The sequence below is a fragment of the Helianthus annuus genome, chromosome 8, assembly GCF_002127325.2.
Source record: "Helianthus annuus cultivar XRQ/B chromosome 8, HanXRQr2.0-SUNRISE, whole genome shotgun sequence".
NCBI classification, from domain to species: Eukaryota; Viridiplantae; Streptophyta; class Magnoliopsida; order Asterales; family Asteraceae; genus Helianthus; species Helianthus annuus.
Genome location: NC_035440.2, coordinates 62,156,058 through 62,228,146, shown reverse-complemented (window position 1 = coordinate 62,228,146; position 72,089 = coordinate 62,156,058). Strand labels below are relative to the sequence as shown.

At 36.6% G+C, this 72,089-nt stretch overlaps 2 protein-coding genes across 5 annotated transcripts; both read left to right on the top strand.

Annotated features, from left to right (window-relative positions):
- Nucleotides 1-34,775: 34,775 nt before the first annotated feature.
- Nucleotides 34,776-49,972, top strand: LOC110936284. Of its 4 annotated transcripts, XM_022178633.2 has the most exons (5): nt 34,776-34,910; nt 35,088-35,184; nt 37,472-37,875; nt 37,990-38,535; nt 45,258-49,972. In XM_022178633.2, exon 5 carries the CDS (start codon nt 45,902-45,904, stop codon nt 47,393-47,395), a length of 1,494 nt encoding a protein of 497 aa, XP_022034325.1. In that variant the 5' UTR covers nt 34,776-34,910; nt 35,088-35,184; nt 37,472-37,875; nt 37,990-38,535; nt 45,258-45,901; the 3' UTR covers nt 47,396-49,972. The 4 variants fall into 4 exon arrangements, with proteins under 4 accessions (XP_022034325.1, XP_035832603.1, XP_035832602.1 ...); XM_035976710.1 differs by having other exon boundaries at nt 35,088-35,143; nt 37,472-38,535; XM_035976709.1 differs by having other exon boundaries at nt 37,571-38,535.
- On the top strand, nt 42,715-43,797 carry LOC118480978 (cyclin-K-like). Its single transcript, XM_035976013.1, has 3 exons — nt 42,715-42,775; nt 42,835-43,020; nt 43,307-43,797. Exons 1-3 carry the CDS (start codon nt 42,715-42,717, stop codon nt 43,795-43,797), a joined length of 738 nt encoding a protein of 245 aa, XP_035831906.1.
- Nucleotides 49,973-72,089: the final 22,117 nt, after the last annotated feature.

The window sequence follows — 72,089 nt, the reverse complement described above, 5'->3', positions numbered from 1 at the left end:
ACATTACAAAATATGACTACATGCTGACGGAAGCTACAGACGTTTACACTAACAAGAGTCCTTCACGGCACAATCGGCATAGGGACGTCTATCGTCCAAGTCTTCGCTAGAGTTGAAGGTATCGTTGGGAACAACGAAGTTGTTTTTATTTGAATGCGACCCCAACAATTCTTCTTGGTCATCATCTTGAGATGAATTAAGTAAATCCATCTTAAGTTCTTTTAACCAATTAAGAATTAGATCCTCTAGTTGAAATAGTTCATCAAGAAGCATTTCTCCTAAAATATCAGGTTGGGCGCATTCGAGGGAGAGATAAGGATTATTTTTACTTTCGCCCCTCTTAAGGCTACAGGAAAACGATGGGTCTATGTAGTGGGGCTTATAGTTTAGAAAATAGCATTTTAATTCTTCATGACCGCCACCACATAATTGACACCACGTACCATCAGAGTGCCGAAAGTAAAAAATATCATCATCACTCATGTTTGTGTCAGAAATTACCAACCGTCGGGATCTTACGGTTCTGTTTTCAGTAACTGAATCTTGGGCACTGGGGCGTGTTGAGTGGGCACGGACCCGTGTTCAGCTTACTGTCTGACTTTAAACAGGATTGCCAGTTCCAATGATTGGACATGGGGCGTGTTCAGCGGGCACGACCCGTGCTGAGTTCTGCAGAAGCTGAAAAACTAAGAAAATCCTAAAAAAAATAAAATAGAAAAAATGATTAGGCCGCTGATTCCTAACTTTCTTAAAATCCTTGTGCCCCGGCAACGGCGCCAAAAACTTGATGCGTGTCGGTGTGTATATAATTTAGGTGTCTATTTTAAGCCCTTTTTACACTTTTTACCCAAGTTTTAAATTTATAAACATGATATTTACTAACACTAAACACACATATGGGCAAGTGCACCCATCGTGGACGTAGTATAGTGTTGGTAAGATACCGAGGTTGTCCAAGGACACAAGAGCTTTTAGTACCGGTTTATCCTCAACGTCTAATCAAATCAAAAAGTTAGAAAAAGGTTTTTAAACTAGAAAAATAAAACTAACTAAAATGCCGAAAAGTAAAATAAAAGTAAAAACAAATAGATAAGATGAATCACTTGGATCCGACTCGTGTGTAGTGTAACCTTTGATTATTTTCGCACTTTTGCACTTGTTTAAGAGATTATCTTAGTTATTGTAGTAGGCCCCTCTTTTGAATGCGACGTTACCCTCAACCCAGTAGTTTGAGTCAGCAAGGATACAATCCTAAAGGGTCGGATTATTGAAAGATAATTAATTAAGTTATTAATGCATAATGTGGTAGGCTCGTCTTTCCCTGTGATAGTCCTGATTAGGCTATCTCATCGTATTGCATTCTTGAAATGGTCGCGCATGAGATCTTCGCTTACATTTCCTATTTCAAGACACTCCTTGTTAAAGCGAGTGATGAACTCTACCAAACCTTCGTTCCCGCGCCTCGAGATATTCATTACTTCTGATGTGTCGCGCTTCTAACGCCTCTGTTAGCTGAAATGAGCAAGGAATTTCCTTTGAAAATCCGGCCAAGATTTTATTTTACATGCAAGGAGGCTGTCGAACCACGTGCGAGCCGCCCCTGTCAGGGTTTGCACAAATAATGGCACCACATAGGTATGGTCCATCCTCCCACCACACCAACACTTGTGAATAGTTGTACATGAACATCTAGATTAGTTAAGCCGTTAAACGTACCCACAACTTGTGGGAGTTTGGCTTTCTCCAAGGGTGGTAGAGCAATTTCCGGGTGAACTTTGAATGTTTTACTACTGGCCTTTAGATGAGGCTGAAATCATGCTCCGCCAATTCGTTGTATGCTGTGCGCTCCTTTGGTTTATAAGATTCATGATGTCTTGGTAGACGGCTAAAAACTGACGAAGTTTCTTCTTGTTGGTACGTTGGGTCAGATTCGTCTGTGTTTGTGCCCTAGTCTTCGTTCATGTTATGCGGCCCCAGCTGGCTACTGATCGGAGTTCGTTGTCGAGAATGAGTATGGGAGTTAAAATAGCTCCCTGATTTGTCATACATGACGTGCGTGGTGCGAGAACTTTACCTTCTCGGTGACGCCGATGTCACACCCCAATCGATGGCAGAAACATCAAAGCGGGACAAAATAGATTCCTCGAGACATCATAACACTAATATTTGTGACAAGTATTTAAATAATAAATTTCATTTCATTTCTAAAGAGTCAATTACAAGGATTTGAAACAAATATGATAACATAAATAATGAAATACAATACAATAAGAGTTCACAATTTAAAGTGTGTATCTAAGCATTCTACTAGATTTCATGCATCACCAACATCATCGTTAAACCTGCAACATGTTTTAAAAGCGTAGTTCAATACAAAAAGTATTGGCGAGTATACAAGTTTGGTGCATAGTATTTAAGTACAAAAAATGACAAGGAACAATCCACATGGCAAACCTAGTTATCAAGATTAACGTATAAACTGGCATGCGACAAGTCAACCCTCTGTTTACGCAAGTATGAATGAATAAACCTAACATGACCTCAAGAATATGGGCGGTGCGTTACTCCTATAGCGTTATACATGTTAAGTGGAGGCTCGTACGAAGCTAATAACAAGTTCATCACATAAGAATCACCCAGAAAACACGAATCAAGCATAACAAATAGTAAGCATGTATTGGATTGTGGTTTGTATATTTGCATAAGAATATGTATACTAAGTGTGTTTTGTATATGAAAACATGTTACACCCAAAAGTGTGAAAACAGTAAAATGGGTCAAGTATACTCACAGAATTGCTAAGTCTTCCGATTATCCAAGTGTATGAGATTAGAAGGATGGAACTCCGAAGTCACCCTATATGGGCAAACGGAGGTGTACGAGTGATCGGAATTATGACGGAGATTAGAATTGGAATTCGAGCATATCTTATTGGTATATATGTATATGTATATGTATATGTTTTGGTCAAAAATTACCGAAGCAATTAAGTGATCAAATTAGTTAAGTGAGGTACTGTGCTAAGAGAATGTGTTCAAAAATATGTCAATTGAGTTATTTGTAAAAACAGTTTGGGGATACGGCTCAGGATATAGAGTCGTATCTGTGATCAAAAAATGAGCAAAAAAGTAAAGTAAATGACACGAGATGTACGAGGAAAGCCCTTGATCAATCTAGATCGCCGGCATAAAACCTCGGGAGCTGACAATCGCAGCTACCTTGTTCTTCTATTGCTTCAAATATCAGGATACAGTGCAGGATGTGGTGCGGATCGACTAAGTGTTACAACGTGAATTGGGTACAAGTGTGGTGATTGCAGTAATCTAGAGGGCAAGAGTGTACAAGAGTGTTAGCGAAAAGATTGTGTGCCTTAAACTGATCCGCCACATCTATTTATAGTAAAGATAAATTAACAAACTATCCTAAACTTGCGGGATCCACCGAATATTCCTTCATCGAACGTTGTAGACCTGGTCTTTCGGGCTCAACGTCTCTTCTTCAACAAACTCGTCCGAGTCTTGAGGAGAAGAAGTCCTCTTGACAGTTAGTAAGCCTCAGCCTTTAATCTGCACGTGGTTAATTAATAAACCTCAGGATATCACCCAAGATGTTAGCAATATCCTCTTCCAGCATCCTGGTCACAAATAAACAAACAAAGGCAGGATATTGGTCAGGATATGTATGCTTAGAAAATGACCCATAACAATTGTCCCCAAATATATCTGTTGGTATACCAATCCAACGGATATATTTCAAAAATCTTATCCCATAACTCAAGGCATTTAAAACGAAGCGACGGACAAGATCACATCGTAACTTCCAACGCGTTTTTTACTCAATGGAGATTTACGATGCCCCTATATCTTCTCTTTTCTTGTTTGAAAAGCAGATATCTCCAACTAAACCTTCAGGTAATTTCTTCATTTCAGATTTTCTTCCTGTCAATTTACTTCACTTTACTTGCAATGGATACCGAGACCTTCATCCAACAGAATCTCCTTAAAAATCCCGAAAAGGAGATCTGTGCTTTTGACAACGCAGACATTGCGGCTCTAAGAGCTTCCGGCGCTTTCCCTGACAACACGGTCTTCAGATCATTCGATCGGTCAATCCGATCGGATGTTTCTTCTACTGAATGGATTTGTTTTCCGGCATATCCCTTTTCACTAGGTCTTCGGTACCCTTTTCCTGAATTCATGATGCAATTCTTTCGAACCACCGGCATCTCTTTTGCTCAAACCATGCCCATGGCTTGGAGAGTACTGATTGTACTTAATCAAATCAAAAATCTCCATTGTTCCGACCTTCGCATCGAGGATTTGCCTATTGCTTATCGCCTCCGATCCCACGGCTCTAGCCGATTCTTGCTCTTCTCGACATCCAGCAAACCCTTGATTCTCAAAGCCACCAAAAACGAAGACGGATGGCAACGCAAATTTTTTTTTGTCAAACGAGATTCTATTGCCGAGGGTGCCAGCCTTCCAGTGGAGTGGTTAACCACCGGTAGGATCATAAATATCCTCATAGACCGTTTAATTGTTATCTTCCATTAATACTCTTCTTTTTGATCTTTATGCAGTGAACTTTAAGGAAGTTGCTCCCCCTACCGCTGATTCAGAAGAGAGAATCAATACTATTTACCGGTTGCCTGCAATAGATAGGACTTTCACCACACACGTCCCAAGTTCCAGCCAATACTCATAATCCGAGATGTCTGGTAAGAATTTCTTTCAAAATAATTAGTCACAACAGTATAATGATAAAATAAAGATTAAAACTTTCCCCTTTATGCAGCACCAGCTAAGATCCCTGAAGTCTTTGATCTTGACGAATTGGACAGCTATTCTGATCAGATCCAGGTCAAGAAAGAGCCTAACCCCAAGACCACAGCTACATCCAAACCCAGCAGCTCCAAAGCCATCGTCATACCTAAACCTTCACCGGCCACCAAACCCCGGAGTTCAAGCTCCCGCAAAAGAAAAGAACCTGATTCCCCTGTCATTTCTGACACATTTCCTTACGAGAAGCACGGGTTCATTGAAGCTAGCGGGTTTATGACTTCTTTTCTTAACCAAGTCAGTATTCTCATATCATATCCTGCGATCTACACTACTATCAAAGGTTTATCAATATTAATACCTATCGTTTTACCTCTGTAGGGTCTTGAGCGTTTGGTTAACTTATCAAGAATCCTGCAAGCTCAACAAGACACTCGAATCTAAACTAAAGGAAGCAGAAGTCACAATCTCCGACCAAGGTATGATTGCAGCCGCAAAATCTCGTCACTACGAGGAGAAATACAAAGCTATGACCCAAGAACACCAAGTTGCTCTCAACCAAGCCACTCTTCAAGCCCAGGCCGATCTAGAAGCCGCCCATGTGCAGTATGAACGGGATATGGTCAGCTACCGGGAGAGCCTCAAAAGTTCCGTCGTCATTTCTCTCCTCCAAGCCAGGTTGAAGATGGCTCACGAAGCCAAAACATTAGGTTTCGATTGTCCTTCCTGGGATGTTGGTGCTTGGGAGACCAAGCTAAAGAACCTCAGCGGCACCTTTTCCAAATCAAATGTCGATGAATCTTCCAACGCAGCCGAAAAAGCAACCGATGCTGAGAAGGATGCTGAGACGGATCCCAAGATGGATGCTGCTGAAACCACTATGGACCAAGAAGGCACTACCCCCTAGGGCTTATTTCCTTTGAATTATTCGAACAATTTTATGTTTTTAAGAACAATTTATATTTCCGTATCTAAACAATTTGATAGCCGAAGGTGGATGGGTCCTGGGTTTCAGGATGAAACCTTCAGTTATCAACCAGTAATAATTGCTCCCAGAATAATTTCATCTTCTTATATTTCTAAGCATAAATTTTAGCTTTACAAAAAAAAATTTATACTGTTATCTTATAAAGTATCCTAATCAGTATGCTCAGCGATACACTGTAAAACTTTTTATTAGATAGAACTTCCAAACATCCCTTCAACTTTGTAGAAAGTTTTTGATTAACAACCAGTTTTCAATAATATTTAAATGATCAAAGTTCCAAACTATCACTAGTTTCAAACACCCTAATCAGATATTCTGAAAAAGACTTTGAGAATATATCAGGATACTTGTCCTTTTATAAAACATAATGTTACTAAAAACTTGAACGATGTTTACAAAGGAAAGATCATACCAGAAATAGGGTATAAACCTATTACCACACTTCAGTCCCTTTGCAATTCTTCCCATAAAGATGTCCCCTGTGCAAGGTACTTAGTGCATTAGTTCCAAGTCCCATCCTTTTAGCTTTGCACCACCACCTTAGTGGGAATGTCCCCTGTGTACAATGCCTTCAAATGCTTTAGAAATCTCCTGAATGTCAGTTTACATTGTATAGGCAATTTTTTTCGTCCCAAGGGCAAAACCCAAGGATGTACTGGAGATAAATCCCTTGTATCCTGGGGAAAATCCCAAATTTTCATGCGCTACAGGCGGGAGTGTATAAACTCCAAGACTTAGAAAGGTGAAAACCTTTAAACCTTAGAGAGTATGAAAATACCCTTTCGTGAGAGAGGGTGATCAATCCTCATATACCTTTAGGATTCAGGATATAGCCAACAATAACGAAATTGTCAGCCACTTTTACATGGACTGGTCCCGCCACCTTGAACTATCCCTGAATAACTTGCGCTCCAGGCGGGGTGTTTAAACCCAATTCGGAAGAAAGGTGAATACCTTTAAACCTATGAAGGGGTCAGTATCCCTTAAACGTGAGTGAGGGGGCCAATCCTCTAATATTTCGAGTTATCCTGAGTACATATCCCGGAGCTGCATCCTGAAACATATCTTGCAAAACAATTGTAAACTAAGGTGGGTGTTAGCTTGGCTAACACCCCTCCGATGCTTAAGTCAGTATTGGGTTACAAAGAATAAATTAAACCAAACATATTTAAAAAAGGTAGAATTCATACCATCCTGAGTTAGAAATTAAATTCTAAACTCACTTGAAATAGAGCTTGAGGTGTATAGCATTCCAAGACCTCGGTAGCATATCCCCCTCCATATTCATGAGTCTGTATGCTCCTTTTCCTGCTTCTGATTCAACTTCGTATGGTCCTTCCCATTTTGGGGCTAACTTGCCATCGGCAGGATTAGTAGTATTCTGAAAAGCCTTTCTTAGCACCCAATCTCCAACCTTAAATCTTCTGGTCCTGATGTTCTTGTTATATGCCCTGGATATTCTCTGTTGATATGCTGCCATCCTTAGCCTTGCCGCATCTCTTTTCTCATCTATAGTGTCTAAATCCTGACTCAAGGCTTCAGGATTCTGCTCAGGATCACTTAGGGTAGATCTTGCAGTGGGTAGTGTCATTTCCGTCGGAATCATTGCTTCTGCTCCAAATACCAAGGAGAATGGGGTTTGGCCCGTTGCATTTTTTACTGTTGTCCTATCAGCCCATAAAACAAAGGGTAATTCTTCTACCCATCTTCCTTTTTTGGCTCCAAGCCTTTTCTTTAAGTTATTGACAATTATCTTGTTTGAGGATTCTGCTTGTCCATTCGCTTGAGGATGTACTGGAGTAGATGTTACTAATTTAATTCCCCAACTCTTGCAAAAGTCAGTAGTTCTCTTGCTTATAAACTGAGAACCATTGTCACAGATTATTTCGGCTGGTACTCCAAATCTGGTCAGGATATTTCTCTTTATGAAGGATACTACTTCTTGGTCTCTAACTTGAACAAATGCTTCCGCTTCGACCCACTTAGAGAAATAGCCCGTCATTGCTAGCATAAAAACTTTTCCTCCCGGGGCTTTTGGTAACTTTCCTACTATATCCATGCCCCACTTCATAAATGGCCAAGGGGAAACAATAGGATATAACGGTTCAGCGGGCTGATGCAATATGTTACTATATCTTTGACACGCATCACATCTCCGAGCATACTCTGCGGCATCTTTTCTCATTGTTGGCCAATAATATCCTGTCCTTAATACTTTTGAGAATAATGACCTGCCCCCAGTATAGTTGCCACAATCCCCTTCATGTATATCCCGAAGTACTTCTTTAGCTTCAGGATCCTCCAAGCATCTCAAGTATGGTCCTGCAAGAGATTTCTTATATAAAATATTATTTATAATAGTGAATCGTGATACCTTCATCCTAAATGCCTTAGGATTTTCATCTTCGGGGATATGTCCTTCCTTGAGGTATCTCATGATTGGAGTCGTCCAGGATTTAGGATCCTCTTCAGGATACACCGCTCCGGGATCCTGAATACCTGCTACTTCTTTATCCTGAGAATCCGTGGCAGGATACAGGATTTGTAATATCGGTATTGGGGTCCCTTCTGGTATCCTGATTGATGATCCCAAGTTTGCCAATGCGTCTGCTTCGGCGTTATCCTCTCTTGGTACCTGTTCAAGTGTAAAAATATTGAAATATCCTGCTATTTTTTTAAGAATACCGAGGTATTCAATTAGTTTCTCACCCTTGACTGCATAGGATCCATTAAAATGATTAGTAATTAACAAGGAATCAACATATACTTGCAAATTTTTGATATTCATATTCTTAGCCAATTCTAGTCCTGCAATTAAAGCTTCATATTCTGCCTCATTGTTAGTAGCAGGGAATTCACATCTAACAGCCTGGGGTATTATGTCCCCCTGTGGCGATTTTAGTAGTATACCTAAACCTACACCCCGGCATAAAACCCTTGATCAATCTAGATCGCCGGCATAAAACCTCGGCAGCTGACAATCGCAGCTGCCTTGTTCTTCTTATTGCTTCAAACTTCAGGATACAGTGCAGGATATGATACGGATCAACTAAGTGTTACAATGAGATTTGAGTACAAGTGTTTGTGTGTAGTGGTTGCTAGTAGCTAGAGAGCAAAGAGTGTGAGTGAAAGTGTGTGAAACGTTGTGTCTACCTATGATCCGATCGCCCCTTTATATAGTTACAAAAAACAAACTAACTCTCCTATTATTCCGGGATGCTGGGAATATTCCATTCTGAACGTTGGGGGACTCTTTCTACTTGTTTTCCACGTGCTTATTGACTACAAAACCGGGTCTTCAGCTCATATAACCGTTACAATGTCAATAACATTGACCAACATCCGATATTCTCGCGGAATATGCCTTTCTGACCGTTATAAGACCCATTCTTCCACCATCAACGTCCATTTTTCAACCACCTTGAGCGAATCTTCAGGTAGATCAAGTCTTTTAACGTTGATACCTTGCAACCAACGTTTTACAAGCCAATCGTTAGTAATAGTCAGGATACTGCCTCAGGATATTACCAATATCCTGGCCCGGTATCCTGATCCGGTATCCTGATCTGGTATCTTGATCATATACAACTAATTAAAAATCAAGATACAAAATCAGGATATGGGCTCAGAATTTCACCCAGAACAATTATCATCTGAAAAAAACAAGGACAAAGAACCCAGATGTACCCATCTTCATCAAAATGTTTTACCAAGAACACAATAACAACAACAACAATAGGCGGGTACTATAGAGTTAGGAATCTACCAAATAACAAAAAAATGAGAGAATAACACACAAACATCTATAACCGCATAACACAACATAAACACATATTCATCAAAAGACAATCACATGCCAATTCCACCCTTAACCAAAGTTCGAGTACATATTGCATCATCTTCTAAAAGTCCTTAACCTTAATCCTACGTCTCCATGAACCCCTATCCTGGATCATGACCTAAGATAGGCGCAACTCTAAAAAACCATGTCTAATCCGCTCATCCCAAGTTAGTTTAGTCCTGGCTCTAATCCTTCTCCCATCCACACTCAGGTTTTCCACTGCTCGAACTGTCGATGTAGTCTCCCTCCTCTTCACATGTCCGAACCATCTCAATCTCCCTTCTTTAATCTTCTCTGATATACTGAGGTTTCACCAATAACACACAAAGAACAAAACCTCATCATCATTACTTCATCAACATCATCATCATCATGAAAATTTAAGGTTCGATTCATCTCCATCACTCTCTCTTTGAAAATTGAAGGTTTAATGATCAAGTTGCAGGTAAATCGTAGATTCAGCTCGGTTCAATTGTCCGAACCGCTACCCTGGATCTTGAAACCTTTTCAACTTCTGCAAAGAGCCCTTTACAATATGCATCCATTTTCACAAATCCCACAAAGCTTTTTTTGATTTACATTGTGTTCCAGAGTTTACTAATGGAAGGAAAGGAAAAGAAACAAAAAGAAACTAAATTTAAGGAAGGATAAGAAAGGAAAATAAAACATTTCATGTTCCTGAGTTTCATTTAAGGAAGAAACAGAAAGGAAAACTAGGCTAAATTCTTTAGTTTTTCTTTCCTTCCGATTTGGAAGGAAATAGGAGGAAAGACATCTTTTTTTTCCTTTATCTTCCTTTCTTTTCTCACTTTTACATTTTTTTTCTTTTCCCTCGTTAAGTTAACTTGGGAACAAAGCGTTAGTTCATGGAATTGGAAATATTTGAGGGTTTTAACGGATTCGGATTTGAATTGGGGTTTGTTTTTTTATTAAAAGAATATGGGTTTTGATAGTTTAATGGTCAATGTACACACGGGTGTGGATGCTGAGAGAAAATGGGGGAATATTAAGGTTGTTTTGTATCCTAATTGCATGTGATTCTCCTCTGCTCTCTATATGCTATTTACAAAATTTGAGGGTATTTGATTTTGTATAATAATAATGGATCTTGAATTCTAGTGTATGGATTTTGAATTCTGGTGTATGTTGTGAGGTTATTCGAAGATGATGAAGATTGATTTGTGAGGTTATTTGAAGATGATGACAATAATGATAATTTGATTTTATATAATAACAATAATAAACAAAAAAATTTAAGCTCGGGAAAACAAAGGATAATGGGTTATAAATCATAGGGATGCAAATGGATAGAATATAAGGGTAATGTAGTCATTTGAGTGACAAAAAGTAACGGAGTTGGATTCAGGGACTCAAAGTGTAGTGCTTTTACATGACTGGGGACGCAACAAGCAATATTTTCATTTTAGGGACTCAGATTGACATAGGGCTCTTTCCTTACGAACGCAAACTGAAGTTTACTCCTTATAATTTCTTAAAAATACAACATTAACTCAAAAAATAATCATAACTACATAATTCCATAATTAAATATCAATTTTCCAACAAAGTTTTTTTAAATAAAAGTCTATATCCACATCCTCATCAACAAGAGAATAACTATTTTCGTTTCTCACAATATAAAATAAGAAGTTGTAGTTACCAACAATTTACGTAAGATAAGTAACATATACAATTGATATACGCTAAATTACACATGTTTCAGTCCCCTATTTACTCCCGTTTTACGCGTTTTGGCTAAAACTTCGATGTTTAGGTACTTAATCAGGTACTTTTGGATTTTCAGGTCTTAAACGGCGTACCAAAGACAAAGTTGGAGAAAAAAGAGAAATTTTCGGGCATTTTGGATGAAATTTGCACATTTTGTTGAAGATATAGATCATGCACAGCCATACACTCCATCTGCACGACCGTGCAAGGCGCGCGACACCGGAAGCATTGGCGGTGCACATGGCAGTGCAACTGACTTCTCGGACACGTACGACCGTGCGTCCCTGTGCACCCCCGTGACTACCTGATTCTCCTCGAAGAAACAGACTGATTTCCCGGAGATGCATGACCGTGCACATAAAGTGCACAGCCGTGCACTTGGTTCGACTTTACCGCCCAATCATCCACTTGTCTGACCCATTCTGCAACTGACGTCACCCTACCATTTGTCAGTGCACGGGCGTGCACTTTAAAGTGCACGACCGTGCAGATATGAAAACCCCTATAAAACAGAACAGACACATCTGATCAATTATTGGATATTTTTGCTATCTTCTGGGCGATTTTGGGGCTCCGGAAACAGCCTGCTTTGGTCGGATTCAAGCCTCCAAGTTGCAAAGAAGCCCATTTATCATCCAATCCATCTAATCATTGTTTTCTTATGGTTTAAATCTTTGTTCTTTCCATGATTTTGATTACATTCCAAGCATTGATTTGATGTATTATGTATTATTGTAGCCTTAGGGCAAAAACACTAGTTTACTTGTCTTATGAACAAACATTAGTATGTTAATCTTGTTCGTATGAAACTTTGGTAGTTTTCATGTTTAAATCTTGATGATCATATGGCAAACATGTTTCACTGATGTTGGATTCTTGATTGTATTTGGTTATCTTGGATGATTAATCAATGTTTAGTTGAGATATGTTGAAAAACCCCTTGTTTAAGCACTTATTAGTAAGCTATTAACTTGTTAATATGTTTATGTTAGGGCTGGATTTTTATGACCTATGATCCTTACATGTGATCCTAACAAGTGATCCTTGCTTCTTTGGCAGATAGTGATCCTCAGAGGAGCTCCAGGATCAGGATCACGGATCATCCTAAGGATCCTCATACTAACGACTGTTCTCTTTGGACTTAATGTTATCTTGCAGGAATTACGAGTTGGATCTGGTCTTAGCAACGTAAACAAGGAATTTGTCACGCTAATCTCGCACGTGCATAATCAAAGATGGACGTTATAAAGAATATGGAAACTCAGCACAATTCAAGGGCGATTATTTAGGCTAAATTTACTTCTATTTCTAAAGGGGTAACGAGCTAGTAGTTAGGTGATTTGCCTAAAATAGAACCACACACACTTGTATAAATGGCACTCTTGAACATTCGGAAGACACAACACATTCCTCACACGCTTTAGCATACGATACTATAGTGATCCTTGTACCTAGCTCGTTACCATCCAAAGTTGTAAACATTGTTTTTTATATTGAATTTTGGTGATCGGTAGTTTCCATCACCCGAGGTTTTTTATGCCGGAGATCATTCATTGATCAAGGGCTTTTTCCTCGTATAAATCCTTGTGTCACTTGTGCATTTTTCATTTAAGTGTTCCTTCACTTTGTTCATCATACCAAGCATCATTCCCCGTTTACATAAAGTTTGGTTGCATTATCTTTAAGTGATTTTTGACCAAAACAGTTTGGCGCCCACCGTGGGGCAATTGGTGCTTCATTCATAAGAAAGTTTTTCTGTTGGTGATCGTTCCGGAGTATTGCATGGCGTCATCGTTGAAGAATACCTCCACAGCGATGTTTGCAGTCAATTCATCTAATGGCATTCCATCTTTGCCTCCACCACCAACGGGATCTCAGAAAAATGCTGAGAAGAGACCAACTCCTATCTTCTCTAAACCTTCATCTTCTTCTGCTCTAACTTCTTCTGCTCCCAGTACTAGTGATATTTTTACTTTGATTTTGCAGATGAGGGATCGTATGCAGCAGCAGGATGAAACTAATGACAGGATCCTCAGAGAAATCGGAGATCTCAAAAGGCAAAAGAAAACGGCAGAGGATCATTCCCCACTGATGCCCAAATCTTTGAATTTTGATACTCCGATGATTACTTCACAGCCATCAGAGGCCCCGGACGGTCAACATATGGGTGGATTAAGAGGAGTGCATTTCGGCCCAGCAGTAGTGACTCAGGCATCAGGATCATATTTCCAACCGACAGGATCCTATACTCAGCATATGGGATCCTTCATGAACTCAGGATCCTCCTTCGTTCCAGGATTATCCCAGGTTTAAGGATCCTCCTTCGTTCCAGGATCATCCCAGGTTCAAGGATCCTCCTTCGTTCCAGGATTATCCCAGGTTCAAGGATCCTCCTTCGTTCTAGGATCATCCCATGCTTAGGGATCCCTTCAGATACCAGGATCCTTGAATAATTTGCAAACAGGAAGTCCAGATGTCCATCAAGGAGATTTTATTCCGATGCAGACCATTGCTTCCACTGGTCCCTCCATCATCCCAGAATCCCAGCAATATGGATTCACATCCAATGTTCCTAACTTGAACTCGATGGGAGGTAACACTTTTAATAATTCTCCTACCACTAACCACGGATTCATGTAGGATACAGGTATCAATCATGCTATGGCCAGAGAACTACAAAAACTGAAGGATATGATATCAAGTGTTCCAGGGGTAGTCAAACCTATCCCGGAGATTGCAGATGGAAGCCATAAGGTATCTCGTTTTGCACCACCAATTTGTGATGCTGAGATACCCAAAAGATTCCATATCCCTACTATGAAGCTGTATGATGGTACAACGGATCCTGAGGAACACATAGCATAATACAGGGAGAGGATGGAGATCAATCCAATTCTAGAAAGATTAAAGGAAGCATGCCTGTGCAAGGGATTTGGATCCACTCTTACTGGATCAGCTCTTAAGTGGCTGCTAAGTCTTCCCCCTTACTCTATTACTTCGTTTGCTAATTTAGTTAACTTATTCAATAATCAATTTTCTTGTAGCAGAAAATTTGAACGATTGACTAGTGATTTATATAGGATAACTCAGGGTCATAATGAATCATTAAGGGATTATATAACCAAATTTAGTAAAGAATCCTTGGATATTCCTAACTTGGATGTGGCCACAGCTGTTGAGGCCTTCTAGATGGGACTGCTTAAGGATTCATTGTTCTATGATGATCTTGTTATGACACCATGCAGGAACCTAGACGAAGTAAGAACTCGGGCACTCAGGTTCATCCGGCTAGAGGATGACAAGAGGATACAGGAGAGACAAGTAGGATCCTCAAAACAAGAAAAGCAAGGATCCTCTTTCAAAAGCAACAAATTCAAATCCTACAATAGAACTGACAACCAGAACGTGCATGCTGTTGACCAAGAAGAGGATGATGAGGATTATCCTCCGATTTCTGAATATTGCTTTTCCGTTGATAATCATGAACTGATCCTTGCAATGCAGAATCTAGGGGAAAAGGCCAGATGGCCCAGAAAAAATGACAAACCAGCCGGAACTAAAGACAAATCAAAGTGGTGTGCATACCACGAGGATTTTGGGCATTTAACCGAAGAATGCATCGCGTTAAGAAAGGAAATTGGATATCTGCTAAGCAAGGGGCATCTAAAAGAGTTGTTGGGAAGAAAAAAGCAAAGGACTCAGGATCCTGAAAGGATCCCTGAGAAAGTTCCAGCCCCTCCGGCAGATGCACAAGTGATCAACTTTATTTCTGGAGGATCAGACATCTGTGGTACATCCTTCTCAGCAGCTAAAAGGCATGCAAAGGAAGCTAAAATGGATAACGGAGAAAGACCTATTCGAACATCAAGTGTCTCGGAAGGAAAAATTATAACCTTTGATAAGGATGATCGAGTTGACATCCAGGATCCTCATCATGATAGTTTAGTTATTACTCTTTTTATTTCTAACCACTTTGTCCGCAGGATCCTTATTGACGGAGGAAGCTCAGTAAACATTATCCAGGTTGATGTTCTGAAGAAAATGGGTATCCCTGAATCAGATATCACACCAAGATCCTCCGTGCTTGTAGGATTTAGTGGCGAAACTAAGAAAACCCTGGGGGACATCAAACTCCCAATTTATGTGGAAGGATTACATAATTATCAAAAGTTTTGTGTTATTGACTGTTTGTCTTGCTGCAATGTTATCCTTGGCAGGCCCTGGATACACGATATGAAGGCAGTCCCATCCACCTACCATCAGTGTGTGAAGCTCCCTAGCCCATGGGGAATAATCAAGATCGATATTGATCAACAGGAGGCTAAGGATTGTTACACCTCATCAATGAAACCAGCCTCGAAATCAAGGGAGCAATAGCAATTAAAGTATCCTCCAAGGGGTGTCTTGGAGGCAAGAGAGCAGGATGTGGATGAAATCCTCTTGGATCCTGATGATCCTGAATCCAAAATCTACATCGGATCAGGGATCCATGATAAAATGAAAGAACACATAGTATCCTTCCTCAAAAGAAGAAAATCTACCTTTGCATGGAAACATGAGGATATGACAGGTATATCTAAGGATATTATCACTCATAAACTTGGCATTGACAGGTCAGTTAAACCAATCCATCAAAAAAGGAGGAAGTTTGCACCAGAAAGAAATGCCATTATCCAGGAAGAGGTAGAAAGATTACTACGAGCAGGTATGATTAGAGAAGTGAAGTATCCAAAATGGCTGGCCAATGTGGTTGTTGTTCAAAAGAAAAATGGAAAGTGGAGGGTATGTGTCGATTTCACTGATTTGAATAAGGCATGTCCCAAGGATCCTTTCCCATTACCCCACATTGACTCAATGGTGGATGCAACGGCTGGTCATGAACTGTTAACCTTTATGGATGCATCGTCTGGATTCCAACAAATTCAGATGGAACCATCTAACCAAGAGGATACGGCTTTTATGACCCCAACCGGTTTATATTGTTATATTGCTATGCCTTTTGGATTAAGAAATGCAGGTGCAACATATCAAAGGCTGGTGAATATGATGTTCAAAGATCAAATTGGACAAACTATGGAGGTGTACATAGACGATATGGTGGTGAAATCCAAAAAAGCTGAGGATCACCTAAGGGACTTGGAGGAAGCATTTGATATCCTTGATAATTATAACATGAAGCTTAATCCTTCAAAATGTCACTTTGGTGTTAAAGCAGGTAAATTCTTAGGATATATGGTAACCCAGAGGGGCATTGAAGCAAGCCCGGAACAAATCAAAGCATTGGTAAATATCAAATCCCCTGCCAATGCTAAGGATGTGCAAAGACTAGCAGGCAGGATAGAAGCTTTAAACAGATTTATATCCAAATCCTCAGAAAAGTGTAAAGAATTCTATGATATCTTAAGAAAGAACAAGAAATTCGAATGGACTGAAAAGCATGAGAATGCTTTACAAGCCCTAAAAGAATACATGTCCTCAGCACCAGCATTGATGAAACCAGAAAAAGGAGATGTGTTATCCTTATACCTTGCGGTATCCTCAAAAGCAGTAAGTGCAGTCCTTGTTAAGGATCATGAAGGTACACAATATCCTGTCTATTATGTAAGTAAGAGTTTACTTGATGCTGAATCCAGGTATTCACACCTTGAAAAACTTATTCTTGCACTGATTATGGCATCTACTAAACTAAGACATTATTTTGAAACCCATGTTATTGTTGTTATAACTAATTTCCCAATTAAGAATGTCCTCAGGAAACCAGAGATGTCCGGAAGAATGGCTAATTGGGCAGTAAAGCTTAGTGCCCATGATATAAGATACGAGCCTAGAACAGCCATCAAATCACAAGCATTAGCCGACTTTGTGGCTGATTTTAGTAGTCATTTACAAAAGGAAGCCGAATTGGAAGTCCAGCAGCTGGATGAAACCAAGGATCCTTGGATACTACATACTGACGGATCCTCAAATGTTAAAGGCACGGGGCTTGGTATACTACTAAAATCGCCACAGGGGGACATAATACCCCATTCCATAGCTTGTGAGTTCCAAGCCACTAATAATGAGGCTGAATATGAAGCCTTAATCGCTGGCTTACAAATTGCTAAGCATATGAGGATCAGGTATCTTGAGGTATACGTGGATTCATTGTTAATCACTAATCACTTTAATGGATCCTATGCTGTTAAAGGTGAAAAACTAACCAAATATTTAGAGATAGTCAAAGAATTGGCACTCTCCTTTGTTTCTTTCAGTTTGACACAGGTACCAAGGGAGGAAAATATAGAAGCTGATGCATTGGCCAATCTAGGATCATCTTTGAAGATCCCAGAGGATATAAGTATCCCCATCATCCATATCCTGGCTCCTGCTATTGAAAATCAGGTGGCCATGGAAATAGAAGAAGATACTGCAATGTTCCCTAGTGAGGATACTCAATCTTGTTCAGGATCATGGATCTCACCAATCATGAGATACTTACAACACGGGGAGATTCCTATGGGAGAAAATCCTAGGGCTTTCAGAATTAAGGTATCTCAATTCACAATCTTAAATAATATGTTATATAAGCGATCTCTTGCAGGACCATATTTAAGATGTATCGAGGATCCTGAAGTTCAAGAAGTGTTAAAAGACTTCCATGAAGGAGATTGTGGAAACCACACTGGGGGCAGGGCATTGTTCTCAAGGATCTTAAGGACAGGATACTACTGGCCAACTATGAAAAGGGATGCTGTGGAGTATGCTAAGAAGTGTGATCCTTGTCAAAGACACAGCAATATCCTTCATCAGCCGGCTGAATTTCTACATCCTATACCATCCTCTTGGCCATTTATGAGATGGGGGATGGATATAGTTGGCAAGCTCCCTAAGGCACCTGGTGGAAAAGTATTCATGCTTGCTATGACTGACTACTTCTCCAAGTGGATAGAGGCTGAAGCTTTTGCCCAAGTCAGAGAGAAAGAAGTTATATCCTTTATTAAGAGAAACATTATAACTAGATTTGGCATTCCTTCTGAAATTGTATGTGATAATGGTTCCCAATTTATTGGGAGCAGGACTACTAACTTTTGTGACAGTTGGGGGATTAAGATGATAACATCAACACCAGTCCACCCACAAGCCAATGGTCAAGCAGAATCATCCAACAAGATCATCATCAACAATCTGAAGAAGAAACTTGGATCCAAGAAGGGGAAATGGGCAGAGGAATTGCCTTATGTGCTTTGGGCTGATAGGACAACCCCCAAGAATGCTACTGGTCAAACACCCTTCTCTTTGGTGTTTGGGGCAGAATCAGTGATCCCAACAGAAATGGTGGTTCCAACTGCTAGAACAAGTACCCGTGATCCTGAGGAGAATGATGCAAACCTGGCTCAAGACTTGGATACTATTGAAGAAATCAGGGATCTGGCTAGGATAAGGATGGCCAGCTACCAACAAAGAATGGCGGGTGCTTACAACAAAAATGTCAGGATAAGGAAATTCCAAGTTGGGGATATGGTATTGAGAAAAGCATTCCAAAATACCACCAATCCTGCTGATGGGAAATTGGCACCAAAATGGGAAGGCCCTTATTTGATCGAAGCCGAAGCAGGAAAGGGGGCATATAGATTGCTTACCATGGAGGGTAATCTGTTACCAAGAGCCTGGAATGCTGTCCACTTGAAAAAATATTTCATGTAAGCAGGATCCTTCTGGCATGAGTAATCCTTACATTGGAAGTATCCTTCAAGGATCCCTGAAGCATCAATGATCCTTACTCTGGTAATGTCCTAAGCTTGAACTCTTATTTACATATCTTCTTATTTAAGGATAAGGATCATGTATCCTTCATCCTCCTCTCACGAGATTTTGAGTTCTGATAAGTTCAGGTATCCTTAGCATAATGTCGACAATCTTCAGAAGCAACTCAGATCCTCGGGCTTGTGCCCAGTTATCCTTGGGCTTGTCCCCATTCTTCGCCTGTAGCGCACGATGATCCTGGTATAGTTCACGTCTTTGGGACCAGTACTCGCTTTAGGGGTTGATAACCTCATCGTACTGGCTATACCCAGGATCCTACGTATAATGGTAGACGTACCATACATCCGTTCCTAAGGTTTCTAACGTTTTCATGTTAGCTAAGGTTTTGGCATTTTCATGTCACTAAGTTTGGATAGTCGCCAGTGAGGGCCATACTCCAGTTTACATACGATCCTTGGGCTTGTCCCCAGTTATCCTTCGGGCTTGTCCCCAGTGATCCTTTGGGCTCGTCCCCAGTTATCCTTTGGGCATGTCCCCAGTTACTAACCTATCTTTTATATCGGCTTAGTCCCAAGTTATGTTCTATTTTTCAGGTTTTCGAAGTTAAACAATTAAGGATCCTTAATCCTTATTATCCATTAAAGTTTCACTTATGGTTATCCTGATTAAAGGTTAGGATCCTAACTTGGATCCTCAGGTATGATCCTTAACTATTTTCAATTTCATTCATTATTTGTTTGAATAACCCTTAGACTTTGACAACTGAACCTATGATCCTTAAAATAAACTACTTTGAAAATTTTCGATTATAGGATATTAGATCCAGGATCATATCCTAAATTTCTTAAACATAATTTGCTTAACTTTTCTTACTCAAACAAATATGTATCAAAACAATTGGAAATTAAAAGGATAACAATACGAGATAAGCCAAAAAAAAATTAGAGTTATTTTATTAACAAAGGTTTAAAACCCTTCAAAGTTGTCAAAATTGCCAACCCACGTTTCTACCAGCAAAACGTGGCCCGTCCACATGGGTTGGCAAAGGGTGTCCATTGTTTGTGCGGTCATAGCATCCAGGAAATTAAAAGGCGGCAGGATCACAATGGCTTCATCCCCCAAACAGAGGATCCCTCCACCATTTGTAATCCTACCTATTGTCTGAAGGATCCTGATCCTTAACCCTAGAACTATTGTTCAAATTACAGACCATAATTGTTTTAAAAAAACATCAACAACCACCAAACAAAAAATTGGGCTCCGGCTATGTCTAGAAGTTTCCTTCATCGCCCAATCCTGCAGCTCAATCCTTCGCTGCACCATCACCACCGGCTCCACTTGCCTCTCCACCCTGATCCTTGCCAGCGCCTCCACCCTCAAGCATCGGGATCTCCTCAGCTTCATCATCATCCTCCAACTCTGCCAGCCTCGCCTTCCAACCCTCTACATCCCATGTGCTTTTGTCGAAGGCAGGATCCTGAGCCTCCATAGCCATCTGCAGCTGGATCTTATACATGGTTATTGCAGCAGAGACCTTGGCATCCTGGGTGATCTCATGCTTCTCATAATCAAAATTGATCAGCATTTTGGTAGCATCATCCTTGGTGGCCCGGAGCTCCTTCTCAAGATCAGCAATCTTAAGATCCTTCAGCACACCCATTTGTTGAAGGTCAGCAATTTGGCGGTCTTGATCCTCGACGTGGCCAACATAAGTCTCTATCTCAGCAAATTTCTGCAAGGAAAACAAGGCATAACATCATAAACAAGTGATCCTCAAAACTGTCAGGATACACAAACAGGGGCAGTGATCCTTACCTCGTTGAAGTAGTCCAGGAACTGTTGGCGGAGCAGGGGCAGACCTTGTAAATCCTCAGAGGCCTTTCTCTTCTTTCCTTTACCCCTGATAGGTGCTTTAGGGGCTGAAGCGGTTGGGCTGGCAGCAGGAGTCTTCTTCCTTGAGGATTTGACATTTGTAAGATCATCGATGCCAAACTTTGAAGCAGACTTAGAGGATTTCCCAGCACCTACACAACCAAAATAAGATAAGTATTCTAATTAAACTTGAAAATCCTACATAGAATTACTTTTTAAATAAGGATACTTACTTGACATTGTGACAGAGGCAGAGGATACTTCTTGAGAATCCTGGATGGCAACCTGAAAAGTTCTTATCTCCGGATCAAGCTTCTTAAAGGCCAAGAGTCTCTCTTTTGCAGCAGGAGTCAACCTAAGATGAGCAACGGATATAGCTGCACAATAAACAAGAAAATGTTAGTGATCCTTATCCTAAGGAACAAGTTCTATGGTGATCCTTCCAGGATCCTCTATCCTACCATGGGTAGCCCACTCCTTGGGCAAATCCTTCCCATTAGGGATGGAATCTCTCCTAACAAAAAAGAATCGTCGCTTCCAGTTCGTGTCATTTTTGGTCACTTTGGAAACAGGGTGATCCTCTCTAGCTTTTCGCTTGAACAAATATCGGTGGGATCCAAAAGTTGTAAGATCATACATCTCACCCAACTCCGCCATACCAAGGTCAATCCCCTCTTGCTCAATGATCCTTTCAAGGGTGTATAACACCCTCCAGATCATCGGCATAGCCTGGATATAGCAGATGCCGGTAAGGGAGAAAAAAGATTGGGTGAATTGTTAGGGCTGGATTTTATAATCATGATTGTGTAGGGCTGTCACCTCCATGACGTCAGATCGCAACGGATAGTTCCACCTTAACGGCTATATATCCGTTGAGTTAGTTATAGATAAGATTCAGCAAAATATAACTCGCTTATATTAGATAAATACTCCTTATATTTTGGGGGCAATTGTTAGGGCTGGATTTTTATGACCTATGATCCTTACATGTGATCCTAACATGCGATCCTAACAAGTGATCCTTGTTTCTTTGGCAGATAGTGATCCTCAGAGGAGCTCCAGGATCAGGATCACGGATCATCCTAAGGATCCTCATACTAACGACTGTTCTCTATGGACTTAATGTTATCTTGCAGGAATTACGAGTTGGATCCGGTCTTAGCAACGTAAACAAGGAATCTGTCACGCTAATCTCGCACATGCATAATCAAAGATGGACGTTATGAAGAATATGGAAACTCAGCACAATTCAAGGGCGATTATTTAGGCTAAATTTACTTCTATTTCTAAAGGGGTAATGAGCTAGTAGTTAGGTGATTTGCCTAAAATAGAACCACACACACTTGTATAAATGGCACTCTTGAACATTCGGAAGACACAACACATTCCTCACATGCTTTAGCATACGATACTATAGTGATCCTTGTACCTAGCTCGTTACCATCCAAAGTTGTAAACATTGTTTTTTATATTGAAGTTTGGTGATCGGTAGTTTCCATCACCCGAGGTTTTTTATGCCGGAGATCATTCATTGATCAAGGGATTTTTCCTCGTATAAATCCTTGTGTCACTTGTGCATTTTTCATTTAAGTGATCCTTCACTTTGTTCATCATACCAAGCATCATTCCCCGTTTACATAAAGTTTGGTTGCATTATCTTTAAGTGATTTTTGACCAAAACACACATTTGCTAACCATCTAGGGAATTTGACTTCCCTAATCATCCTGGACTTCAATAATCTTTCAACTTCCTCTTGGATAATTGTATTTCGTTCAGGGGCGAATTTCCTTCTCTTTTGTTGTACAGGCTTGTATGACCTATCAATTCCAAGCTTGTGAACGTTGACATCCTGCATTTCAGAAAGTTAGTTAATTGTTCTTCAATATCCTGAGGGATATTGGTTCCTACGAGCACCGAGATATCAGGATTATCCTAGTCCAGGATAACTTTCTTCACATCCTGCTCCGAATTCTCCATGATATCCTGGGCCCGCATCTTTAATTGCTATGCTGGATTCGGTTTGGTCGAGGATTTCATTGAGGATGAGTAGCATTCTTTCGCCTCTTGTTGATCACTATCGACTTTGACAACTCCCCAAGGGGTAGGGATCTTGATACATTGGTGATATGTTGACGGTACGGCCTTCATATCATGAATCCATGGTCTCCCCAGTATGATGTTATAGCAGGATAGAGAATCCATCACACATAAACGTTGTATCGAGTTGACTCCTTCAACGTATACTGGCAATTTTATCTCTCCCACTGTGTTTCTAGCCTCTCCACTGAACCCAACAAGCACGGTAGACTTTGAAGTGATATCCATCGGAGATACATTCATTCTCTTCAGAGTTTCTAGTTGGATTATGTTGACGGAGCTGCCATTATCAACCAGTATCCTGTGTACAAAATGGTTAGCCACATATAACGTTATTACCAGAGCATCATGATGAGGATCCTGGACAGTATCCCTGTCGTCAGCGTCAAACGTGATCATTTTGTCAGTTGTGAGGGTAGTCATCTTGACAGGTTTGTCTCCCCTCTCAGCCTTAGCTTCTTTTGCATGTCTCTTTGCCGCCGAATACGAAGTCCCACAAATGTCGTATCCTCCCGAAATGAAGTTGATTATCTTGGCATCCGCAGGAGGTGAGGGTGCTCTTTCAGGATCCTTCTCGGGATCCTGCCCTTTATTTTTCTTCCTTCCTAGCAAGTCCTTCAGATATCCTTTGCTGAGAAGGTAGCTTATTTCCTTCCTCAAGGCAATGCAATCTTCCGTAACATGTCCGAAATCCTCATGGAAGGCGCACCATTTGGATTTATCCTTCCAATCAGCTTTTTGTTGATTCTTCCGAGGCCACCTGGCTTTATCTCCCAGACCCTGCATAGCATACATTAGTTCAGGTATATTAACAGAAAAACAATATTCAGATAATTCAGGATATTCTTCAGGATCCTCGTCTTCAACAGCATTCACTCTCTTGTTATCATTTCTGCCATATGGCTTGGAGCGATATGGCTTATATGAGGATTCTAATTTCCTGTTGGTTGATTCGTAGGTTGAGGTAGAATTCATTTTCTCTTGCATCTTCTTGTCATCTTCCAGACGGATATATCTCAAAGCCCTGTTACGAGCTTCGTCGAGATTCCTGCAGGGATTCATTACAAGTTCCTGATAAAACTGAGAATCTTTTTGTAACCACATCTTAAAAGCTTGCACAGCTGTTGCAACATCAAGATGCGGGATATCCAAGGATTCTCGACTGAAATTGTTCACATAATCCCTCAAGGATTCCTGAGGTCCTTGAGTTATCCTGTAGAGATCACTGGTTAGTTTTTCAAAACTCCGACTACAAGAAAATTGACTGTTAAATAAATTAACCAAATGAGCAAACGAAGTAATTGAGTGAGGAGGAACGTTTAACAGCCATTTTAAGGCTGATCCTGTTAGAGTAGAACCAAATCCCTTGCACAAGCACGCTTCCTTGAGCTCCGAAGGGATAGGGTTAATCTCCATTCTTTCCCTATACTGAGCAATATGCTCCTCAGGATCCGTAGTTCCGTCGTAAAGCTTCATGTTGGGGGTTTGAAATCTCTTTGGGATCTCAGCATCACAGATAGGATGTGCAAAACGAGATATCTTATGGCTGTCTTGGGACACTTCCGGGATCGGCTGGACCACCCCAGGTACACTGGATATCATGTCCTTCAACTTTTGAAGTTCCCTAGTAAGTGCTGATGTCACACCTGTATCCTGCAAAGATCCACTATTGTTAGTAGCATGAGTATTATTATTATTTGACACGTTACCCGTTGGAGGATTTTGCCCATATCCTGAAGCATATCCTCAGCTCCTCATGGTTGACATCCTGACCGAGGAGGGTATCTCAGGAGTATGATTATGAGGAAGACTGGGCACAATATTCCCCCTGTTATCCTCAGTATATACAGCTGAACTAAAGTTCAATGCTCTGGGGTGTAATGGAGTGACATTATCCTCAGCAGATCTGCTCGAGCCAGACTTCAGGAGTTGTATTTCCCTTAAAAGCATTTGGTTTGTTTCCTGTTGCTGCCTCATTTGTTCCTGCACACTTCCAAATAAAGTAAGAATTTCATCATTAGAAGCTAGAACGGGAGCAGATTCCTGAACACTGCGGGTAGGGATAATATCCTGAGGTCGTGAAGAGGCTGGCGTCCTTGGAGGAGGTGGTGGAAGCACCGAACCAGTAGTAGCAGAAGTCATAGCAGACACAGTAGAGGAACTCATGTTTGATCTTGAGGCCATTATGGATAATGTGGCAAAAAGTTTTGAAAATAGAAAACTGATTAGCGATTTGACAAAAATTTTTAGTAAAGAGAGCACCACTTGCCCCACGGTGGGCGCCAAATTGTTTTGGTCAAAAATTACCGAAGCAATTAAGTGATCAAATTAGTTAAGTGAGGTAGTGTGCTAAGAGAATGTGTTCAAAAATATGTCAATTGAGTTATTTGTAAAAACAGTTTGGGGATACGGCTCAGGATATAGAGTCGTATCTGCGATCAAACAATGAGCAAAAAAGTAAAGTAAATGACACGAGATGTACGAGGAAAGCCCTTGATCAATCTAGATCGCCGGCATAAAACCTCGGGAGCTGACAATCGCAGCTGCCTTGTTCTTCTATTGCTTCAAATATCAGGATACAGTGCAGGATGTGGTGCGGATCGACTAAGTGTTACAACGTGAATTGGGTACAAGTGTGGTGATTGCAGTAATCTAGAGGGCAAGAGTGTACAAGAGTGTTAGCGAAAAGATTGTGTGCCTTAAACTGATCCGCCACATCTATTTATAGTAAAGATAAATTAACAAACTATCCTAAACTTGCGGGATCCACCGAATATTCCTTCATCGGACGTTGTAGACCTGGTCTTTCGGGCTCAACATCTCTTCTTCAACAAACTCGTCCGAGTCCTGAGGAGAAGAAGTCCTCTTGACCGTTAGTAAGCCTCAGCCTTTAATCTGCACGTGGTTAATTAATAAACCTCAGGATATCACCCAAGATGTTAGCAATATCCTCTTCCAGCATCCTGGTCACAAATAAACAAACAAAGGCAGGATATTGGTCAGGATATGTATGCTTAGAAAATGACCCATAACAGTATATTTTACATAGTTTATGTAATAATTCTAAAATAAATCCATTAAGAGTATTATAGAAGTGGTGCCCAAAATAAGTATACATTTATATTTATTGTTATAAAAATTAATTGAATCTGATACGATTTCATTAGTGGTTCGACTATAAAGTATATGTATATATTTTAGCGAAAATCGGGCAGAGTTTCCTCTGTTTTTGGACGATCCCGACAACTAACGTGCCGATATATTTTCCAAAACGCAACAAGAAGCACATCAATATAATCATATGATTCTATGTATGTTTATAAATACAAGTTATTTAAAGTTTGGTTCCGCGATAAAAATATTAATTAATACAAAAAAATAAAATTTATATTTTCGCCACTTTTATTCGTGTCTCGTGTTTAACCCGAAGACCTGACAGTTGACCGGGTCTGACCGGTTGATTGGCTTTGACCACGTCTGACTGAACTGAAGAACGAGCATCAAGCCATAACCCAAGCTACAATCTGGCCCTTCACGCCTCTTGAACCGAACCCGAATCTGTGTGAACCGAACACAAGAATCTGAGCCAAGATCAAACTTTGAGCCGAACCCAAACAACAAAAAAAAAAGAAAATTAATGAACCCGAACCAGGTTTGAGTCGCGACTGAACCGAATACACCATACTCCTACCTGACCCGAAACGAACCGAAATTGGACCGGCTGAAATACGACTGAACCGGCTGAACGAGACTGGACTTGAGTTGCATCGGGTTTGACGAACCCAAGCCGTGAACCACCACCTCTGTCCCCGTCGTCTACCGCCGCAGACTGTGGCGACGCAGCCGCTGTCGTCACCACTCATCACCATCTTCATCCATCATCATCATTCGCATCAAAAAGCATCATCCTTATTAGATTTAAAAAAAAAGAAACCAAAATGAAAGAAAGAGATGAGGGGTTTACCGGTTGAGCTCATCGGACCGAGTCTCCGATTCACCACCGCCATAACCGCACCTCTGCTCCACCATCCGTACACCGCCGAGCACCCCCGTCGCTGCAGATGGCTCCACCGCCGTCGTGAGCAACGACGTCGTCTCTGTGCACCACCGGCTTTGGTCGTCGGCCTTCTGTCGAGGGGGAGGGGTGATCGAGAGGGTGTTTGGCTTGTGGAAGTGTGTGTATAATTGAAAGATGCGTGTGATTTGGTTTGGGGTTGTCTGTGAATATGATCGAGAGGGAGGGTAAGGCAGAGAAGATGTCTGTGTTTCTTGTGTGTGGGTTTAGAGATTGTAGACAAAGAATTGAGACGGAAAGAATGGATAAAGTAGCGACTGATATCAAATGGTAGATTTAGGTTTCTCTTTTCTTTTATATGTAGGTTAGATTTTGTTTTAGGTGGGCTTGGGCCCAAGGCCCACAAGCCCAATCCCGTGTTTAAGTGGCCTGTAATTCCTACGAGACCCATTATTAAAATCCGAACACTTCGTAACATGTCATATAACATTAGTTTAGGGTTAAAAGTAAGAAATGTTGGTGTCGGTATTTGGCGCATATTCCGTTGGTCGCGTTAAAGTCGCGTAAAATGCTTTGGTGATCGTTTCTAGCTCGTTTTTCAATCTGATTTCGACTGTGACTCTAAAAAGAACAGAAAACGAACACGAATTCTCTAAAAGTATAGAAATACGAAAATACGAGGCGTTACAGCCGATCTGTTGTACTGTTTTCTGTGCACGCATTCTTGATGTGGCGTTTCATAGTTCATCTGTCGAGGCATCGGGGCAACACACGGTGTTTGTTTCGTTTGGGCTTGTGCTTGCCCCTGCTGCTCGCATAGTTGTGCGTAAATGGTGTTCAACGTCGCCTGGCTTTTCGCGAACCCAGACTCAGGGGTCTCTCCATCTGGTAGCGTAGATGATGCAAGTGCTGAAGGACCAACAACTTTATTTGTTGGAGTCACAGTTTGGGCGGGACGAGTACCACTTGCGCGTATGGTTCCAACGTCAGTGCATTCGCCTTCGGCGAACTCGTCAATGGGTTGGTTTTGGACATGAGCATTGTCCGCTGCCATACCCATTTGAGAGTGTGAGCCGGAAGGCGGAAACAGAATACCTTGTTCAGCCATTGATTAAGAGTAACAGCTTAGAAAGAAGATGAAAAATTGATTGTAAAAATTGGTGGGCGCCATTGAAGAAACACCAAGTTAATCCGGAGATTAGCTTGTGGTTTGTGTCTCGTCCAAATAAGGTTAATCTTCTTCTGAACTCGAGAACAGCTACGTCGATCCTGCAAAACAATCAACACACCGTGAAACTCGTTACAAGGAGGAGAATAGGGGGTTCTCCTTGTAACCATTCTCCGGCGTGAGAATAAGAACTTGCTTTGAGGATAAAAGTGTGTGTATTTAGCGAGGGAGCAAGAAAGCAATCCTTGAACCTGAAGATGAAGTTCTCTATTTATAGCCGAGGTGATTTGTGAAGGAGATGGGCTGATGGGCCTTAGGCCTGAGGTCGACAACAAGAAATATCCATTCTGCCTCCTCTGTCACGACCATTAGTGATTCCAGGCGAGAGGCTAGTTGGTGCATGTTGAATGGATCCACGTGTCCTGACGATTGTCCTTTTTGTCTGGTCTGTCATCAGCAGTTAAGTGGAGATCAGAGAGCAATGGTCGGCGCAAGCTGATTAGTGCCACGTATGTGTCCTTGTGTACTTCTTGTCCCCTGGACGATTGTTCTTCATGCTAATCGGATACATCCTGTTGAGCGCCTATTGGCCCATTGCTTTGCCACTCGTACTTTCTCTATTCGTCCAATGTTACCCTTCGCTTCTTGCCCCCACGCGACTTTGTTGGTGCATATTTTGTATGTCTGTCACTGTGCGAATAGACTAAATAGGGCGTGCGTTGAATATTGTATAGATTAGCGTGAAAACGGAACAGAACTTAATGTTTGAAGGCCTTTCGCACGAAAGAGTCTTTCATGCGAAGGGACCTCAATGCTCCTTCCGTGCGAAAGGTTTTTGCCTATAAATAGGGGACTTGGCTGCTCTCATTTAGAGCTTTTGGTTCCCAGACAGGAAATGCTGGCGAAATTTCTCCAGAATTTCGCCAGCTTGTAAAATATGTAAACTCTTTTGGTATGAATGAAGCGTTTAACTTATGGCTAACTATTATGCTTCTACTCCGTTCTTAGTAATAATATTCTACTGAGTTAGTTCTATCGGAGCCAAACTTTCGTCTAATCCCGCCGGATCCTAGACTCTCAATTGGTATCAGAGATAGGATACTGATTCAATCGTCTAACATTTGACTGAATCACCTACGCTTATGACTTATGGGTTTTTAGGGGGTTTTAGATGTAAAACATCAAATTGAAGGTCAATTCACGGATGGATTTTGAAATTGAAGACATCATTAGATTCGGAATTGATTTTCGTCCATATCTATGAAGTATCATCTTAAAATTCGCAGAAATAAAGATTTTGGATCAAAAAATTTGATCAGAAGTGTTCGAACAATAGAACTAGTCGCACGAAGATGACACCATTCGCACGAAAGGATCAACTTTTCGCACGAAGGGTCACTCGTTCTAAAATCACCTCTTTCGCACGAATGAACCTACTCAATTCGCACGAAAGAGCCAAATACCTAAAAAAGACCTTTTCGATCGCAATGATGAGAGAAATGTCCATAAAAAATTTGGTGATTGAAATTTTTTTCGAGATTTTACCAAAAAATACGGGTTGTTCGGGGACACCGTCTAGAGCTTCAGAGAATAGATTTGATGATGCGATCACTGAATTTTGAAGATAGTGGGGTAGTCATGATAACTATGCAGATTGTTTATCATCCGGGTTATCTGACTATTAATGGGCCTTCACAAAAAAATCTGCAATGCTGAAAAACGCACTTCTGTGCGCCAAAATGACACATTTTCTGTATCGTGGAGTTTTCAGAGATAAAAGAGGATTGAATTGCCTAGTTTTAGGGGGAAATTCAGTGATGAGATTAGAGACGTTAGAATTTGCAAAAATGAGGGGGAATAAAAATTTCATAGAATATATTGAAATTCTGGCATTTTTGAAATTCGTGACATCCGACAGTATTTGGGTGGTTCCGACTTCAGATTGTTTGGGGATACATAGGATCTGGATCCGTTAATTCGTGATCATAGAATGTTTAGATTCTGGAGATCATAATCAGATTGATGTCTTAGGGTTTGAGTCCCGGGTCTTCGTCGAGCTGGTCAGCAGGCTTGACGTCAGGAGATGCATCAGTATTGTCGATACTTTTAAGATATCACAGCTTTACGATAGTCTAAAGTGTCAGAATGGTTAATCTTCGAGCAGGGTAATTGTTTCTCGGACTAACCGTCGGGGAATGACGATGTTTGTTGATTAAGTTGCTGCTGGAACTAACGGAGAAGACTATACATCTGTTATCGTGACTGAAGAGGAAGAATTGTTAATCTGATCGTGGAAGAATGTTTCTGGGATCTGAATGCGTTACCAGATGATTTGTTATCCGATGAAGATTTGCTGATTGTGGAGATTACCGTTTGCACTGATCAATCACTCAGGAGTGTGCTTAAAGATGATTAAGGAAAACAGGATTTTAGATTTCGTGGATATTCAAAGACTTGAAGTTTACCGGTGTGGTGACTCGAAGTTTCTATCAATTGTCGGTTGGTTTTTTGAAGATTTAGAGATGAAGCTGAAGTGGTAAATCAAAAATCGAACGCGGATGTAGTTAAAGCCGAAACAAAGATGCTGCATCAATTAGTTTCAAGTTGGTGATTATCGTGAAGATTACGGTATAGCAAATCAGAGGAGGTCAGGAACCGTGCAAACAAAGACCTGAAGATTCATTTCAAGGGGAATTTGTGCATAATGAAGATAATGCAAGCCCAAATCATCAATTAAGGGGGAATCAATCGAAGATATCAAGATGCCTGATTGAAGTTGCAGAATATTCAAAACACGGCTCTCGTTTTCAAAGATCAAGATTCGACAGTGACGGCCAAGGGGGAATTTGTTGGTGCATATTTTGTATGCCCATCACTGTGCAAATAGGCTAGATAGAGCGTGTGTTGAATATTGTATAGATTAGTGTGAAAACGGAACAAAATTTAATGTTTGAAGGCCTTTCGCACGAAAGAGTCTTTTGTGCGAAAGGACCCCAATGCTCCTTCCATGCGAGAGAGCCTTTCGTCCCTGATGCTTCTGTGCGAAAGGTTGTTGCCTATAAATAGGGGTCTTGGCTGCTCTCATTCAGAGTTTTTGGTTCCCAAAGGGGAAATGCTGGCGAAATTTCTACAGAATTTCGCCAGCTTGTAAAAGATGTGAACTCTTTCGGTATGAATGAAGCATTCAACTTATGGCTAACTATTCTGCTTCTACTATGTTCTTAGTAATAATATTCTACCGAATTAGTTCTATCGGAGCTAAACTTCCGTCTAATCCCGTCGGATCCTGGACTCTCAGACTTGGATACATCCTGTGTAGTCGGCACAAGGTCAAGGAAGCCAGATCTTTTTTCAAAGGAACTAAGTGTCAGAATTGATTTTATCCTGGTCTTGAGCCTCGCGCGCGACTTGTGACATATCCTTGTAATCGGCGCAAGGTCGGGGAAGTCATGATTTTGGCTTACTTTGGGTATGGATGCGCACGCGGTCTGAGGTTAATTCGTATGGCCGGCGCAGGATTTCTGATCATACCCCTTCACCTAGAGACTTGTGATTGTAATTTCCTCCAACATGGATCTTTTATGAGTTATGAACCTGCTGTCCAAAAATTATAAGATTTCAGCGCGCTTTGGGGATCGTCAAATCTCTAAGACTCCTCAAGCATGTACATTCTGAACAGAATGTTATAGATGCTTTTTAACTCTCTTAAGCAAGGATTTAGAGTAATCAGAGCTACCATTGTGTTCGGACGTCAAGAATTAGTTCAGGTGGAAAACGGGTTCGAACCACCATCAATCGCCACCGGACTGCTACTCATCGTTGCGCCAGACCACCACTGCCCCAATAGCTAACTCTCCTTTCTCTCTATAATCTCTCTCTAGATTTTTCAAATGAGAGATTTAGTGGAGTGCTCCACTATGTATAATGTGGTAGTGTGGTGCCTGATCGTGTGTTGCTACTCGTTATTTCGAATCCGTTAAACATAATGACGTCACAACTTGTTCAAAATAACTCTTTTAATTTGTTTTTCGTCATCGAGTTAATATTTTTTCATAACATCTCTCAATGAATCGGAGATTTATATTATTTTGAATCCGTTTGGTTCGAATGTAATGCACGTAGAACCAAACCCGAGAGAATATATATTTATTATTATAACACCCAATAAATCTTGTCATTGAAATCGAAATCGAAATTCGGCTCATGTCACCAACTTCGAAGATCAGGTTCCAGTTTCTTTTGAGATTGGAAGGTTAAGGATTACGGAGACAAGTCATGACGAGGATGACTCGAGAGTTTAATCATACGATACAAAAATAACCAATTAAGCTTCATGTAGGTACAAAAAGTACTAAGCTTCATAGGTTCAAAGACAACGGTTCCAAAGGTATAATACTAAGGTAAAATAAATAAAGTATATTCACTTAAGCATATAATAATCGACAAGTCATCAATTAACTAAAAATCTAAATAAAAAGGACAAGAAAAAAATAAAAAAGCACTCACTTGAACCCACAATTTATTGCGCACTATAAGGGCGCGACATCCAAATGCGGTCGACTCTCAATGTTCTTTATCTCTCAAATAATTATCAACTAGTTGATGCCTAGCCCGTGTTGTGAAGCGGTAGACCGAATATTTCTCAACCAATTAAAAAAACACTATCATAGTTTGCTAGAAAAAAAAATTAAAACGATGGTAAGACTGTAATTTTAAGCTCGGGGCAAAACTGTAATTTGTCAGGACTAATAAGCAATTGTTAGGCTGCTGCTTGACACAGAAAAAAAAAATTTAAATCAAGTCAACCAATTAAAACAAAACACTTTTATAGTTTTGCTAAAAAATAAAACGATAGCACTACTTTAATTTTGATCTGGGTGCAAAATTGTAATTTTTGGCTGGGGTAAAAAACCGTAGTTTTTCAAAAACTAAAGCGATAACAATATTGTAATTTTTAATCAGGGGCAAAATTGAAACTTTGAACAGAGGCAAATTCGTAATTTTTAACTGGGGTAAAATCGTATCATACCCAGGCCAATGGGGGAGTGTCAGGCAACAACCTGACACTATTCCCCCACACACCTTTTAATAAAAACTAATACGATGACAATACTGTAATTTTTAACTAAGAACGAAATGGTAATTTGGGCTAGGGTAAAGTCGTAATTTGTCAAAAGTTAAAGCAATGAAATATTGTAATTTTTAATAAGGTGTAAAATCGTAACTTTGAATAGCGGCAGGTTCATAAATTTGAACTGCAATATACCCGAACCAGTGAGAGAGTATCATGCAGCAGCCTAACACTATTCCCCTACATTGGTTTAACCAAAGGTTTCATTTTTCACCTGTGGGTTCAAAAAGGTTTTACCATTGCCATTTTAGTCCACTAGGTTAACTTTATCCATTTTTTCTGTTAATCAGAAGGGCAATTCGGTCATTTTATACGTAATTATGTTAACTAGAAGCGCAATTTGGCCATATAAAATGACCGAATTGCCCTTCTTGTTAACATAAATAATGATGAAGTTAACCCAGTGGACGAAAATGACAACGATGAAACCTTTTTAGACCCACATGCAAAAAATGAAATCTTTGAAGAAAACTGTCAAAATGGTCCAAAACACATGGACTAAAATTTCATTTAACTCTGAATATAAATTCACATGTGTGTGAGTTGTCCATCAGATCATGTGTAATGGGGCGATATATCACCCACCTTTAAGCCATGACGTCAGCCCACACCAACACAGGGGGCGCTATGGGGTCTTAAAATCTTGTTCCTGTTATGTTGATCGCGGCGTTATGTTGATGGATTTCAAAATTTTGACCGTTTGCAACGGTCATAAAGTAAAAAAAAAAATTAAATTCAATTAATTTTCCATCTCTCATATATAAATATACCCCGATCTTCCATTTTTTTATAAAATCCAATACACTCAACATACTTTCAAACCCTCTTTCTCTCTACTTTTTTTTTCAATCTAGAATTTTTATACAATGCAACCCTTCAACCGCAGTCTTATTCCTCCTCGTTTGAGTGCGGACCCGAACCAAAGTAGCAATCCTACCCGTCCCGTGTTTCCGGTTCCCACTCGACCCACCCCATACGGAACCGGTTTTGTCCATTTTAATCCATTGGGTTAACTTCATCCATTTTTCTGTTAACGAGAAGGACAATTCGGTTATTTTATATATAATTCTGTTAACTAGAAGCACAATTTGGCCATATAAAATGACCGAATTACTCTTCTCGTTAACATAAATAATGAATGAAGTTAACTTAGTAGACAAAAATGATAACAGTAAAACATTTTTGAATCCACAAGTAAAAAGTAAAATCTTTGAACTAAAATGGTCCAAAACATATATACAAAAATTTCATTTAACTCTAAATATAAATTCACACAATGTGTGAGCTGTCTATGATGATGATTGTTCCGCAAAAATAAACAATGAAGTGGCCCTCCTTTTGATTTCACCATTGATTAGATTGAAAGGTAAAGATAGTGGCATATTTTTTATATTTCATTTTTATCGTCTAGCTTTTTGGCTAAATAAAAGCCGACATAACTTTATTTACATTGTATTTGACATGATCTTCCTTTACCACTACTTCAATCCTCTCGTCAATTATTGACCCATCATCTTCTTCACTAGAATCCTCCTCTTCTCCGATCTGGTATGCATCAATCTCTCACCCAACATCTATCCAATTATTTAGTATTGATCTTCTCTTGATTTCGTTTTCTAGATCATTTAATTTCTTCTTCCCCTCCAACTATCCACTCTCTTCGATATTGATCAAAGTATCTTATTGATTTAATTATTTTTTATATATTTTTTTTTTATTTTATAGTTCTTAAGGGGCGAACCTTGGAGGAGCAACAAAATTTGTTGCCATGTAATCTAAAGGTCAGCGTTTCAAGCCATAGAAACATATGCAGGAATATCATGTAGGTTTCCTATTATTTAGTTAAGGCAGTTTCATATATACCGTTACTGTAAAATATCATATATATACACACAAAATTATTAAGGGTAGGGTTCCAGCGTGAACAACCTCTCAAGCGTGAACTGCGTGAACTGATCTGGGCCCTTGATTTCCTTTTTAGTTGTTAAGGGTAGGATTGTAATTATATAAAAAAATAGATTTAAATCATTATTTTAAAAATTAAATTAAGTTACATCTTTCCTAATTTAAATTCATTATCCACATTATGTTTTATTTATTAATAAGATAATTATCAAAAAAACAACAAATCACCATATTTCAATTTTTATTTTTATTTCAGATTCATCACAATCGAATTTTGATTTTTAAGATCCACGTAACCTTCATATTTTAGCGGGATACACATGTGTACTTGGATATAAATAGAACAGTACACATGTGTACTCAGCATCGTACATATGTGTAATTAGCTACATAATACATACATAGAAACAATACCTGTAAAACTATTTTATATTTAACAAATTACAAGTTCCATAATGTTTTCCAAACCAAACAAAAAAAACATATAATTACAAGTTCCAGTTTGGTAGAAACAATAAACCCAACATAATCGGAAAAAACAGAAAACATAATCTTTTACAGTTATTCGCCACGTTATATGCTGAAACATCCTTATCGACCAAGCAAACAAACATATGTGAATCTTCCTTATCGACCTCATACGTGAATCATCCTTGTCGACCTTCCGTCTCCACTTTTCTCATTACGAAATCTCCTATAATAGCACAAAAAAACTCATCAACTAATATTTTGCATAATTCACAAGTGTACATCAACAACCTTACACATTCAATACACAAAAAATTATGAGATATCACAAAAACAGACGCTATACACATGTGTACATCGCGTTAAAATCAGAATACACATGTGTACATCGCATTAAAAACAGAGCAAAATCAGAATAAACATGTGTACATCGCTTTAAAACCAGATCAAACTCAGAATACACATGTGTACATCGCATTAAAACAGAGCAAAAATCAGAATACACGTGTGTACATTGCATTAAACATTGTACCAATAATCATTAAAATTAAATATTAACTAATAAATAAATAAATTAAAACATTAAAAAGGAACCCAATATTTAGGATCTAAAATTTAGATTAGAGATGGGCATCAAAAAAAACATATATTTAACAACCTTTTATGATCTGACAAGTTTCAATTGTTGTTGAATAAAGATTGGGCTGCAACTATTTAATCAAAGTGATTCACGTGATTTTTTATAAAGTGACGAAAATTGTGATCACACCTTAATTCTCATTTGACCAACACTATAGTGGATCTGACAATTCAAATCACATGCAATCACACATGAGTCTGATCACCTCATGTAGACTGACAAACAATTTCTTGGGCCGATGAACACATGTATCAATTTAAAAAACGATTGGGCCGCTGATTATGGATAATCACAAGAACTGACAATTTATCAGATCAAAACTAAAAAAAACCGGTTTCAAACAATACCCAGGTCAATATTGAATCATAAAATTGAGTGCTTACGAAGAAAGGAGATACTTAGGTATGAAACTCGGAAGAAATACGGAGACTGGGACCTCGCGGCGGAGTGTCTGGTGCAGATCGTCGACGGCGAATGGTGGAGGCGGTAGGGATGGATGGAGTCGGACGGTGCTTGGGATTTTGTTCACGCTTGGGATCCGGCAAATGTGAGAGAAAAAAATGGATCTTGAATAAATTTTGAATATTGATTTGTGAGAATGAACGAGATTTATGGAATAATTTAAAATGGAAATTACAAATGTACCCTTTTTCATTTAATTAATTAGTAACAATTAATCAAATAATTACCATCATGCCATTGACTTAAAATCTCAAGATGATAAAAATCAAGGGCCCAGATCAGTTCACGCAGTTCACGCTTGGGATTTTGTTCACGTTTGAACCTAATCCAAATTATTAATATCATATATATATAGAGAGGCATGTTAGTAAGTTAGTTAATTCAGTTAGTTTTGTTAATCTGTTTTCATTGTTTGTATATAAGTTGTGCAATGAGTAACGTTAAACAAGTGTTTCCCTAGTTCATCTCCTTTACAAACAAGATGGTATCAGAGCAATTCTAAGCTCCAATCATCTTCTTCAATCATCATCTTCTTTCTAATTTGTGAAGGAAAATCAAATTTTCATTTCGATTCGACGTCTAATTCCCGATCAAATTTAAATTTCGTTTCTCAAAACATGTCTGATCTTGTCAGATTCAAGTGCGAACACTAATTCATCCAGTAATATGCTGATTGATTCTTCAAATCCTCTAGATCTGCATCCTTCTAATCACCCTAGGATAATTTTCGTAGCCAAATCTTTTGATGGACTTGGAGCATGGAAGAGTGTGATTATCATCACATTATCAGCAAAGAAAAATTAGGGTTTATAGATGGAACCCTTTCCAGACCTATAAATTCTTTTATTGTGTTGTGGCAACGATACAATGATATGGTCGTCTCCTAGATTCTCAAGACTCTATCCAGAGAAATCAGTGAAAGCGTTTTATACATTGAAACTGCACAAAGACTTTGGACCGAACTCAATGGTAGATATAGTCAAGCTAATGGCGCAAAATTGTATCAGTTGTAGAAGAATTTGTCTCAAATCTCTCAAGGTATGATGATATTGCTACTTATTTACTAAAATAAAGTATAGTTTGGATGAGTTAAATGCTTGGATATTACTTAATGTTCTTGTGGTGTATCTCATCGTCTTGCTAAATGAGAAGAAGATCAAAGATTAGTCAACTTTCTTATGGGACTTAACCCTAGTCATGATAATGTGCGAGGAAGTATACTGATGATAAAACCACTTCCGTTAATTAAAGAAGCGTTTACACTTCTCATCCAATATGAGAAATAAAGGAAAATTCATTCAAATAATTCATGTTGGCTTATATGGATCCCTCCTTGAGAACAGATGATAGAAAGAAAAATAATTCTACAAACATTTGATCCTTCAAATAACAGTGCTTGAATATTTTCTTCCTTCAATGGCAAGTCCTCAAACAACTAATGCTTCTAAGGTCTGCTACGAAGCTAAAGTCTGATGGTTCATAAAGTCTGCAAGAGTTAAACCGCTGATAAAGACCAAAGGTCTGCTGGAAGCAAAGGTCTGATCACCCTTTGAAGAAGGTCTGCTAAAGCTTCATCAGAGGATAGAGCTCATCAGAGGATTGGATCATCAGAGTTTGTAATCAGTGTTTTGTAATGCAACAGTGTTTAGCTATAGCAAAGGTTAGGAATTGTTATAGTTGTTAGATGTCATTGTCTAGGTGACGTCAGCAAAGATGTGACAACTGTGATCTGTAATCATCGTATTATGTAAAACAATGACCGTTATCAATAAAACAATATGCTTTGGTGTTATTATGTGTATTTTGGTGTTACTATATGTGCAATTGTGTTTATTAATTTTACAATTTGATTCGATACCAATTTCAAGCTTTAAATCACTTTCTGGAAGGTGATACACAAGCTGGTGCTTAAACGCAATCAGTTTAACGCAACATACACTCCGGAACTGTGACGTAAGCCAAACATACCCTAAATATCCCTTACATAACTTAGAAATAAGTTTTGAAGGATTCGGTATGGCGAAAACATGTTTATTTGAACTAAAGAACTAATTACGACAAAACTGCAAAACGAACGTTGGTGACCACCCGGATAATAATTAAATCCCACAAATATTCTATTATGATTAAAATCTTATTTTAATCAGGTTCGTGTTGAAAATAAATTAAAACGCTTAAAAACATTATTTTTTTTCAAGTTTAAGCGCGTACCGTGTGTTCCTACGCGACACAGTGCTTATACTGCAAAACACAGACAACGAAGCAAACCTAGGAATATGCTAGGAATATGCCAGGAATATACCAGGAATATGCCAAGAATATGTCAGGAATATGCCAGGAATATGCCAGGAATATGCCAGGAATATGCCAGGAATATGCTAGGAATATGCTATATGGAAGGTCTATAAATACCACCATACCATAACTCCATCATTCCACACTCAACACTACACTCCATCTCCTCCCTCCTTCCCCAAATCGGCAGCCATCAACCACCACCCTACCACCATCATTCGACCTTGTTCCATCCATTCTATTACCATACAAGGGTGCAAGGAGACACACAGCGAAGCTTGGTGCGTTCGGAAGTCGAAGGACCGCTCTCATTTTCTTTTATCCACCACTTTTCTACACTCGAACTCCCCTAGCCTTGTGCTAGTAGTAAGTTCCTTAGATCTTCATCTTGTTCATGTTTTTATGTAGTTAATGATGTTAAAGATCAAAAAGAATGGAAATCCTAATGAACATAAACAAGTCTTGAAGTGTAACTAACTAAAGATAGAGTATGGTTAAAGTAGTGTTAAAATGATGAATGAAATATGATATTGCTTGATAAATCTGATATAAATAAGTAATAATCTGCTGTAAGTATTGTTGTGATCGCTAAACATGTTAACGGAATCAATCGAACGCACTTTATGATGATAAAAGACTGAAAACAGCATGCTGATCTGCTTTTCCAGCCACCTTTAACTGGCTGTAACTGCATCGTAACTTAACAAAAACTTTATTTTCTTAAGTCTATAATGTGCTATTATAAAATACGGTTCTAATGACACCGGAATCGTAATTTTAGGACCCCGTTTACTATTTTTAAAGTGTTTTTCCGTAACAGCAGCTTAAGCTGAAATTTTTCTGCTGAAAATGTGCGTCCTGTTTTCAGTCATAACCTGGATTCTGTGTAGGATTAGATCATGAAACTTATACTGTAGATCGTCACTGTTGTCGCCGTGATCCTCCAACTGGAATTACGTCAATCGGACTTACGATTAATTTTTAGTGAATTATTTCGTAGACTGCAATCAGAAAGTAACAAATCTGATTGCAGTCCAGAAAATGAATTTTTATAAAATATTGGTAATGAACTAGACCCCGATATCTTTACAAAATAATATTTGGTTCGTGTAGGACGTTCTGTAAAAATTTGGGAATTTTTGGAATAAGTTAACCATTTTATTTAAATGTCCGAAAACAGTCCAGTTTCATGTATATTAAAACAGAAGTGACATAAGTAGTAATTGCATGCCAAAGTGTGGGTTTTTGATTATTAAAATCATTCTTATTTAATCTAGGGCAGATAAACAATTTGAGGGATTGTGTTAACATTTAAAAACGCACCCGAAGGTGAGTACATAGTTCCCCTATTTTACTATTTTCAATTGTTTTGGGGTGATTCATATGTATCAAAATGATTTCGATGTTTTAACGATGGTTTCACAACGAGTAAGATGGGTTATATTAAACTAATAACGATTTCCATAATGTGAACGAGCTTGTTGGTTGTAATTACATAACGAATGACATTCATTAATTTCGGCCAAACCGACCAGTATTAGGTTATGGTACCATAGGATCCGACAAATCCCGTTATCAGACCGGACCCATGGTTATGTGTGGGTTAGGTGGGTAACGACCGAATCTGATGATTGTTAACTTACCCTTTGGTGGTTTGTTAATACGAGAACAAGTGGAACGATGAACGAGTCACAAAGGTTTGAATGTTGTTAACGAGACGACCAAAAGTAGTTTTCACAATTAAAACGAGAACGATTTGAACCATTGACACGATTCGAATGATTTAAACAAATGAATGATGATCTATAACAAGTACGGGTTGAACGATGTCACACAACGATGTTTACAAACTATATAAACCATACGAGTTTTATTACGAGAACGATTTCCGATTTGGTGTACAAAAACAAATGTTTTGGAGTAAGATTCATGGCATCGAGGTTTATAAATAATAACCAAACTGTTGGCTTGGTTATTTATTTTACAATACAAATATTTTACAAAAACAAGGTTTTCTAATGTCGAATAATGAAGTTATACGAGTTATTTTGACATGCAAACGAGCCATGAATCTGACACTCACGCAAAACCTATGTACCCGCCGGCATTTCTTTGCTGACTTTGTTTTTACATATGTTTCAGGTGAAGTTGCTTAGTGTTGATTGCGAATAGGAAGCTTGCTCACTTAGGACCGGACGAGGCCTTAGTAAATTAATAACGAAAATAGACTGTGTTTGACTTGTTTGTTTAACTTAAGACAATGTTTAATATTTAATGAAATGAAACTCTTCGTATCCATGGTTTGAAACAATAATTCTGTTACAACACTCCCCGGCATTTCCGCCACGATTTGTCGTTTTACGTGGTCGGGGTGTGACAAAAGATTCCACAGCGGTTAGGTTTGTACTATAAATAGAACAGTGCATGTAGTGTTCTATTGGATCACTTCACATACTTGCATTTTGTACGAACAAACACAGTGATCTAAGGCTGAAGAGGATTTTGTATTCATGCATACGTAAATCAATCATTCAATTGAAAGTATTCATGATGAAAGCAAATCTCTCATTGTTTATGTTATAAAGTTTACATTCATTCCGCTACAAATTATATCATCTTTTTATCATCTTCCATTTGTTCATCTTAAACAAACACAAACACAAACAATTCAAACTCAGATCCTAACAATTCATTTATTTCTGAATCTGTTGCCATGAAGGTTTCGAATCAGGCTTTTAATGGAAGATTTAATAACAAAAAACTCTTGTATGTTCACCTTGTAAGAAGAATGAGCACATTGCAAGCAAGTGTTATCATCTTGTTTGGTTTCCTTACGACTTTAAATTTACAAAAACTAAAAGATTTGCCAGAAATGTATTGTTTGATGAGAAAGACAATAACGACTAGTTCATTGAGTCACCTGCTGGGGTATATCTTTTAAGAGCAACAGTGCCCTCAGTAATAACACTTTCCAATAATTCAGTTTTGATCACTAAATGTTCTTCTAATATTATTGTTAGTATTAAGATTTGGCGTCATTGACTTGGATGTTTACCATTTTATAAATTCAAGCAGTTAAATCTTTGTTCTCATACATATATGGATCCAATTACACCTTGTGATATCCGTCCCAAAGCAAGCCAACATCACCTTCCATTCCCCGTAGTCACAGATTTGAATCTCCTTCTCACATGTTTGAACTCATTCACATTGACGTTTGGAGACCATGTTTGTGACATTTGACAAATTCCTAGGTTAATCCGTACACCCTAATTGTACATATTTGTTAAATCTGTGTTCACAAGGCTTGTGATTAAATGACAAATAAGTGCAAACAATTGTGTATTGTATAACTAAAAATAAACAATCACAAGCGAGAAATCATCATCAACATCTGGTTTTCATTTATAATCAAATGGTCACAAAAAGTTTTATAGAAGATTGACTCAACGGACTCCCCCTCAGATTGATCACTAAACAATTCTGTTCATATAAAAGCAAATTGATGATGAGCTATGGAAGTCAGCGCAACCCATCCTTCATACTCAGAAGAATTTGTCTGATTCCAACCACAACACTCACATGGAACTTATCAGAGTTATGGTTGATGCTAGGTATAAAGATACACAAGCTGACATAAGTGGCATTAAAGAATATATGCTCAAACTTACTGGCACTTCCCTACACCAATCTTTGAAAAAGATGATGATGGTGATGGTGATGGTGATGATCCAAAACCAAAGGTCCAACAACAGCCAAAGTCTGCTAAACAACAATCTGCTGCAAAAGCTTCATATGCTGGAAAGAAAAAAGGGATTAATGAGACCCTAAACAAGAAGGCTGAAGAGATAGCTTTAGAAAAGCAGAAGAAGCAAGATACAGAAGAAAGCAAAGCTTACAATTAGGAAAAAGAACAGGAGGGGAAGAGAAAAAAAGGAAAACATTGGTACTTCACAAAGAAGAAAGTCTTTTAGAAATAATAGACCACCAATTGCCACCTTTCCTAAAACTACTGCTACTCCTACAAAACTTGTATCCTCTGCTACACCCAAAACCAAACCCCTTAACACAACAAAACCTTCCCAACAACAACCATCTTAAAAGAAGCAAAAGAAAGCTTCACCACCATCTCACCATTAACCCAACAGATGCTGATGAAAAAATGTATCAGCAGATGTTAGCCAAACAGCTGTTAAGACACCAGTGGTTTCAGCAGATGTTAGCCTATCCTCTGCTACAATCAATTTAAATACACCATCAACACAACCACCTCCAACACCACAAAGATTTCCTTCACACCCACCTTCACCACCTAAACAACCTCCACCACCGAAAATCGCTTATGTACGAAAAAGAAAAACTTTTGTTCTACAACAAGATGATGAGGAGATTCCATCACCAATCCCCTTATCATCTGCCCCCATGCAAACCATTCCATCCTCATCACTTCCTCCTAAATCCACTTTGACTCCTCCAATTGGTTCACTACCATCAGTCATCCCCCTGGCCGCTAAATATCCTCTAGAGTTGCTCACTGTTCAAGGTGAAATTGAGTCATTCTTCAAAATAGAGGATCTATCTAAAAGAACATTCCCATCTCTTTATGACTTCAGGAAGCCTCAGAACTTGGATGAGTATTTGAAAATGAAAGTAAGACAGAGATGATAGCTAAAGAAGATAGCAAAGGGCTGGGTAACAGGAAATACCAAGGTCAACTATCACATGAGCTTAGCAAAGTCAGAAAGCTTGCAGACTTTGCTAAGAACCTTAGTAAATCCATGTCTGAGCGGCCAATAGATATTGAGCTTGAAAAGGAACTGAGGGTTGATTACATTGATCACATAATGAAACACAAGCTATACAAAGCAACCAGGTCTCAATTCAAAGGCTGGTCATCAAATGCTCTTATGGAAGAAATTGACAGAATCACTAAAATGAACAATGATCCTATGGTCAAGAAAACTCCACCTAATGGAAAGAAAGCCAAGCAAGTGGATCCAGATGAAGCATTGAAATTTAAGAGAATGAGAGCAGAGCTTGTGGCTGCTGATTATGCATCAACAAGATCAATTGCCATATGGTCAAAACTAAATATAGAGGAGACCTACAAAAAACTGGAAGAGCTTAGAGCCAAAGATCCAATTGTTCCTCAAAAGCCAGTTTATCCCACAACCATTGTTGGCAGGCCTCAACAGACCCAAACCTCCAAAAAGCTTCTCTTAACATCTGCTTTACCCGCAAATGCCTTGAATCAATTAAAAAGGCAAAAGCAGACTGATGAGGAAGATGAGCAGAGGTTTGAAGAATACAGAAAAGAGGCAATCAAATGTCAGATTGAGTTCCACATAGATGATGCTGCTGACCAACTCACTGCCTAATTAACTGAAACTATTAAAAGGTTGGCAAGCAGACCGCAATCACCAAATGCATCCCTAATAAGTCTTGTCCTAAGAAAACCATCTGATCCAAAAATACTAAAGTGGAATTCATCCTCAAACACCCACATATTGACTTTGCTCAGATCAAATGATGATGTTGAACGGATAAAAATGAAGGATGCATACGGTCTGAATGCATGTGACCTTCAATATCTTTTGAAACTTCAACTTGAAAGGGATGATGAAGAAAACATGATTTCCTTGGACTTTGAATTACAGTTCAAAGGGTAAGGGAAATGTTGATAAGAAATAAAGACCAAAAATAAAGAAGGGTTTTGACATCATCTGTTCTGGGGGGAGATTGTTAGCTCATGTGGATCCCACCTTGATAACAGATGATAGAAAGCCAAAATAATTCTGCAAACATTTGATCCTTCAAATAATAGTGCTTGAATCCTTCCTTCAATGGCAAGTCATCAAACAACTGATGCTTCTAAGGTTTGCTACAAAGCTAAAGTTTGATGGTTCATAAAGTCTGCTAGAGTTAAACCGCTGATGAAGACTAAAGGTCTGCTGGAAGCAAAGGTCTGATCACCCTTTGAAGAAGGTCTGCTAAAGCTTCATCAGAGGATAGAGCTTATCAGAGGATTGGATCATCAGAGTTTGTAATCAGTGTTTTATAATGTAATAGTGTTTAGCTATAGTAGAGGTTAGGAGTTGTTATAGTTTTTAGATGTCATTTTTTAGGTGACGTCAGCAAAGATTCCACAGTGGTTAGGTTTGTACAATAAATAGAACAGTGCATGTACTGTTATATTGGATCACTTCACACACTTGCATTTTGTACGAACAAACACAATGATCTAAGGCTGAGGGGGAGTTTGTATTCATGTATACGTAAATCAATCATTCAATTGAAAGTATTCATGATTAAAGCAAATCTCTCATTGTTTGTGTTATAAAGTTTACATTCATTCCACTGCAAATTATTTCATTTTTTTTATCATCTTCCATTTGTTCATCTTAAACAAACACAAACAATTCAAACTAAGATCCTAACAATTAGTATCCGAGTATAGGTCAATAAAGTTCGATTTAACAATCAATTTGATATAAAAGATCGGCTCAGTTCATTGATATCGTTTGTTCGTATTAGTTGAAAAACAGAGTTAGAATTTTAATCACGTTCAAAGTAGTTTAAACAAAAAAACTTTGTAAAACAACCAAAATATCTCAAAACACACAAGATCCTCATAACACTGGCACCCTGTATAAGCCACCTATGCTTGTCAAATCTGAGTACAATATCTGGCAACGTAGGATAGGTCATATTCTTGCACAGCAAAAAAACCGGTTGCTGGAAATCGGTTATCTTTGGACCACATGTTCCGATGGTGCCGAGTGCAGAAGACCTCAAGGTCCAAGTACCTAAGAAGCCTGAGAACTACTTTGAGCAGGATTTTCAGAAAATTGAGTTAGATGTTAAAGCATTCAGTATAGTTGCTACAGCACTACCCAATGATATTTATGCTAGCCTATTACATTGTAACAGTGCAAAAGAGTTATGGGATGCACTAAAAGAGCAATTCAGTGGCATAGAAGAGTTCATTGAGAAAAACAGAGAAGTGTTGAACCAACAATATGAAATGTTTTGTCATATAAAAGGAGAGTCGTTAACCCAACAGTTTGAAAGGTTTAATTGTCTGATTAGTGAGTTAAAACTGGTTAATGTGGAATATGCTAACTTAACTTTAAATAGTAGGTTTCTTAGATCATTGCCAGAAAAATGGGACACTATAGCCTTTGTTATTAGAAACTCTATGGGTTTTAAGGAGATGAGTTTGACTCAACTTCATTGTAGGCTCCTCACTTATGAGAGAGAGCTTAACCAGAAAAAGAAGTTACAAGAGTCTGAAAAAGTGGCTGATGACCACTCTTTTGGTAGTACAACACTTTTTGGTCAGGAAGAATCATCTGGTAGCACTAAGGATCAGAGTTATGATCATTTCATTGACATAACATCTGGTGGAGCATTCAACTCTAATCCTTACTCACCCAAGTATGCTTTTACAGCTAATGGGGAAAATCAGATCTCTGATAACTTGTCCTTTGAATTAAATGACCTTCAACATTTTGACCCCATAAATTTGAAAGAGATGGACATTTTACATCAACTTGCCTTGTTAAGTGTGAGAACAAGCAAGTTTTACAAAAGAACTGGTAGGAAGTTTCCAGGGTTGCATGGGAATTTAAAAGTTGGGTTAGATAAATCAAAGATTAAGTGTTATAAGTGTAACAGGCTTGGTCACTTTGCTAGGGAATGTAGGAGTCAAAACAGTGGTCCTATAATCACTCACCCCAGTCAAAGACCTCAAAACACCCAAAACACTGTTCATTATTCCCAATATACCCCTGCTCCTCAAATGCAAAACACTGCTCATTTTGCACACCCTGTAAACACTGTTCATGTCCAGTATGTCCAAACCACTGTTCCTCAAATTCAATATGTTCAAGTCCCAGCACTCCATGTCCAAGTGCAAGATGCACAAACATCGGCTCCAGCAGAGGCCAGTCAACAGAGCTTCTTTACACAAGGCTTTGTTGATTGGAGCAGCTTATCTGAGGATTTAATTGATGAAAATTTTGCTCTAGTTGCTAATTATGATGTTTTACCTGATGAATTTTATTTTATGGCACTAGAAACAATACCAAAAGGGCTTGAATCTGAGGAAGTGGAGTCCAAATCTGAAATGGTAGAAGAAAAAGCTAAAACAGATGTTACAGCAGAAAATGTTGGTGAACAGATGTTAGAAGAAAAGGTTGTTGAACCTCTGTTGGAACCTCTAACTGATCCACGTATTGACTTTGCTCATATCAAATGGTGATGTTGAAAGGATAAAAATGAAGGATGCATATGGTCTGAATGTATGTGACCTTCAAGATATTTTGAACCTTCAACTTGAAAGGGATAATGAAGAAGACATGATTTCCTTGGACTTTGAATTATAGTTCAAAGACAAATCGGGGAAATGATGATGAGAAATAAAGATCAAGAATAAAGAAAGGTTTTGGCATCATCTGTTCTAGGGGGAGATTGTTAGCTCATGTGGATCCCACCTTGAGAACAGATGATAGAAAGCCAAAATAAATCTTCAAACATTTGATCCTTCAAATAACAGTGCTTGAATATTTTCTTCCTTCAATGGCAAGTCATCAAACAACTACTGCTTCTAAGGTTTGCTACAAAGCTAAAGTCTGATGGTTCATAAAGTCTGCTAGAGCTAAACCACCGATGAAGACCAAAGGTCTGCTGGAAGCAAATGTCTGATCACTCTTTGAAGAAGGTCTGCTAAAGCTTCATCAGAGGATAGAGCTCATCAGAGGATTGGATCATCAGAGTTTGTAACCAGTGTTTGTTTTATAATGTAACAGTGTTTAGCTATAGTAGAGGTTAGGAGTTATTATAATTGCTAGATGTCATTGTCTAGGTGACGTCAGCAAAGATTCCACAGGGGTTAGGTTTGTACTATAAATAGAACAGTGCATGTACTGTTCTATTGGATCACTTCACACACTTGCATTTTGTACGAACAAACACAGTGATCTAAGGCTGAAGAGGAGTTTGTATTCATGCATACGTAAATCAATCATTCAATTGAAAGTATTCATGATGAAAGCAAATCTCTCATTGTTTGTGTTATAAAGTTTACATTCATTCCGTTACAAATTATTTCATCTTTTTATCATCTTCCATTTGTTCATCTTAAACAAACACAAACACAAACAATTCAAACTCAGATCCTAACAATTTATTTGTTTCTGAATCTGCTGCCATGAATGTTCCGAATTAGGCTTTTAATGGAAGATTTAATAACAAAAAACTCTTGTATGTTCACACTGTAAGAAGAATGGGCACATTGCAAGCAAGTGTTATCATCTTGTTAGGTTTCCTAAGGACTTTAAATTTACAAAAACTAAAAGATTTGCCGGAAATGTGTTGTTTGATGAGAAAGACAATAACGACTAGTTCATTGAGTCACCGGTTTCACAGTCACCTGCTGGGGTATATCTTTTAAGAGCAACAATGCCCTCAATAACAACACTTTCCAATAATTTAATTTTGTTTACTAAATGTTCTTATAATATTGTTGTTAGTATTAAGATTTGGCATCATTGACTTGGATGTTTACCATTTTACAAATTCAAGCAGTTAAATCTTTGTTCTCATACACATATGGATCCAATTACACCCTGTGATATTTGTCCCAAAGCAAGCCAACATCACCTTCCTTTTTCCCATAGTCACAGATTCGCATCTCCTTCTCACATGTTTAAACTCATTCACATTGACGTATGGAGACCATATTTGTGACATTCGACAAATTCCTAGGTTAATCCGTACACCCTAATAGTACATATGTTAAATCTGTGTTTACAAGGCTTGTGATTAAATGACAAATAAGTGCAAACAATTTTGTATTGTATAACTAAAGATAAACAATCACAAGCGAGAAATCATCATCAACGTCTGTTTTTCAATAATAATCAAATAATCACAAAAAAGTTTTATAGAAGACTGACTCTACAAACTCCCCGTTAGACAAAAAACAATTCTGTTCGTATAAAAGAAAAGGTGATGTGTGTGATCAAATAGATCTCTAACAGGTGAGATCTATTTATACTAAGTACGAAAGCTATGTTTGTGATTGGCTGACATTACCCTGATAGTGACATCTAATAGCCCTAATAGAAAAGATTCCACAGATGTTGCAAACATATGTAAAAATCAAACAACTTTTAAAACTATGCTAAACTCTGTTTAGAAACTAATATTGTTACATTGGGAAACAACTATTAAGCTACGCTCTGTTGCTTTGTTCCAAGCATCTGTTTGGCCAGACAGATGTTTGGTCTTCATCAGCAGACCTTTGCTTCAACAGACTTTACGACTTGAACATACCGTGTTTCTTCATAAATAGCGGTTCCAAGGCCTCAAACAGATGTTAGCTGGTCTTCAACAGATGCTCTGATTTAGGTGTTCAAGATTCTCTATCTTTGGGAGGAATCTGGTTCAGTCTTCTATTTGTTTCTTGATCACTTGATCATGTTATGGCTTTTGGATATCATCCGTTTTTTGTAAGTCCAACAATATTTATATTAATTCTGTGCATTCAAATTTAGTTATTATTATTCGAGTCCATAAAGTCTAGCAAAGTTTGGGTAGATGCATGGGTTTGAATTTGGTAACCGTTAGATATCGTCTTATCGTGTAAGGGTAAAATTGTATGAAACTAACGTTGGTGATTATCCGGTAAATTTTTATTAACAGGAATTATTCCAATATACCTGGAACATTAAACCAATTGCATTAGTATGTGCTTTCGTGTGGAAAATTGATAAAACCATAATACATATAGAATAATATCGTATTTTCCGATTTTCTCGCGTATTTGTTAATTTTGTCACAATTTAACACCACTACTTAGCATTTTTTCACCAAACTATGAGTAATTGAGCACTTAACTATTGTCGAGTAACATTTAAGCCCTAACTAGTGTGTAATTGGATGAAACTAGATGTAAAGTAACAATTACATGCAAACCAAACTAAACAAAAATCTTTAGGAGACAAGGTTTATTAAACAAGTAACACTTTTCACAACCCCCTGCCTCTTTTTCGGCCTAAACCCAACCCCAAGACACCCTCAAAGTTTGTTTAACTTATTTGACTAGCCATAATGTGCATGCTTAGTCTTGTAACTTAGCACTTCTAATCACATCCTCATATGGTGTGCTCTATGTTCAAGATTTCGCTTTTACAATATTTCATTCATACAAATTTTTCAATTTTTCATGTTTTGAACAAACAGCATCCGGGTTCTTCTCAAATCTCACAATATATTAAAGAGAAATGGAATTTATTAAAGATTCAGAGCACCTTCGTATACCATTGAAGGATATAAAAATAGCCACTGAAAACTTCACTACACTCATCGGAAAAGGTGGGTTTGGCAACGTTTACAAAGGAGAACTCTCACTTTTGGGTAAACTTACTTCTATTGCTGTAAAGAGATTAGATTCTAACATTTCTGGTCAAGGGTTTAAAGAGTTTTTAACAGAAATTCATTTGCTCTCCCGATATAAACATCCAAACTTGGTCTCCCTTCTTGGCTTCTGTCACGACCCCCGACCCCATCCTGGCCGGAATCGGAAGCCGTGAGCAGTCCAGTGGTACCAGTGATTATTTTTGAAAAACATTGCAGCGGAAATTTCATCAGGACCGTGAGTTAGGAAAAATATCAGAGTTTAGAAACACCAGATTTTATTTAAATAGATGGAATAAATTCCATGTTTTACAAAGGTAGCTTTTAATAAAAACAATATTTCTTAATCTGATTTAATTAATAAAATAAGCCACTTCTTGAAGTCTTTTAGTGCCGGATCCAATCCTTACTCCAATCTACTGTAATTACCTGAAACGCGTTTTAAAAAGGTTTTGTCAGCGGGAAATACTGAGTGAATCATTCATTTTACTGAAAATGACACATTTATTTTAATACACAGTGTTAAGATCTTTTACGCATGTTTCTGATATCAACCAACTACCCACAGTATTTGTCACTCGACCGGATCTGTGACAGTGGTCATATCACCATTGGCTGCCCCAATGAATGACGTAAATCAATTAAAATTAGGTTCGCCCACCTAAAATGATTTAAACTGTAGTAATGTGCACAATACCCCACATACTGGCTGTAATTTGGTGATTACATCAACTTAATCACTGTAATTATAATTCTGAAAATAATTTGGAGTATTGTAAAAACAGTTGATAAAAAGAGAATGACTCACATTATAATCATGCAGATTCATACGGCCAAAGTTTAGTCTACACATAAGCCTTGATATATTGCAGATTTACACAGGCAGAGCTTAGCCTATTGATTTAGCCTTGTAACCTAGTGCATACGAACTAGGTAGGTAACTTAATACAACAATTACGATAACTCATGAGATCAAATTCTCACAACGAACGACAAAGTGCGATACTTAAACATCCATCGATTTAACGACGAATGACAAAGTATAACCCTAATGTGGGTGGCACTTAAACATCCATTGGATATATTGATCGGTCGGAAAATGAATCGTAATAGCGATCGAGTTAATACCCTGTATCGTAGCAGCACCCCGCTATACTAATTAGTGATTCGTGTGTGTTTTAAGAGTATAACTCCGTGTGTATTACGACGTTCATAAACCGACTGCCAATGTCTGCTATTTATACTAATTTTTGGGACAGGCTTACGGACCGTAAGCCATATCCCTTACGGTCCGTAAGGGACACCTATTTATCATAGGTCGGCCATGGTTGGGACTAGCTATGCTTAATCAATAAAATTAACCAATCAGCTTTCTACAACGATTATTTTAGATAATCGTCCAACTAGGGTTTACCCCCCTCGAGTTTTAGGGGCCCTGATCCTGATTCTTTTTATTCTGAAAATTTTAGGGATTGTGTAGAATTACTTGGGTGTCTTAACTAGGGTTTCCTATTAGGTAAATAAAATAATAGATATAACTTTTGACGAGATTTGTTTACAAAAATAATAGTTTTGGGTGAATCACAAAAAGAGAATAAAATGGTGAGAAAAAGGAATGGACCCACTGTGTAACTTTAGGGTTCAACTAGAAAGACTCCTGGTATAAATTTTGGGTATAACTTCTGAGCTATTAAAAATATATAATGCACTCATGGTAAGTATAGTAACCCTAAATCAACCTTGTCCCGATGTCCCGAGACAGAATCCTAACGAACTTAGTCGGGCAGAGCCCTGACATGCGTTATGGGACTCAGATCAATCGGAAAGGGTAGCGGTGATCGGGAGTTACAATACTTATAACAGGGCAGGGTTTTATTATTATTATAAGGTAAATAAAATATATATACGTATATATTTTGAGAGAGTGTAGGTGATGGAAAGAAAGTGGAGAAAGAAAATAATGATTTGAAAGCTTCTGTTGAATGCCTATTTATACCATGTAAGGTAGCTTAGGGACTACGAAAATTGAGACACGTATGAATTCTGCATTAAATTTATTCTTATCTATTTGATGCCATATACACCTGTCCACCTTTCTTATTCTTTTCAACTATTTTTATTATTACTTTATTTAAATGGGACACGTAATGGTGTTATTCAATATATTATGTAGGACACATCCTACTTTCTAGGTTTCAATTTAGTTATTATTGGTTTATTATATAAAAATATAAAGGGGACACCAAATTTAGAAATGGAACATGACAGTTCCTTCAATTTGTGGAATTATATATATATATATATATATATATATATATATATATATATATATATATATATATATATATATATATATATTATTCTCTTTTGATTTCTATCAAAAAAATACATGTAGACAAAATAGGGTACGAAAGGTTTTATTTTTATATTATTGTATTTTATATTTTATTAACTTAACTACTTTAATTATTTAGCGTGTATTACTTCTAAAATACGACGTTTTATAAAATAATAAATATATCATTGGAACCAGAATATTTTTGTCTACATTTGGGTCTTAAGTTTCATTAAAATAGAGTAGGTTCAAAATACAATATATTTTTATAGTTTAACTATTATAGGGTTCCTAGGCCCGTCTAGGAATTTCATATTTCAAATTTTCAACTTACCCATAAGCTACCCGTCTAATAATATAAGTTTTTTTTTATACTTTTATTTTATTAGAAATGTCAACAATATACAAGCCAATTAAGTAATATAATATTTCAACCAACTATATATAAAATATTGTTTAAAACTATTTGGGTTGAATATTTATATTGAAAATAAACTAGTTACTAGTTTACCAGTGGTTAATAAATTTAACTAAACCTATAATTCTTATATAAAAATAGGGATGTTATATTCTCCCTACCTTGTTTTAAATCTCGTCCTCGAGATTTTGGGTTACGATATTTCTTTTGTTAAAAGAAAGCTTACTTTGATTGTCAACTGAGGAAGACTTAGAATTGACAGGTTCAAAAATAAAAGCATGAAAAATGATTTGCCAAATATCGAATTATGATATGAGAAAATCAAAGTGTTGAGATGAGTGAATTGCAAAGATACACCAAAAGACAATAGAGTTAGTGTATCATTATTTAAAGTTCCAAATTGTTTTTTTTTTAATTGTAAAACAATGTGATAGTATACTATTAGTGACCATAATTTTCATATTATGTCCTAGAGATAAGAATAAGTTGTTTTGACATGACTAACCATTATATTTGTAAAGCAAATAAAATTTGGTATTTATATGTAAATGGTCACCACTTTTAAATATTATTTTAGTATTTTACTATACTATGTAAAATAATTTATATTTTCTATGTAATATATATATATATATATTACAAAACATCGTAATGAAGTTTATTGCATTACAAAATATTTTAGTATTATTATTTTATAAAAGAAATCACTATTATTTATAACATTAAATGAAAGTTATAAATAAAGGTGTAAAAATATTTATTGTACAAAAATATTTATAAAATATTTTGTAAATATATAATACTTAATGGGTTAGTTCTATGTGATTACTTATTTTCATTTTGAAACCATATAACGTTGTGAATGTAGTTACAAATGTTGTAAATAAGTGAAAACAGTGGCTATTCTTATATAGTGCAATGTTCTCCTAATCCAATGTAATTGATAACTACCATATTATTCTTATATGGTTATTTTCTTGCCAAAGCATTACGGTACATAGTTACCACAAACATGTAATATATAATTTTATTTGTCCCTCAAATTCTTGTATTTGTTTTATGAAAATATGTCTTTTTTTTACAGTAAAATATATATATTTATATATATAAGTAAAATTTTACTAAATAAGTATGATGACTTACTTTATATATATTAAATAGTTATTATCATTGTTGGATATTGGTTAGTACTGCCTTGTTTAAGCATAGGTGATCAGTCCATGCCTAACTAAGGCTATGCTATCCAATACCTGTCTTGATAATACCCTTAATACTTAAAAATAATATTAATACCTACTATTATTAATATTTTATTACAAATATTTACTAAAAATAAATAATTTAAACGAGATTAGCGAAATTTTCGAATGTTGTGAAAAATGTCACCACACGGTGATTGAAATCAAAGAAATGATTTGATGAATTCGAAGACTAAACAAGCATGTTATGGTTCAAGAGAATTGAAGTGCTTGTCGGGACTATTTTGAATATGATGGCTTCAATCCATCATGTGGGACTTTGAATTGAATACGTAATGCGAGCAAGTTCAAACAATTGAACTTGGTGTAAACAAAACGAGTTCATGTATTAATAAGAAATTTTGAATATGGTTTCAACAAAAACCATGTATGCTAAAGGAAATTGAGTTTTTCAAGAAACTTATTGACTCGGTATCAAAGAGTCAACGTTTTGCAATAAACGGGGTTTATAAATGCAAAGATCAAGTATAGTAATATGATATTTGAACTAAAAATAACAAAATGGAATGAAGCCCTCCAGTGGTTTTTATAAATCAAACGAACCACATGCGCAACAAACAGTGCATGTGTAAAGTGTGGATTTACCAAGAAATGAAATAGATCAATATTTGCTACTATGAAAGAAATCCTCATGGTATGATGACTATTAGAGGAAGTAAAAATACGAAAGTCAACTCTTTATAGGCAGAAGTTAGAATTGCAACGAAAGAAATATAAGAATTTCTTATCTGGAATTTCGTGTGATAACTATTTGTTAAATGACATTTATCAGAGAATGTCGAATGAAGTGAAATGAAATTGGGGATTTGCAAAAATATATGACTTCTTTTGTAGCACTAATAATTATGACTCAGGTTATACTATGCACCGATGTTTGTGAAATATTGTTCCAACGTACCTCAGCGAGATTTTTATCGTTTGTAAGATCATGTGGCAAAGTGCTGCTTTTTGATTAGGAGTTCTTTTTCTGACAGAATTTAGTATTGGTATCATCGTGCCCAAATTCATATTTTTCAAAGGTCCTGCCTTGGAAATTGTATGTGATATACTTTGATGTCTTGCGGACGTGAAATTTTAGGTTTCATGTGTTTTCTGGTGCATTAGCACAACTTTAGATGTTTCTTACTTGCGTTAATAGTTTATGGTAGTATATTGGAAATTCTTATATTTTTGATGGTGTTCCAACTTATAGAATTTCCATTTGTTATTATCGCATGAGTTACGAGACAGATGATCAAACGAAATAATGTTTGATATCGGAATTAAAGATATAAGAGAATTCTGATAAAGAAATCTAGAAGTATTATTGACACCTATGCTTGTGTTTTATTCTTGATTATCAATCGTTAAGGTTTTGGAATTTTTTATGCATATCTATATAATCAAATATTTCACATGCTGTAATATACATACCTTTTATAAGGTCAATGTATTTATCAGATTCATATTTCCAAAAACCAGTCAGATATTTAGTCATGATACTTATTTAGGGAAATCTTGTCACTTGTTTGACATACTATGTACCCCGTCTTATCCGATTCGCGCCGGAGAGGTAATCTCAGTATATCCGGATAAGCTGGAGAGTCTGCTACTCTATACCCAGTTTTGTCGGAAAAATTTTCTATTTCTCATAAATAGTATCTTTTCAAGATTTTAAAAGTGCCTCTTCTATTAGGGCTTTTATCCAGAATCAAGGAAATTTGTATTTCCATAACATATCTTTATTCTAAACCAAGTAATATCAATAAACAAGAATAAATAGTAATTAAATGCTATTGCCTGCTAGTCGTTATTCTTATTGAATACCAATTATACTTATTTATACTTATATAAGTAATTTTATCTTGAAGCTTATATTAAGACAAAATTCTTAAGTTCGAGTCTAAATATCATTCAGAGTGCTATCAGATAATATTAATTTCTAATTCTCCGTTTAAACTTAGGTATTGTTATAACACCTAATTGCGTAAACAAGTGGCTTAGCTTATACTAAGGCATCTTTTCTTATGTTCAAATCTAACTGCTATCGGTTGTGCTACCAGTTAAGTTAATAGAAATCTCCTAACTCTTTTATTTAAGCTTAAGTATTATTATTATAACACTTATAGGCTTAAAGTAGTGGCTTAGCTCTGATACCACCTTTACTGTCACGACCCCCGACCCCATCCTGGCCGGAATCGGAAGCCGTGAGCAGTCCAGTGGTACCGGTGATTATTTTTGAAAAACATTGCAGCGGAAATTTCATCAGGACCGTGAGTTAGGAAAAATATCAGAGTTTAGAAACACCGGATTTTATTTAAATAGATGGAATAAATTCCATGTTTTACAAAGGTAGCTTTTAATAAAAACAATATTTCTTAATCTGATTTAATTAATAAAATAAGCCACTTCTTGAAGTCTTTTAGTGCCGGATCCAATCCTTACTCCAATCTACTGTAATTACCTGAAACGCGTTTTAAAAAGGTTTTGTCAGCGGGAAATACTGAGTGAGTCATTCATTTTACTGAAAATGACACATTTATTTTAATACACAGTGTTAAGATCTTTTACGCATGTTTCTGATATCAACCAACTACCCACAGTATTTGTCACTCGACCGGATCTGTGACAGTGGTCATATCACCATTGGCTGCCCCAATGAATGACGTAAATCAATTAAAATTAGGTTCGCCCACCTAAAATGATTTAAACTGTAGTAATGTGCACAATACCCCACATACTGGCTGTAATTTGGTGATTACATCAACTTAATCACTGTAATTATAATTCTGAAAATAATTTGGAGTATTGTAAAAACAGTTGATAAAAAGAGAATGACTCACATTATAATCATGCAGATTCATACGGCCAAAGTTTAGTCTACACATAAGCCTTGATATATTGCAGATTTACACAGGCAGAGCTTAGCCTATTGATTTAGCCTTGTAACCTAGTGCATACGAACTAGGTAGGTAACTTAATACAACAATTACGATAACTCACGAGATCAAATTCTCACAACTAACGACAAAGTGCGATACTTAAACATCCATCGATTTAACGACGAACGACAAAGTATAACCCTAATGTGGGTGGCACTTAAACATCCATTGGATATATTGATCGGTCGGAAAATGAATCGTAATAGCGATCGAGTTAATACCCTGTATCGTAGCAGCACCCCGCTATACTAATTAGTGATTCGTGTGTGTTTTAAGAGTATAACTCCGTGTGCATTACGACTTTGAACGTCGTTTGAGCAGCATAAACCGACTGCCAATGTCTGCTATTTATACTAATTTTTGGGACAGGCTTACGGACCGTAAGCCATATCCCTTACGGTCCGTAAGGGACACCTATTTATCATAGGTCGGCCATGGTTGGGACTAGCTATGCTTAATCAATAAAATTAACCAATCAGCTTTCTACAACGATTATTTTAGATAATCGTCCAACTAGGGTTTACACCCCTCGAGTTTTAGGGGCCCTGATCCTGATTCTTTTTATTCTGAAAATTTTAGGGATTGTGTAGAATTACTTGGGTGTCTTAACTAGGGTTTCCTATTAGGTAAATAAAATAATAGATATAACTTTTGACGAGATTTGTTTACAAAAATAATAGTTTTGGGTGAATCACAAAAAGAGAATAAAATGGTGAGAAAAAGGAATGGACCCACTGTGTAACTTTAGGGTTCAACTAGAAAGACTCCTGGTATAAATTTTGGGTATAACTTCTGAGCTATTAAAAATATATAATGCACTCATGGTAAGTATAGTAACCCTAAATCAACCTTGTCCCGATGTCCCGAGACAGAATCCTAACGAACTTAGTCGGGCAGAGCCCTGACATGCGTTATGGGACTCAGATCAATCGGAAAGGGTAGCGGTGATCGGGAGTTACAATACTTATAACAGGGCAGGGTTTTATTATTATTATAAGGTAAATAAAATGTATATACGTATATATTTTGAGAGAGTGTAGGTGATGGAAAGAAAGTGGAGAAAGAAAATAATGATTTGAAAGCTTCTGTTGAATGCCTATTTATACCATGTAAGGTAGCTTAGGGACTACGAAAATTGAGACACGTATGAAGTCTGCATTAAATTTATTCTTATCTATTTGATGCCATATACACCTGTCCACCTTTCTTATTCTTTTCCACTATTTTTATTATTACTTTATTTAAATGGGACACGTAATGGTGTTATTCATATATTATGTAGGACACATCCTACTTTCTAGGTTTCAATTTAGTTATTATTGGTTTATTATATAAAAATATAAAGGGGACACCAAATTTAGAAATGGAACATGACAGTTCCTTCAATTTGTGGAATTTTATATATATATATATATATCTATTTATTTTTATTATTATTCTCTTTTGATTTCTATCAAAAACATACATGTAGACAAAATAGGGTACGAAAGGTTTTATTTTTATATTATTGTATTTTATATTTTATTAACTTAACTACTTTAATTATTTAGCGTGTATTACTTCTAAAATACGACGTTTTATAAAATAATAAATATATCATTGGAACCAGAATATTTTTGTCTACATTTGGGTCTTAAGTTTCATTAAAATAGAGTAGGTTCAAAATACAATATATTTTTATAGTTTAACTATTATAGGGTTCCTAGGCCCGTCTAGGAATTTCATATTTCAAATTTTCAACTTACCCATAATCTACCCGTCTAATAATATAAGTTTTTTTTTATACTTTTATTTTATTAGAAATGTCAACCATATACAAGCCAATTAAGTAATATAATATTTCAACCAACTATATATAAAATATTGTTTAAAACTATTTGGGTTGAATATTTATATTGAAAATAAACTAGTTACTAGTTTACCAGTGGTTAATAAATTTAACTAAACCTATAATTCTTATATAAAAATAGGGATGTTATAGCTTCTGCCAGGAAGGACATGAAAAGATCCTTATTTATGGGTATGCGGCCCATGGAAGCTTCGATAAGTTTTTATGTATGAATACAACTGTATGTCCCCTAACATGTAAGCAAAAGATTGATATATGCATCGACGCAGCCTATGGTTTGGATTATCTTCACAACCATACTGCAGAAAATCAAAGAGTTATCCACGGGGATATAAAGAGTGCAAATATTTTGTTAGATCACAACTGGAAGGCTATGATATCTGATTTTGGTCTTTCCAAATTAGGTCGTGCAAACGAAAAAGAGACTTTCCTCATTACCAATCCCTGTGGCACACACGGTTATTGTGATCCCATGTATATGGATACAGGGGTACTCACAAAAGAAAGAATCTGATGTTTATTCATTTGGAGTTGTATTGTTTGAAGTCTTGTGCGGAAGGTTGTGTTTTATGAACATAGATAATGAACAAAGGTTTCTAGCCCCTTTAGCTCGGCGCTACTATAAAGAAGGAAAATTACACGAGATTATTGACCCTGTTATGAAGGAGCAAATGCACTGGGGTTCCTTGAATAGGATAATCCGAAATTGCGTATCAATGCTTGCAAATTCATCGAGAAAAACGACCTTCAATGTGTGTGGTGGTAAAGAAGCTTAAGGAAGCATTAAAAGTGCACGTAAGTTCACATTTGTTTGAAAGTATATGCCAATTTAACACGTGAATTAACTCTTACATTGGACTTATATGATTAAGCATTAAACCATAAAACATGGGATTTTTCTTAGATTTGTGAATTTCTGGCATGACACAAACCTAACAAGAAATTCATGGTTTCGGGTTAGTTATAAACGGGTTCTAGTCAGTTTTGGGTTAAATCTGCTAACCCATTTAGCTAAACGAGTCGTGTTCGTGTCAATTTGATGGGTTCATGGATTAACCTATTTAACCCATTTATTTTTATTTTGTTTTCTTAGAATGTTTTTATGATATAAATCAAAGGGAAATTGGCCTCTAATAATCCCTAGTAGACGTCATTAGCAATTGGCAATCCCACTTTTTTGTTCTCACTGCTAGTCCTACCTTTCAATTATTTTTCTTCCACCGGCTCTCAGTTAAAAAAACTTAATGGAGTTAAAAAAAACCTAACGGAGTTAAAAAATTAAGGAAGTTAAGTTTTTATCCGAATTACAAACTGATGTTTTAGGACTTTTGATGAGAACGAGGATACGATCTGTTGATGTAAAACTTACCTCGAAACGGTGCTCCAACGACTTAATTTTTGTTAATTGGAAGTTTAAACACCCGAATTGAAGCACCGTTTTCGTCGTTTGGAGCACCGTTTCGTGGTAAGTTTTACATCAATCGACTCGTAACCTCATTCTAATCAAAAGCCCTAAAACACCATAACAATGGAGGAAAAATAGTTGAAAGGTGGGAGTAACAGTGGGAATAAAAAAAAGTGTGATTGCCAATAGCGAATAATGTCTACTAGGGATTATTAGAAGCCAATATCCCTAAATTAAATCGTTGGAGTAGTTATACCAACTTTAAATATTAAAAGAAATTTTACATAAAGTTTTATAACTATAACTTATATATGTAGTGTAAGGATTAAATATAAATGGGTAGAATAATTATGATTTTACACCAGTATAATACAAAAAAAAATCATGATTTTACACCAGTAGAATAATTATGTAAATTTTGTAGAGTAATTATAATTACTCTACTCTACTAATTACTCTATAGTAATTACATAAATAACTCTACTAGTATAAAATCATGATTTTTTTAAATTAAAATACATGCTTAATAAGATGGAAAAAAATTTATAAGAATAAAATAAAGTAAAATTTCCTCTCTCATTTTCACCCAATTTGTATTTTTTAAATATAAACAAATAAAATTAATCGAGTCAAACAGGCCATGTCAGTTTTTCAAAATACTAATTCTTAAATGAGATAAGTTTTTTTCTGTGTAGGAGATGATTGATGGTTCACCAACGGACTTCGAAGAAACAAATAGAATTTCTCATTCTCCTCCTTTGGAACACAATAGCGATGAAGAAGACGCCATGTCTTTCTATATACCAGGGGTGCTACGTTTAAAAAACACACACACATACACACACATATATATATGATCAAGATCAAGGGAAAACTCCCCTAAGTTATGAGAACTAATAGAACTCGGCCTTCCCGTGCGAATCTTGCCCCCATTTTTTTCACACCCATAGATTAAAATATTTAAAAGGACTGTGTTAAAAAAAAATCGAAGTGGTGTTTTTCGGCCTCATTTACAGTAGCTGTAAAAAGCTGATGACATAAGTATGACATCACTTTTACAGCATTTACGGCTGCCGTAAATGAAAGAAAAATTTTTTTTTTTGGAAAACTTGATTTTTGTTAAGATTTTTGGTATTTTTTTTTTTTTTTTGAAAATCCTTTCGTAAAACCGAGTTCTCTAAGTTCTCACAACTCATATAAGTTTTCATTTTACCCTAACCCTATATATCTATCATCTATCATATCTAATAAATGAAGATTTTGGGTTGCCATGTAGCACCCTTCACAATGCACCATATTAGACCATGTGTAGTGGGGCATTATAGGGCATTATAGGGCAAAAAAACGCCCCCTTTCCCATTACATAGGGCATTATAGGGCATTATTTTTGAAAAAGAATTGGTGGGGCATTATATATAAAACGCCTAACATGGTTTGTGGAATGGTTGACTGGGTTTGACCCATCAATGAGAAAAATAGTTTTTTTTTTAATGATTGGAAGGGGCATTATCAGACATTATTCCCACTACGCCACTTTTGCAATAACGCCCCATGCTAACTGGACTGCCACGTGTCAAATAATGCCCCATGGCGGAGGCATTAATTTTTTTAACCATTACACATGGTCTTAGAGGGAAATTTTTCTGCAATTTGGAATTTTATATGAAAAAATAGAACTAACTAAATCCTTCTTTTTCGAAATATCGGTTCCACTATTTAATACCTCATATTAAACCATTTTATGAGTAATTATAAGACTCACGACATGCCACGTGGTTTGTTTGTTTGTATTTTAAATTCAATTTCAATATTTATCATCCGATTATAATAAATAACTAGGTTATAACCCCGTGTATTACACGGGTTAAGTAAATAAAAAATGAAATAGTTAATAACGAAGGTTTAACAATTATAAAACGATATTTTTAAGACGCTTTTCTGATATCCAAACAAAATTTTGTGTCATGTATGATCAAATCTTATGATGTTTGTCAAGTTTATAAATATGAAAACATTTAAACCATCGATTAGAAGACAGACTGTATCGTCGACTTTCTCACGAGTTTTAACAGTCATGTGAACATACATTTAACAACCCAAGTTTTATTTAAATGATAGCGGTCTTAATTTATTAGTTCGGAAAAATGTACTCATCCACTTAAGAGAAAACTAACCCCCATATTGAAGATCCTCAAATTTATATTTATCTTATATTAACTAAATAAATAAATATAATAAACTAATATTAAATCTTATAATACTTTAATAAAATATTACCCTCAAATTTAAATTGTTAATTTAATAAATTTTTAAAACAAATACCTCTCTTTCCTACTTATCTTATATTAAATATATAAATAATAAATTAACATTAAATGTTATCCTAATTTATAAAAACTATAACTTTTTTTATTATTTGGTGTACAAAATTATATTTATTCAACTCGTGTAAAGCCTAGGGTTTTTAAAAATATAACTTTTTTATTATTTACTATACGAAATTACATTTATTCAACACGTGTAATACACGAGGTTTTTAAGGATACATTTTTTTATTATTTGATAGATTTTTAAGGATACACGAGTTTTTTTAAAGATACGACGTTTTTAGTATTTAATATACAAAATTACATTTACTTAATATGTGCAATACACATGGTTTTTAAAGATAAAACTCTTTTTAGATCTATTTAACATGTGTAACATACGCGTTTTTAAGGATGTAATTTTTTTATTATTTGGTAGGTTTATTCAATCTGAATACACACGAGTTTTTTTAAAGATACGACATTTTTAATATTTAGTATACAAAATTACATTTATTTTAACTGTGTAATACACATGGTTTTTAAAGTTATAATTTTTTTATTTGATATATAAAATTGCATTTATTTAACCCGTACAATATACGGGGTTCATAAATATATAACTTTCTATTATTTAATATATAAATTACATTTATTCAACCCGTGTAATACACGGGGTTCTAACCTAGTATATTTCTAAATAAATTATGTAGTAGTATATATATCTTAAATAATAATCTAATATAACGTGAGTCTTTTTATTATCAGAATTTTCATAATTATATTTATCCACCATTACTAAAAGGATTTTCTTCGTCTCTCATGATATATAATTTCCATAAACAATTATTTAATTTTAATGGATTAATACTTAATTCAAGATAAATGAATATAAAAAATAAAAGAATAAAAGATAAAAAGATATAATTTATGTGATTAAAAGAATATATAGAAGTCATTCCTTATCTCTATTTTTTTTTTTTTTTTGTTTTTAATGGATTAACACTTAAATCAAGATAAATGAATATAAAAAACAAAAGAATAAAAGATAAAAAGATATAATTTATGTGATTAAAAGGATATATAGAAGTCATTCTTTATCTCTAATTTTTTGTTTATCCATTTATTTAAGCGGGAAAAAACAATTGAGAGCACTTCAGAAAGCGCCATGTGTCATTCAAATGGTTTACTTTATTATATGTATAGATTCTAAATAATGTCATGTTTTACTACCAAATATACTTTTTCATATTTAATGTTTATATGAATTTTAGAGTAAAATGCAGGGATAGTCCCTGTGGTTTGGTAAAATTTCACCCCTAGTCCCCAACTTTTGGAAATTACACCTGTGCTTCCTGTGGTTTGACAGTTTGTTACTCGGATAGTCCCTGGAGTGGATGGAGGTTAGTTTTCTCCGTTAAGTCCATGTGAAATTACAAAATTACCCTTAATGATATAATATAAAAAAAATAGAAATTATACTTCACCTTCAACCTCTATCCACCACCATCACCCTCCACCCACCACCGACAACCTCCTCAAACTTGCACAATCACCGTCAAAAACAAATTAAAACCCCAACCTCTGTTCATCTTCCCTAAAACGTCGGCGACAAGATTCCGGCCACTAATAAATTATAACAGTACAAATCGAAAAAAGAAATCTGATATCCATCTTCTTCGCTTCACAGTCTTGTTCAAAATGGACATAATTTCTATACCACAACCAAATTTTCTAAGATTAAATCATAAATTGCCTCAACCAGATTGTTTTCCAGACCAAAAACAGAGTCGCCGGCGACTCGACTTCCTCAACTAAAACCCAAGTCGCAAAAAACATAACAGTGCACCGAATATCTTTTTCCCGTCCCAAGCTGTACCACCAAAGAGGTACCGACGCCGGTGACTCCCGGCACCTGACACCACCGGCGCCGGTGACTGCCGGCACCTGTCACCACCTGTGCCGGTGACTACCGGCACCTGTCATCACCGTTCACTTTTCCTTTAACCCCCACCTGCTACCACCGTCGCACCACAACCCGATTCCACCACCCCACCTCACCTCCACCTTCGTCGCCGCACCTCCACCATATCCTGTTACAAGTTACAACCCACCAGAAACCTCCATTGAAAACCCTAACCATCGTTTACTACACCTTCCCACCGTCATCGTCCTTCCACGACCATTATCCTCTATCACCATCGTTGTCAATTTGTGGCTAGAGAGAAACAGAGCAGTAAAAGAAAGAGGGGATCTGAGATTGAGAGATGAGGATTGTTTGTTATAATTTTTGTATAATAAGTGGGCCCATAAATAAATATATATTTAATCCTTAGTTAATTTATATTGTTTAAATATAAAGGGTAATTTTGTCATTTCAGCCTCATTTAACGCTACAAACTAACGGTCATCCACTTCAGGGACTATCCGAGTAACAACCGAGCAAACCACAGGGAGCAGGAGTGTAATTTCAAAAAGTTGGGGACTAAAGCTGAAATTTTACCAAACCACAGGGACTATCCGTGCATTTTACTCTTAATTTTATTTTAAGTATTAGTTTTTAATTTATTCAATATTGAAACACATGTTAAATCTTACAGTTATTCAAATTCTATGAAATCTCACAATATGAGCAATCTACATCCGTTATATATATGGTAAATTTATTACTAAAAGCTACAATTAAAAGACTATGATTTAAGAAAAAAAAATATGATTTAAATAAGCATACTTTCTAAATCATTATTATTATTATTTAGGGTTGCTCAGAAAGTTACAATACAATACTACCTTAATTTTTTTTCTCCAAACTACTTAGTACCAAATATATAACAAATTATAATATTGAGAATTTAAATAATTCGAAAGTTCACTCTAATTCAAATCTCAAATCATCATATCATTACCGAAAAATTGCTTTAAATCTCAAATCACGGTTACTATCATCAAATTTATCATAAATACATTCTAACTTTGTTTAAGTTATATAATCTCTATCTCTATACCTAATTCTTTTACACGCGTATCTTTACCCGTTTCAAATTTACTCGATTTCCTTTTCAATATTACATTTAATAGACTAATTATTTCGTTTTTATCAACCTCGCACATTTTTATTATTTAAACTTTACCATTTTTTAATAAAAAAAAGTTAAAATGAACGTTATTTTGTTTCTATTTTATAATTTACTAGTCTAAGTTCCCGTGTGTTACACGGGTGGTTTCACAATAAAATATATCATTTAACAGTGTTGACATAAACTTTTAAATGTTATATGTTTAAAATGATAACTTGTAAATAATATTTGGAAATGAAACAAATATTGCATTTCTATCATGCTTATCTCGCTTGGAAAAGAGCTGTTTGTTCTTTGTTATACCACCTGTTGAAAGATTACCCACGCATTACGAAGGGCATTCGATCAATGTTGATGTTATTCGTTATAGTACCAGTAACATAAATCTTTCTTTAACTTATCTGGTTCATTTTTATAATCCAAGACGTCTAAAAGTTTGATCCACAAATCAAATAAGCAATACAATAAGCATGCCCATTTACTTGGATAAATACCTTGGCTAATGGTCACTCCATTGAAACATGCCATTTGTATAATAAATCTAAATAACCGTGACATGTTGATCCACTACTTATTTAAAGATTGTAAACACAATAAACAAAAAAGAAGAAATAAGAAATAAGAAAAAGATCACAAGTCGTTAAAGAATTCATTATACTAACACATTTGTTCTTCATCTAAATAGACACTATAAACTTTATAATAGAAATAGACCTCTACATCTATTTTAGTAAAGTTGACATCTAGATGAATGATGCAAGAGCCTTTAAATACTTGTTACTTTTGACCAGTTACTCGATCCACCTATTTATTATGTTGACCAATGAGTACCTCAATGAAATACAGGACAAATATATTGAAATGAAATAAAGCATAAATGAAAAGGGGAGTTTACCTGTAATAGCTCCATTTCTTTGCTTCACCAACTTCCTACAACAACATTAGCAATGCTTTGCTCGGGTACCTATTGTCAATGGTTCAAAGTGAAGATTTAAATAAATAGTTTATCAAATAATTATGCATATACCTATCGAAAGCAAACAAAATCCCACATCACCGTCTTTAAATATTAATTGACGCTTAAAAAGGCGTGAAGTTTGACAAATTTACAATGCTAAAAAAATCAATAACATATCAATTGCCCATTCCTAAAAAAAAGTCTTCAAGTTATCATCAGATATGGGTCGCACGGAGCGACAACGGTAATCTGTGAAGTGCGAATTATGGTTACAGTTAACATGATAGAATACCATAGAATATTATAATATTATGAAAACCATACCTATTAACTGATTATTAATCCACAATAATCGTCGCAGGGGAACTGATTTCTTCATTACCAGAGCCATCGTCTCTACCTTCAAAGATACTGACATGGGTAACATCATTAAGATTTTAGAATAATAAAAAATAAAAGATTTTCAACTATACTGTACTAAATAGTTCTTTTCTCATTGGTAATGTGGTATGTTTAGCTTTTTTGACACTAAAAACTGTAACCTCTCCATGGTTGACATGTTCACTTTTTCCTACAAACATAAAATCAAGCAAGAGGTGATTTCAAGATTCATTAAACACAACACGGAAAAAAAATATTGGAGAAGATTTGTAACTGATTGATTGAGAATCGAGTGGGTTTCCATAATAGAATTGAAGGAATTGAAGGAAATTGAAGCAAAATAGCGAGAAGAGGAAAATGCCGCCCAAAATCCCAATTCTCTGGCCAAAGAGAATAGCCACATCAAAGTCAAATAGTCAACACTATTTTGCTTTAATATAAGAGATAGATTACAGTCGTGATTGCGACAGTCCTTAATGCAGTTATTTGTAGACAACCAGCTTGTAGGCTGTAGCAGTAAACAATAGTTAGCGAAGCATATATCAAAAGCAATTTGATATATAATGAGTAAAAACACCTTGAGCGAAGTGGCAAGACACGAAGAGCCTAAAACTGGATATTTAATACCCGAAAAAAAACCAATCATTAACAGTTAGTGTATGTATATATCCTCTTTCTCTGTTTACCTAAAATGGGACCATCATAGTTAGTGTATGTATATATCCTCCTTCTCTGTTTACCTAAAATGGGACCATCATAATTTAGCTACATCAAACCAAAAGATAGAAGAAAGGGACAATGGAGTACCTGTACAATCGTGAGATAATTTGACTACGGCAACAGATTTTCTTCATGACATTACCCCCACTTGCATCCATCTTCAGAAGTTGCTTATTCAATACCTAAAATGGCATTTAAAAAGAGATTTATAAAATATGGTGGAAAGTCAATTAAAGGCGGACCTCTTAAAAGCCAACCCAACCAACCAACCTGCACCTCTTAACAAATAGAGTTAGTTAGTAAACTGGAATTTTTTGTAATGGTATTTACTAAATTTAATATAAGAGTAACAAAATAATCCGAACACTACATCAGTTAGACCATACAAACAAAACACGCACATACCAGACTGGAGAGACGTTGATTCAACGACGCTTCAACGAACGATTAAGCTTGTTGATTAGTGTCAACAGTAGCATTCAGTGATTTAATCAGCAACTGCTGTAAATAACTGTGAATAAATAAATACCTCATCACTCATCACTCCAGCCCTCAAACCTCCCAACAATATGAAAAATCGGAGCGCGTGATTCGGCACTTGAACGGAATCATGCGCACACTCCTCACTCATGCCTTTTCAATCGTCAAATTTTTAATTATTGGACTCTTTTTAAAGCTCATTCATTGAGCCATTTTAGCATATTCGTATTAGCATAACCTAAATAGTATCTAAGACTTAAAAACTTCATCAACGTACTTTATTCTAACCTAAGTTCTAACGCTACTTTTGTTGAACCCACTTTGGATTACACATGTTAGGTTAATTTTTGCAATTATGAATTATATATGATTTAGATTGTTAAAAGCTTAGAAAAGTAATAATTTAACTTTTCTTCGTAATTTTTTATATAATTCAGTTTATTCAAATGAATTCGAAATCGATTCGTATTCAAATAACCCTTATTATTCGAATTCGATCGAGCTTTAAAATTTCAAATTCGAATAAGTTAATTAGAACAATTCGAAAAACTTGATTAGAATAATTCGGATAACTCGATTTTGACCCCTAAGGAACTACTACTTCACTATCCCACTCCACAGCCTTTTAATTAGACTATACTATTATCATTTCTAATAATATTTAACACATTAAATATTTATGAAAAATGATAAAAATAACAAAAGAGTGTCCATAGTGCAACAAAATAGACAAATGTTACCAACCAATATTTAAATTATCTAACTGAATATATATATACAAATAGTCACTGAATGCCTCAATGATCTGATGATCTTAGTACATCAGTCGCTGAAAACTCTATAAAGATGGAGAAGTGAGAATATACCCGAAAGCAAAATGATTATGAACTTGCGACTATTTGGCGATCAATGTGTTGAGTGTCTTCCTCGATAGAGAGTATCTGTTGCATCAATGAGGCGAGTTTTGCAACATTTTCTTCTTTGATATGAGCTGGCACCTTCTCCTCGTACCCCTTGGCACTCATCGCCTTGTTTAAACTATCCTTTTGCTTGCTCAAATATAGAGACGTCAATCAATGAGGGAAACCTTCGACCCGTTTACTTACGAATGGGTCAAATCAAGTTGGAAATATAAATAAAGAATGCTAACTAAAGGATCAAGTCAAACGGGTCAAATGTCGCTAGAAGTGTATTTTTAAAGTAGAAAACCTTAAAAAATTATATTATTATTAGAGTTACGCCCCAATTTAGTGCCTGAACCATAATCGTAATTCCACTTTTAGTCCCTAGGTTTCAAGATTGAACATTTTAGTCCCTGAACTATTCTTTGAGGGTCAATCAAGTCCAATTGACCAAAAAAAAGTTAATAATTTAGTCCCTGAACTATCACCGTAACTCTCCTTTTAGTCCCTAGGTTTCAAAATTGGACATTTTAGTACCTGAACTATTCTTTGAGAGTCAATCAAGTCTAATCGACCAAAAAAAGTTAAGAGTTAAGTCCCAATTTAGTTCCTGAACTATCAGTGTAATTTCGGACAACACAAAAAAACTTGGAAATTAACTATTTTACCCAACCCACCAACTTTCCACGCCTAAAATGGATTCCACAAGATTGATTTCCCGTCCCACTACTACTACTACTACTACTATTACATAAAGAAAACATGTAACGACTAAGAAGAGGTTTGCTTACTTTTGTAATTCTGTAAACTTAGCATTGAGCTTCTCTCGCTCCTTGTTAACATCGATAACTCCTTGATTCTTCAGATACACTGAAAGGGCTTCATTTACAACCGCCACTGTGCATCCGACTATGCATCTGATTGGAGCAGACCAGTAACTTTCAAGGGGGGATCCTCCCAAATGGAGGTTACACTATCCGAGTACAATCGATAAGATCACAAAACAAATGTCACTTTCGTCATAAAGAATTCAGAAAAAAGAAAAAGAAAGATACATATTTTTTCCACTATCTTGTTAACCTTCAAATGGAAATTAAATATTATTACTTACAGATTATAGCCTCCGAGAAACCACACATCATGAAACAACTACAAATCACAATAAAGCATGTATCTATATTCTCATAGTAACCAAATAATCCAAACACTACATCAGTTAGACCATACAAACAAAACACGCATATACCAGACTGGAGAGAAGTTGATTCAACGACGCTTCAACGAACGATTGAGCTTGTTGATTAGTGTCAACAGTAGCATTCAGTGATTTAATCAGCAACTCCTGTAAATAACTGTGAATAAATAAATACCTCATCACTTATACTTAAATAAAAAACAAAAATCATACCTCATCACTTCTATTAGGAAGCTGGTGACAAATCATATTAGATTCGTTGTAAACAGGAACGCTTCTTTAACCGCCCTTCAAGATAAATACAATAAAGATCACTAAAAATGATTCAAGATTAAAAGATGAGCATTTTTAAAAAAAACATCAAACACGATTCAAGATTCAGAGAGTATATGTTGCATCAATGAGGCGAGTTTTGCAACATTTTCTTTTTTGATATGAGCTGGCACCTTCTCCTCGTACCCCTTTGCACTCATCGCCTTGTTTAAACTATCTTTTTGCCTGCTCAAATATAGAGACGTCAATCAATGAGGGAAACTTTCGACCCGTTTACTTACGAATGGGTCAAATCAAGTTGGAAATATAAATAAAGAATGCTACCTAAAGATTCAAGTCAAACGGGTCAAATGTCGCTAGAAGTGTATTTTTAAAGTATAAAATCTTAAAAATTATATTATTATTAGAGTTACGCCCCAATTTAGTGCCTGAACCATAATCGTAATTCCACTTTTAGTCCCTAGGTTTCAAGATTGAACATTTTAGTCCCTGGACTATTCTTTGAGGGTCAATCAAGTCCAATTGACCAAAAAAAGTTAATAATTTAGTCCCTAAACTATCACTGTAACTCTCCTTTTAGTCCCTAGGTTTCAAAATTGGACATTTTAGTACCTGAACTATTCTTTGAGAGTCAATCAAGATCACTAAAAATGATTCAAGATTAAAAGATGAGCATTTTTTTAAAAAACATCAAACACGATTCAAGATTCAGATTTTAGATTAAATAACAGTTGTTTAAAAAACCCTAAAATACGAACATATATGAATGATACATAAAGTAAAGATCGTCAGTTGCTTTAGATTGAAATCTTGGGTTTGTGAATGGATCGGAGATAGAGGAGAATCACATAGAGACATCAACAACAATCGCAAATCAACTGGGTTGAAACATAATCGATGAATTTTACACCTAATTGAGGCTATCTTCAGCTTTGCGTTCACCATGATTCGGACTCTGCTTGCTGTTTCATCAACGACATTTGAAAGATCAGTCATTCCATCATAATGAATCAATCGGTAACCGATGTTGATTCCTTTAGGGTTTATAGAGCATGAT

Excerpts from the sequence above, each read along its gene's own strand:
- LOC118480978 (XM_035976013.1), top strand. The coding sequence starts at position 42,715 with ATGGAACTTATCAGAGTTATGGTTGATGCTAGGTATAAAGATACACAA. Across the intron at positions 42,776-42,834 it reads TACACAAGCTGACATAAGTG|ATGATGATGGTGATGGTGAT; the intron begins GCATTAAAGAAT and ends TCTTTGAAAAAG. Across the intron at positions 43,021-43,306 it reads GAAGCAAGATACAGAAGAAA|ATGTTAGCCAAACAGCTGTT; the intron begins GCAAAGCTTACA and ends ATGTATCAGCAG.
- LOC110936284 (XM_035976710.1), top strand. The coding sequence starts at position 45,902 with ATGGTGCCGAGTGCAGAAGACCTCAAGGTCCAAGTACCTAAGAAGCCT.